Source organism: Mytilus trossulus, chromosome 12 (assembly GCF_036588685.1).
Source record: "Mytilus trossulus isolate FHL-02 chromosome 12, PNRI_Mtr1.1.1.hap1, whole genome shotgun sequence".
Classification (NCBI taxonomy): domain Eukaryota; kingdom Metazoa; phylum Mollusca; class Bivalvia; order Mytilida; family Mytilidae; genus Mytilus; species Mytilus trossulus.
The window spans coordinates 60,069,805-60,141,893 of record NC_086384.1 but is presented as its reverse complement, the minus strand read 5'-3'; positions in this window follow the sequence as shown (position 1 = coordinate 60,141,893).

The window sequence follows — 72,089 nt, the reverse complement described above, 5'->3', positions numbered from 1 at the left end:
ACCCTAACCCTAACCCTAACCCTAACCCTAACCCTAACCCTAACCCTAACCCTAACCCTAACCCTAACCCTAACCCTAACCCTAACCCTAACCCTAACCCTAACCCTAACCCTAACCCTAACCCTAACCCTAACCCTAACCCTAACCCTAACCCTAACCCTAACCCTAACCCTAACCCTAACCCTAACCCTAACCCTAACCCTAACCCTAACCCTAACCCTAACCCTAACCCTAACCCTAACCCTAACCCTAACCCTAACCCTAACCCTAACCCTAACCCTAACCCTAACCCTAACCCTAACCCTAACCCTAACCCTAACCCTAACCCTAACCCTAACCCTAACCCTAACCCTAACCCTAACCCTAACCCTAACCCTAACCCTAACCCTAACCCTAACCCTAACCCTAACCCTAACCCTAACCCTAACCCTAACCCTAACCCTAACCCTAACCCTAACCCTAACCCTAACCCTAACCCTAACCCTAACCCTAACCCTAACCCTAACCCTAACCCTAACCCTAACCCTAACCCTAACCCTAACCCTAACCCTAACCCTAACCCTAACCCTAACCCTAACCCTAACCCTAACCCTAACCCTAACCCTAACCCTAACCCTAACCCTAACCCTAACCCTAACCCTAACCCTAACCCTAACCCTAACCCTAACCCTAACCCTAACCCTAACCCTAACCCTAACCCTAACCCTAACCCTAACCCTAACCCTAACCCTAACCCTAACCCTAACCCTAACCCTAACCCTAACCCTAACCCTAACCCTAACCCTAACCCTAACCCTAACCCTAACCCTAACCCTAACCCTAACCCTAACCCTAACCCTAACCCTAACCCTAACCCTAACCCTAACCCTAACCCTAACCCTAACCCTAACCCTAACCCTAACCCTAACCCTAACCCTAACCCTAACCCTAACCCTAACCCTAACCCTAACCCTAACCCTAACCCTAACCCTAACCCTAACCCTAACCCTAACCCTAACCCTAACCCTAACCCTAACCCTAACCCTAACCCTAACCCTAACCCTAACCCTAACCCTAACCCTAACCCTAACCCTAACCCTAACCCTAACCCTAACCCTAACCCTAACCCTAACCCTAACCCTAACCCTAACCCTAACCCTAACCCTAACCCTAACCCTAACCCTAACCCTAACCCTAACCCTAACCCTAACCCTAACCCTAACCCTAACCCTAACCCTAACCCTAACCCTAACCCTAACCCTAACCCTAACCCTAACCCTAACCCTAACCCTAACCCTAACCCTAACCCTAACCCTAACCCTAACCCTAACCCTAACCCTAACCCTAACCCTAACCCTAACCCTAACCCTAACCCTAACCCTAACCCTAACCCTAACCCTAACCCTAACCCTAACCCTAACCCTAACCCTAACCCTAACCCTAACCCTAACCCTAACCCTAACCCTAACCCTAACCCTAACCCTAACCCTAACCCTAACCCTAACCCTAACCCTAACCCTAACCCTAACCCTAACCCTAACCCTAACCCTAACCCTAACCCTAACCCTAACCCTAACCCTAACCCTAACCCTAACCCTAACCCTAACCCTAACCCTAACCCTAACCCTAACCCTAACCCTAACCCTAACCCTAACCCTAACCCTAACCCTAACCCTAACCCTAACCCTAACCCTAACCCTAACCCTAACCCTAACCCTAACCCTAACCCTAACCCTAACCCTAACCCTAACCCTAACCCTAACCCTAACCCTAACCCTAACCCTAACCCTAACCCTAACCCTAACCCTAACCCTAACCCTAACCCTAACCCTAACCCTAACCCTAACCCTAACCCTAACCCTAACCCTAACCCTAACCCTAACCCTAACCCTAACCCTAACCCTAACCCTAACCCTAACCCTAACCCTAACCCTAACCCTAACCCTAACCCTAACCCTAACCCTAACCCTAACCCTAACCCTAACCCTAACCCTAACCCTAACCCTAACCCTAACCCTAACCCTAACCCTAACCCTAACCCTAACCCTAACCCTAACCCTAACCCTAACCCTAACCCTAACCCTAACCCTAACCCTAACCCTAACCCTAACCCTAACCCTAACCCTAACCCTAACCCTAACCCTAACCCTAACCCTAACCCTAACCCTAACCCTAACCCTAACCCTAACCCTAACCCTAACCCTAACCCTAACCCTAACCCTAACCCTAACCCTAACCCTAACCCTAACCCTAACCCTAACCCTAACCCTAACCCTAACCCTAACCCTAACCCTAACCCTAACCCTAACCCTAACCCTAACCCTAACCCTAACCCTAACCCTAACCCTAACCCTAACCCTAACCCTAACCCTAACCCTAACCCTAACCCTAACCCTAACCCTAACCCTAACCCTAACCCTAACCCTAACCCTAACCCTAACCCTAACCCTAACCCTAACCCTAACCCTAACCCTAACCCTAACCCTAACCCTAACCCTAACCCTAACCCTAACCCTAACCCTAACCCTAACCCTAACCCTAACCCTAACCCTAACCCTAACCCTAACCCTAACCCTAACCCTAACCCTAACCCTAACCCTAACCCTAACCCTAACCCTAACCCTAACCCTAACCCTAACCCTAACCCTAACCCTAACCCTAACCCTAACCCTAACCCTAACCCTAACCCTAACCCTAACCCTAACCCTAACCCTAACCCTAACCCTAACCCTAACCCTAACCCTAACCCTAACCCTAACCCTAACCCTAACCCTAACCCTAACCCTAACCCTAACCCTAACCCTAACCCTAACCCTAACCCTAACCCTAACCCTAACCCTAACCCTAACCCTAACCCTAACCCTAACCCTAACCCTAACCCTAACCCTAACCCTAACCCTAACCCTAACCCTAACCCTAACCCTAACCCTAACCCTAACCCTAACCCTAACCCTAACCCTAACCCTAACCCTAACCCTAACCCTAACCCTAACCCTAACCCTAACCCTAACCCTAACCCTAACCCTAACCCTAACCCTAACCCTAACCCTAACCCTAACCCTAACCCTAACCCTAACCCTAACCCTAACCCTAACCCTAACCCTAACCCTAACCCTAACCCTAACCCTAACCCTAACCCTAACCCTAACCCTAACCCTAACCCTAACCCTAACCCTAACCCTAACCCTAACCCTAACCCTAACCCTAACCCTAACCCTAACCCTAACCCTAACCCTAACCCTAACCCTAACCCTAACCCTAACCCTAACCCTAACCCTAACCCTAACCCTAACCCTAACCCTAACCCTAACCCTAACCCTAACCCTAACCCTAACCCTAACCCTAACCCTAACCCTAACCCTAACCCTAACCCTAACCCTAACCCTAACCCTAACCCTAACCCTAACCCTAACCCTAACCCTAACCCTAACCCTAACCCTAACCCTAACCCTAACCCTAACCCTAACCCTAACCCTAACCCTAACCCTAACCCTAACCCTAACCCTAACCCTAACCCTAACCCTAACCCTAACCCTAACCCTAACCCTAACCCTAACCCTAACCCTAACCCTAACCCTAACCCTAACCCTAACCCTAACCCTAACCCTAACCCTAACCCTAACCCTAACCCTAACCCTAACCCTAACCCTAACCCTAACCCTAACCCTAACCCTAACCCTAACCCTAACCCTAACCCTAACCCTAACCCTAACCCTAACCCTAACCCTAACCCTAACCCTAACCCTAACCCTAACCCTAACCCTAACCCTAACCCTAACCCTAACCCTAACCCTAACCCTAACCCTAACCCTAACCCTAACCCTAACCCTAACCCTAACCCTAACCCTAACCCTAACCCTAACCCTAACCCTAACCCTAACCCTAACCCTAACCCTAACCCTAACCCTAACCCTAACCCTAACCCTAACCCTAACCCTAACCCTAACCCTAACCCTAACCCTAACCCTAACCCTAACCCTAACCCTAACCCTAACCCTAACCCTAACCCTAACCCTAACCCTAACCCTAACCCTAACCCTAACCCTAACCCTAACCCTAACCCTAACCCTAACCCTAACCCTAACCCTAACCCTAACCCTAACCCTAACCCTAACCCTAACCCTAACCCTAACCCTAACCCTAACCCTAACCCTAACCCTAACCCTAACCCTAACCCTAACCCTAACCCTAACCCTAACCCTAACCCTAACCCTAACCCTAACCCTAACCCTAACCCTAACCCTAACCCTAACCCTAACCCTAACCCTAACCCTAACCCTAACCCTAACCCTAACCCTAACCCTAACCCTAACCCTAACCCTAACCCTAACCCTAACCCTAACCCTAACCCTAACCCTAACCCTAACCCTAACCCTAACCCTAACCCTAACCCTAACCCTAACCCTAACCCTAACCCTAACCCTAACCCTAACCCTAACCCTAACCCTAACCCTAACCCTAACCCTAACCCTAACCCTAACCCTAACCCTAACCCTAACCCTAACCCTAACCCTAACCCTAACCCTAACCCTAACCCTAACCCTAACCCTAACCCTAACCCTAACCCTAACCCTAACCCTAACCCTAACCCTAACCCTAACCCTAACCCTAACCCTAACCCTAACCCTAACCCTAACCCTAACCCTAACCCTAACCCTAACCCTAACCCTAACCCTAACCCTAACCCTAACCCTAACCCTAACCCTAACCCTAACCCTAACCCTAACCCTAACCCTAACCCTAACCCTAACCCTAACCCTAACCCTAACCCTAACCCTAACCCTAACCCTAACCCTAACCCTAACCCTAACCCTAACCCTAACCCTAACCCTAACCCTAACCCTAACCCTAACCCTAACCCTAACCCTAACCCTAACCCTAACCCTAACCCTAACCCTAACCCTAACCCTAACCCTAACCCTAACCCTAACCCTAACCCTAACCCTAACCCTAACCCTAACCCTAACCCTAACCCTAACCCTAACCCTAACCCTAACCCTAACCCTAACCCTAACCCTAACCCTAACCCTAACCCTAACCCTAACCCTAACCCTAACCCTAACCCTAACCCTAACCCTAACCCTAACCCTAACCCTAACCCTAACCCTAACCCTAACCCTAACCCTAACCCTAACCCTAACCCTAACCCTAACCCTAACCCTAACCCTAACCCTAACCCTAACCCTAACCCTAACCCTAACCCTAACCCTAACCCTAACCCTAACCCTAACCCTAACCCTAACCCTAACCCTAACCCTAACCCTAACCCTAACCCTAACCCTAACCCTAACCCTAACCCTAACCCTAACCCTAACCCTAACCCTAACCCTAACCCTAACCCTAACCCTAACCCTAACCCTAACCCTAACCCTAACCCTAACCCTAACCCTAACCCTAACCCTAACCCTAACCCTAACCCTAACCCTAACCCTAACCCTAACCCTAACCCTAACCCTAACCCTAACCCTAACCCTAACCCTAACCCTAACCCTAACCCTAACCCTAACCCTAACCCTAACCCTAACCCTAACCCTAACCCTAACCCTAACCCTAACCCTAACCCTAACCCTAACCCTAACCCTAACCCTAACCCTAACCCTAACCCTAACCCTAACCCTAACCCTAACCCTAACCCTAACCCTAACCCTAACCCTAACCCTAACCCTAACCCTAACCCTAACCCTAACCCTAACCCTAACCCTAACCCTAACCCTAACCCTAACCCTAACCCTAACCCTAACCCTAACCCTAACCCTAACCCTAACCCTAACCCTAACCCTAACCCTAACCCTAACCCTAACCCTAACCCTAACCCTAACCCTAACCCTAACCCTAACCCTAACCCTAACCCTAACCCTAACCCTAACCCTAACCCTAACCCTAACCCTAACCCTAACCCTAACCCTAACCCTAACCCTAACCCTAACCCTAACCCTAACCCTAACCCTAACCCTAACCCTAACCCTAACCCTAACCCTAACCCTAACCCTAACCCTAACCCTAACCCTAACCCTAACCCTAACCCTAACCCTAACCCTAACCCTAACCCTAACCCTAACCCTAACCCTAACCCTAACCCTAACCCTAACCCTAACCCTAACCCTAACCCTAACCCTAACCCTAACCCTAACCCTAACCCTAACCCTAACCCTAACCCTAACCCTAACCCTAACCCTAACCCTAACCCTAACCCTAACCCTAACCCTAACCCTAACCCTAACCCTAACCCTAACCCTAACCCTAACCCTAACCCTAACCCTAACCCTAACCCTAACCCTAACCCTAACCCTAACCCTAACCCTAACCCTAACCCTAACCCTAACCCTAACCCTAACCCTAACCCTAACCCTAACCCTAACCCTAACCCTAACCCTAACCCTAACCCTAACCCTAACCCTAACCCTAACCCTAACCCTAACCCTAACCCTAACCCTAACCCTAACCCTAACCCTAACCCTAACCCTAACCCTAACCCTAACCCTAACCCTAACCCTAACCCTAACCCTAACCCTAACCCTAACCCTAACCCTAACCCTAACCCTAACCCTAACCCTAACCCTAACCCTAACCCTAACCCTAACCCTAACCCTAACCCTAACCCTAACCCTAACCCTAACCCTAACCCTAACCCTAACCCTAACCCTAACCCTAACCCTAACCCTAACCCTAACCCTAACCCTAACCCTAACCCTAACCCTAACCCTAACCCTAACCCTAACCCTAACCCTAACCCTAACCCTAACCCTAACCCTAACCCTAACCCTAACCCTAACCCTAACCCTAACCTAACCCTAACCCTAACCCTAACCCTGGCACTTTTTATATCTGCCGACAAAGTTTTTAGACTCCGTAGACTCAAAACTATGTACAAAAAAGAATAAAATATGATGCCGGTATGGAATCAGCAAGAAAAAGGTCATTGTTGGCACCTTATACTGATAATAACAATTTGAAATATACAATTCTTCACTTAAATGTCTAACATTCAATCTTGAGGTACAAAAAGTACTCAATTACCAAGCCGGTACAAAAAAATTAATCAAAAGAAAGAAAATCTGTCGCCTTTTTTTGTTATCGACACAAATAAAAGTAACCGTAGTCTTAAACCGGTCTCATTTTGTGTCAACTTATTCATCATAAGAAGAAAATGTTCATGCCAGCACAGTAGTTTCACTAAAAATGATACATATTGGCACCATTTGTAGATACAGCCAACAAAAACAGCCACCTGAAACCTTCATGTCTTCACTTTTGTGTCTGAGAATCCATTTAAACTCATAAATATTGCTTTATTGTCAGAATATGATAAAACACATGAAATAGTGTCGCTTATATTGTTTCGCGACATAAATATAAGTAACCGTAGACTTATAAACCTCAAATCATGCATTTTTATAGTTGCCGACAAAAGTTTTAGTAACCGTACACCTCTCTCACCTGTCTAAAACTGACAATTCTGAGGAACCAACACAATAAAATGTAAATGCCAGTCAGTAATAACCAAGACAATTGCAAATATTGGCACCCATTAGTGCTGAATGCAATTAAAATGGTATCAAATGTCCACTATGATCAGGCCAGAAAAAGAATTTTATCAAAAAAGTAAAATTTTGTCGCTTTAAATGGTTTCGCGACATAAATATCAGTAACCCTAACCCTAACCCTAACCCTAACACTAACCCTAACCCTAACCCTAACCCTAACCCTAACACTAACCCTAACCCTAACCCTAACCCTAACCCTAACCCTAACCCTTCTCACGCATGCGCAGTCACAGAAAAGGGCAGACATGCGCAGAAGTGAAAAAGGGCATCTCACAAACCCTCGCCAAAGTCCACTACCATGTACCAAACCCTGACTTTAACCTTAACTCTAACTCTAACCCTAACCCCAACCCTAACCTTAACCCTAACCCTAACCCTAACCCTAACCCTAACCTTAACCCTAACCCTAACCCTAACCCTTTCCACGCATGCGCAGTCACATAAAAGGGCAGACATGCGCAGAAGAGAGAAAGGGCACCTCACTAACCCTCGTCAAAGTACACTACCCTAACCCTAACCCTAACCCTAACCCTAACCCTAACCCTAACCCTAACCCTAACCCTAACCCTAACCCTAACCCTAACCCTAACCCTAACCCTAACCCTAACCCTAACCCTAACCCTAACCCTAACCCTAACCCTAACCCTAACCCTAACCCTAACCCTAACCCTAACCCTAACCCTAACCCTAACCCTAACCCTAACCCTAACCCTAACCCTAACCCTAACCCTAACCCTAACCCTAACCCTAACCCTAACCCTAACCCTAACCCTAACCCTAACCCTAACCCTAACCCTAACCCTAACCCTAACCCTAACCCTAACCCTAACCCTAACCCTAACCCTAACCCTAACCCTAACCCTAACCCTAACCCTAACCCTAACCCTAACCCTAACCCTAACCCTAACCCTAACCCTAACCCTAACCCTAACCCTAACCCTAACCCTAACCCTAACCCTAACCCTAACCCTAACCCTAACCCTAACCCTAACCCTAACCCTAACCCTAACCCTAACCCTAACCCTAACCCTAACCCTAACCCTAACCCTAACCCTAACCCTAACCCTAACCCTAACCCTAACCCTAACCCTAACCCTAACCCTAACCCTAACCCTAACCCTAACCCTAACCCTAACCCTAACCCTAACCCTAACCCTAACCCTAACCCTAACCCTAACCCTAACCCTAACCCTAACCCTAACCCTAACCCTAACCCTAACCCTAACCCTAACCCTAACCCTAACCCTAACCCTAACCCTAACCCTAACCCTAACCCTAACCCTAACCCTAACCCTAACCCTAACCTAACCCTAACCCTAACCCTAACCCTAACCCTAACCCTAACCCTAACCCTAACCCTAACCCTAACCCTAACCTAACCCTAACCCTAACCCTAACCCTAACCCTAACCCTAACCCTAACCCTAACCCTTCTCACGCATGCGCAGTCACAGAAAAGGGCAGACATGCGCAGAAGTGAAAAAGGGCATCTCACAAACCCTCGCCAAAGTCCACTACCATGTACCAAACCCTGACTTTAACCTTAACTCTAACTCTAACCCTAACCCCAACCCTAACCTTAACCCTAACCCTAACCCTAACCCTAACCCTAACCTTAACCCTAACCCTAACCCTAACCCTTTCCACGCATGCGCAGTCACATAAAAGGGCAGACATGCGCAGAAGAGAGAAAGGGCACCTCACTAACCCTCGTCAAAGTACACTACCATGTCCCAAACCCTGACCCCAACCCTTACCCTGACCCTAACCCTAACCCCAACCCTAACCCTAACCCAAACCCTAACCCTAACCCTAACCCAAACCCTAACCCCTTACCCTAACCATGACCCTAACCCTAACCCTAACCCTAACCCAAACCCTAACCCTAACCCTAACCCTAACCCTAACCCTAACCCTAACCCTAACTCTAACCCTAATCTTAACCCTAACCCTAACCCTAACCCTAACCCTAACCCTAACCCTAACCCTAACCCTAACCTTAACACTAACCCTAACACTGACCCTAACCTTAACACTAACCCTAACCCAAACCCCAAATGTGTTAAAATTGTTGTTTTTGAGGCCTTACTCCATCTCGGAAAGGGTTAGTCTAGGAGGGTAACCGATTGGATTTTCGTATTAAGTTTTTTCACGAACTTCTCAAAAATCACAGTTTTGGAGGGGTGGGGGGTCGGGTTATGGTTTTTGGTACTTTTCATAGTCAATCTTTTCAACATTTCAACATGATCCTTTGCTTCGATCGGCTTGCCATTAAAAATTCGGCCCCGTTAGGGGTAGTACTTTTTGACAATTAGGCCAGTAGTGAAAACCGCATGTCTTTATCTGTTGTAGTTTGGGAGTTGGGGTTAACTTCGGGGTTAGGCTTCATTCTCGCACAAACGTTTCTTCAGTGAGGTCGTAAAGTGCGGCCGTACACTTCAGTTATACCAATAAGTGTTCATCCTCTAGATTGCCTTTCCATCTTTTAGAAACAGTTAACTTTATGAAAATATCTCTATTCAAATCCATTCTACATCTATTTAAAGATTGAACTCGGTTAGTGTTAGGGTTAAAACTATATACCCTCTCGTCGAACATTGCATACAACTTTGAACGATGATAACTCTGACATTACTTATCCGATTTGAAAGATCTTTAGCGTTTTGGAAAGCCCCAACAAACTTCTACTCGATGAATATATTGTTTGGTCGTTCATATTAAACACATTATTTTCCTGTCCATCTGTAACATTGCAATTTGGCCGTGTTTGCCGACTCGTATCTTTGTCGTCTCTCAAGCAATCGGAAAAACATCTTAGTAAATTAGACTCGTTTTTTCTAGTACTTTCTTCATAAACTCAGGTCGGAGACTCCATTCCTGTAACAAAAAAGTTGGGTTGAAAAATCTGCAAAATTATTTGTAAGTTTTGCATATTTCCCACAAGAATAACGAAACCTCAGTCATTTCACTATTCCAAGGCTGACACTTTTTTGTATACTCAAGGTGACAAAAAGTGGCAGTAATTGGTGTATATAAGACGTGTATATCTAGCGGGTTTATTGAGTAGCAACATGAAACGTGTTTGAACAAAATCAAAGAAAGACGAAATACGCCGGCTATTTCACACGGTCCATAAGAGTTTTTCATGGTTTCTCACTCTCTGAATTAGGTGTGTGAAATTTAAAGTATGTGACTCACTTGCAAAGATGAAATCAATATAGTTAAAAAAAAAAAAAAAAAAAAAAAAAAAAATATATATACATATATATAATATATGTTTAAGTAAAACACTCCAGCATGTGACATTTAGCAGACCAGTACTTAAATATCATATAAAAGAAGAAATGTTGGCACTTTTTATATCTGCCGACAAAGTTTTTAGACTCCGTAGACTCAAAACTATGTACAAAAAAGAATAAAATATGATGCCGGTATGGAATCAGCAAGAAAAAGGTCATTGTTGGCACCTTATACTGATAATAACAATTTGAAATATACAATTCTTCACTTAAATGTCTAACATTCAATCTTGAGGTACAAAAAGTACTCAATTACCAAGCCGGTACAAAAAAATTAATCAAAAGAAAGAAAATCTGTCGCCTTTTTTTGTTATCGACACAAATAAAAGTAACCGTAGTCTTAAACCGGTCTCATTTTGTGTCAACTTATTCATCATAAGAAGAAAATGTTCATGCCAGCACAGTAGTTTCACTAAAAATGATACATATTGGCACCATTTGTAGATACAGCCAACAAAAACAGCCACCTGAAACCTTCATGTCTTCACTTTTGTGTCTGAGAATCCATTTAAACTCATAAATATTGCTTTATTGTCAGAATATGATAAAACACATGAAATAGTGTCGCTTATATTGTTTCGCGACATAAATATAAGTAACCGTAGACTTATAAACCTCAAATCATGCATTTTTATAGTTGCCGACAAAAGTTTTAGTAACCGTACACCTCTCTCACCTGTCTAAAACTGACAATTCTGAGGAACCAACACAATAAAATGTAAATGCCAGTCAGTAATAACCAAGACAATTGCAAATATTGGCACCCATTAGTGCTGAATGCAATTAAAATGGTATCAAATGTCCACTATGATCAGGCCAGAAAAAGAATTTTATCAAAAAAGTAAAATTTTGTCGCTTTAAATGGTTTCGCGACATAAATATCAGTAACCCTAACCCTAACCCTAACCCTAACACTAACCCTAACCCTAACCCTAACCCTAACCCTAACACTAACCCTAACCCTAACCCTAACCCTAACCCTAACCCTAACCCTTCTCACGCATGCGCAGTCACAGAAAAGGGCAGACATGCGCAGAAGTGAAAAAGGGCATCTCACAAACCCTCGCCAAAGTCCACTACCATGTACCAAACCCTGACTTTAACCTTAACTCTAACTCTAACCCTAACCCCAACCCTAACCTTAACCCTAACCCTAACCCTAACCCTAACCCTAACCTTAACCCTAACCCTAACCCTAACCCTTTCCACGCATGCGCAGTCACATAAAAGGGCAGACATGCGCAGAAGAGAGAAAGGGCACCTCACTAACCCTCGTCAAAGTACACTACCATGTCCCAAACCCTGACCCCAACCCTTACCCTGACCCTAACCCTAACCCCAACCCTAACCCTAACCCAAACCCTAACCCTAACCCTAACCCAAACCCTAACCCCTTACCCTAACCATGACCCTAACCCTAACCCTAACCCTAACCCAAACCCTAACCCTAACCCTAACCCTAACCCTAACCCTAACCCTAACCCTAACTCTAACCCTAATCTTAACCCTAACCCTAACCCTAACCCTAACCCTAACCCTAACCCTAACCCTAACCCTAACCTTAACACTAACCCTAACACTGACCCTAACCTTAACACTAACCCTAACCCAAACCCCAAATGTGTTAAAATTGTTGTTTTTGAGGCCTTACTCCATCTCGGAAAGGGTTAGTCTAGGAGGGTAACCGATTGGATTTTCGTATTAAGTTTTTTCACGAACTTCTCAAAAATCACAGTTTTGGAGGGGTGGGGGGTCGGGTTATGGTTTTTGGTACTTTTCATAGTCAATCTTTTCAACATTTCAACATGATCCTTTGCTTCGATCGGCTTGCCATTAAAAATTCGGCCCCGTTAGGGGTAGTACTTTTTGACAATTAGGCCAGTAGTGAAAACCGCATGTCTTTATCTGTTGTAGTTTGGGAGTTGGGGTTAACTTCGGGGTTAGGCTTCATTCTCGCACAAACGTTTCTTCAGTGAGGTCGTAAAGTGCGGCCGTACACTTCAGTTATACCAATAAGTGTTCATCCTCTAGATTGCCTTTCCATCTTTTAGAAACAGTTAACTTTATGAAAATATCTCTATTCAAATCCATTCTACATCTATTTAAAGATTGAACTCGGTTAGTGTTAGGGTTAAAACTATATACCCTCTCGTCGAACATTGCATACAACTTTGAACGATGATAACTCTGACATTACTTATCCGATTTGAAAGATCTTTAGCGTTTTGGAAAGCCCCAACAAACTTCTACTCGATGAATATATTGTTTGGTCGTTCATATTAAACACATTATTTTCCTGTCCATCTGTAACATTGCAATTTGGCCGTGTTTGCCGACTCGTATCTTTGTCGTCTCTCAAGCAATCGGAAAAACATCTTAGTAAATTAGACTCGTTTTTTCTAGTACTTTCTTCATAAACTCAGGTCGGAGACTCCATTCCTGTAACAAAAAAGTTGGGTTGAAAAATCTGCAAAATTATTTGTAAGTTTTGCATATTTCCCACAAGAATAACGAAACCTCAGTCATTTCACTATTCCAAGGCTGACACTTTTTTGTATACTCAAGGTGACAAAAAGTGGCAGTAATTGGTGTATATAAGACGTGTATATCTAGCGGGTTTATTGAGTAGCAACATGAAACGTGTTTGAACAAAATCAAAGAAAGACGAAATACGCCGGCTATTTCACACGGTCCATAAGAGTTTTTCATGGTTTCTCACTCTCTGAATTAGGTGTGTGAAATTTAAAGTATGTGACTCACTTGCAAAGATGAAATCAATATAGTTAAAAAAAAAAAAAAAAAAAAAAAAAAAAATATATATACATATATATAATATATGTTTAAGTAAAACACTCCAGCATGTGACATTTAGCAGACCAGTACTTAAATATCATATAAAAGAAGAAATGTTGGCACTTTTTATATCTGCCGACAAAGTTTTTAGACTCCGTAGACTCAAAACTATGTACAAAAAAGAATAAAATATGATGCCGGTATGGAATCAGCAAGAAAAAGGTCATTGTTGGCACCTTATACTGATAATAACAATTTGAAATATACAATTCTTCACTTAAATGTCTAACATTCAATCTTGAGGTACAAAAAGTACTCAATTACCAAGCCGGTACAAAAAAATTAATCAAAAGAAAGAAAATCTGTCGCCTTTTTTTGTTATCGACACAAATAAAAGTAACCGTAGTCTTAAACCGGTCTCATTTTGTGTCAACTTATTCATCATAAGAAGAAAATGTTCATGCCAGCACAGTAGTTTCACTAAAAATGATACATATTGGCACCATTTGTAGATACAGCCAACAAAAACAGCCACCTGAAACCTTCATGTCTTCACTTTTGTGTCTGAGAATCCATTTAAACTCATAAATATTGCTTTATTGTCAGAATATGATAAAACACATGAAATAGTGTCGCTTATATTGTTTCGCGACATAAATATAAGTAACCGTAGACTTATAAACCTCAAATCATGCATTTTTATAGTTGCCGACAAAAGTTTTAGTAACCGTACACCTCTCTCACCTGTCTAAAACTGACAATTCTGAGGAACCAACACAATAAAATGTAAATGCCAGTCAGTAATAACCAAGACAATTGCAAATATTGGCACCCATTAGTGCTGAATGCAATTAAAATGGTATCAAATGTCCACTATGATCAGGCCAGAAAAAGAATTTTATCAAAAAAGTAAAATTTTGTCGCTTTAAATGGTTTCGCGACATAAATATCAGTAACCCTAACCCTAACCCTAACCCTAACACTAACCCTAACCCTAACCCTAACCCTAACCCTAACACTAACCCTAACCCTAACCCTAACCCTAACCCTAACCCTAACCCTTCTCACGCATGCGCAGTCACAGAAAAGGGCAGACATGCGCAGAAGTGAAAAAGGGCATCTCACAAACCCTCGCCAAAGTCCACTACCATGTACCAAACCCTGACTTTAACCTTAACTCTAACTCTAACCCTAACCCCAACCCTAACCTTAACCCTAACCCTAACCCTAACCCTAACCCTAACCTTAACCCTAACCCTAACCCTAACCCTTTCCACGCATGCGCAGTCACATAAAAGGGCAGACATGCGCAGAAGAGAGAAAGGGCACCTCACTAACCCTCGTCAAAGTACACTACCCTAACCCTAACCCTAACCCTAACCCTAACCCTAACCCTAACCCTAACCCTAACCCTAACCCTAACCCTAACCCTAACCCTAACCCTAACCCTAACCCTAACCCTAACCCTAACCCTAACCCTAACCCTAACCCTAACCCTAACCCTAACCCTAACCCTAACCCTAACCCTAACCCTAACCCTAACCCTAACCCTAACCCTAACCCTAACCCTAACCCTAACCCTAACCCTAACCCTAACCCTAACCCTAACCCTAACCCTAACCCTAACCCTAACCCTAACCCTAACCCTAACCCTAACCCTAACCCTAACCCTAACCCTAACCCTAACCCTAACCCTAACCCTAACCCTAACCCTAACCCTAACCCTAACCCTAACCCTAACCCTAACCCTAACCCTAACCCTAACCCTAACCCTAACCCTAACCCTAACCCTAACCCTAACCCTAACCCTAACCCTAACCCTAACCCTAACCCTAACCCTAACCCTAACCCTAACCCTAACCCTAACCCTAACCCTAACCCTAACCCTAACCCTAACCCTAACCCTAACCCTAACCCTAACCCTAACCCTAACCCTAACCCTAACCCTAACCTAACCCTAACCCTAACCCTAACCCTAACCCTAACCCTAACCCTAACCCTAACCCTAACCCTAACCCTAACCTAACCCTAACCCTAACCCTAACCCTAACCCTAACCCTAACCCTAACCCTAACCCTTCTCACGCATGCGCAGTCACAGAAAAGGGCAGACATGCGCAGAAGTGAAAAAGGGCATCTCACAAACCCTCGCCAAAGTCCACTACCATGTACCAAACCCTGACTTTAACCTTAACTCTAACTCTAACCCTAACCCCAACCCTAACCTTAACCCTAACCCTAACCCTAACCCTAACCCTAACCTTAACCCTAACCCTAACCCTAACCCTTTCCACGCATGCGCAGTCACATAAAAGGGCAGACATGCGCAGAAGAGAGAAAGGGCACCTCACTAACCCTCGTCAAAGTACACTACCATGTCCCAAACCCTGACCCCAACCCTTACCCTGACCCTAACCCTAACCCCAACCCTAACCCTAACCCAAACCCTAACCCTAACCCTAACCCAAACCCTAACCCCTTACCCTAACCATGACCCTAACCCTAACCCTAACCCTAACCCAAACCCTAACCCTAACCCTAACCCTAACCCTAACCCTAACCCTAACCCTAACTCTAACCCTAATCTTAACCCTAACCCTAACCCTAACCCTAACCCTAACCCTAACCCTAACCCTAACCCTAACCTTAACACTAACCCTAACACTGACCCTAACCTTAACACTAACCCTAACCCAAACCCCAAATGTGTTAAAATTGTTGTTTTTGAGGCCTTACTCCATCTCGGAAAGGGTTAGTCTAGGAGGGTAACCGATTGGATTTTCGTATTAAGTTTTTTCACGAACTTCTCAAAAATCACAGTTTTGGAGGGGTGGGGGGTCGGGTTATGGTTTTTGGTACTTTTCATAGTCAATCTTTTCAACATTTCAACATGATCCTTTGCTTCGATCGGCTTGCCATTAAAAATTCGGCCCCGTTAGGGGTAGTACTTTTTGACAATTAGGCCAGTAGTGAAAACCGCATGTCTTTATCTGTTGTAGTTTGGGAGTTGGGGTTAACTTCGGGGTTAGGCTTCATTCTCGCACAAACGTTTCTTCAGTGAGGTCGTAAAGTGCGGCCGTACACTTCAGTTATACCAATAAGTGTTCATCCTCTAGATTGCCTTTCCATCTTTTAGAAACAGTTAACTTTATGAAAATATCTCTATTCAAATCCATTCTACATCTATTTAAAGATTGAACTCGGTTAGTGTTAGGGTTAAAACTATATACCCTCTCGTCGAACATTGCATACAACTTTGAACGATGATAACTCTGACATTACTTATCCGATTTGAAAGATCTTTAGCGTTTTGGAAAGCCCCAACAAACTTCTACTCGATGAATATATTGTTTGGTCGTTCATATTAAACACATTATTTTCCTGTCCATCTGTAACATTGCAATTTGGCCGTGTTTGCCGACTCGTATCTTTGTCGTCTCTCAAGCAATCGGAAAAACATCTTAGTAAATTAGACTCGTTTTTTTCTAGTACTTTCTTCATAAACTCAGGTCGGAGACTCCATTCCTGTAACAAAAAAGTTGGGTTGAAAAATCTGCAAAATTATTTGTAAGTTTTGCATATTTCCCACAAGAATAACGAAACCTCAGTCATTTCACTATTCCAAGGCTGACACTTTTTTGTATACTCAAGGTGACAAAAAGTGGCAGTAATTGGTGTATATAAGACGTGTATATCTAGCGGGTTTATTGAGTAGCAACATGAAACGTGTTTGAACAAAATCAAAGAAAGACGAAATACGCCGGCTATTTCACACGGTCCATAAGAGTTTTTCATGGTTTCTCACTCTCTGAATTAGGTGTGTGAAATTTAAAGTATGTGACTCACTTGCAAAGATGAAATCAATATAGTTAAAAAAAAAAAAAAAAAAAAAAAAAAAATATATATACATATATATAATATATGTTTAAGTAAAACACTCCAGCATGTGACATTTAGCAGACCAGTACTTAAATATCATATAAAAGAAGAAATGTTGGCACTTTTTATATCTGCCGACAAAGTTTTTAGACTCCGTAGACTCAAAACTATGTACAAAAAAGAATAAAATATGATGCCGGTATGGAATCAGCAAGAAAAAGGTCATTGTTGGCACCTTATACTGATAATAACAATTTGAAATATACAATTCTTCACTTAAATGTCTAACATTCAATCTTGAGGTACAAAAAGTACTCAATTACCAAGCCGGTACAAAAAAATTAATCAAAAGAAAGAAAATCTGTCGCCTTTTTTTGTTATCGACACAAATAAAAGTAACCGTAGTCTTAAACCGGTCTCATTTTGTGTCAACTTATTCATCATAAGAAGAAAATGTTCATGCCAGCACAGTAGTTTCACTAAAAATGATACATATTGGCACCATTTGTAGATACAGCCAACAAAAACAGCCACCTGAAACCTTCATGTCTTCACTTTTGTGTCTGAGAATCCATTTAAACTCATAAATATTGCTTTATTGTCAGAATATGATAAAACACATGAAATAGTGTCGCTTATATTGTTTCGCGACATAAATATAAGTAACCGTAGACTTATAAACCTCAAATCATGCATTTTTATAGTTGCCGACAAAAGTTTTAGTAACCGTACACCTCTCTCACCTGTCTAAAACTGACAATTCTGAGGAACCAACACAATAAAATGTAAATGCCAGTCAGTAATAACCAAGACAATTGCAAATATTGGCACCCATTAGTGCTGAATGCAATTAAAATGGTATCAAATGTCCACTATGATCAGGCCAGAAAAAGAATTTTATCAAAAAAGTAAAATTTTGTCGCTTTAAATGGTTTCGCGACATAAATATCAGTAACCCTAACCCTAACCCTAACCCTAACACTAACCCTAACCCTAACCCTAACCCTAACCCTAACACTAACCCTAACCCTAACCCTAACCCTAACCCTAACCCTAACCCTTCTCACGCATGCGCAGTCACAGAAAAGGGCAGACATGCGCAGAAGTGAAAAAGGGCATCTCACAAACCCTCGCCAAAGTCCACTACCATGTACCAAACCCTGACTTTAACCTTAACTCTAACTCTAACCCTAACCCCAACCCTAACCTTAACCCTAACCCTAACCCTAACCCTAACCCTAACCTTAACCCTAACCCTAACCCTAACCCTTTCCACGCATGCGCAGTCACATAAAAGGGCAGACATGCGCAGAAGAGAGAAAGGGCACCTCACTAACCCTCGTCAAAGTACACTACCATGTCCCAAACCCTGACCCCAACCCTTACCCTGACCCTAACCCTAACCCCAACCCTAACCCTAACCCAAACCCTAACCCTAACCCTAACCCAAACCCTAACCCCTTACCCTAACCATGACCCTAACCCTAACCCTAACCCTAACCCAAACCCTAACCCTAACCCTAACCCTAACCCTAACCCTAACCCTAACCCTAACTCTAACCCTAATCTTAACCCTAACCCTAACCCTAACCCTAACCCTAACCCTAACCCTAACCCTAACCCTAACCTTAACACTAACCCTAACACTGACCCTAACCTTAACACTAACCCTAACCCAAACCCCAAATGTGTTAAAATTGTTGTTTTTGAGGCCTTACTCCATCTCGGAAAGGGTTAGTCTAGGAGGGTAACCGATTGGATTTTCGTATTAAGTTTTTTCACGAACTTCTCAAAAATCACAGTTTTGGAGGGGTGGGGGGTCGGGTTATGGTTTTTGGTACTTTTCATAGTCAATCTTTTCAACATTTCAACATGATCCTTTGCTTCGATCGGCTTGCCATTAAAAATTCGGCCCCGTTAGGGGTAGTACTTTTTGACAATTAGGCCAGTAGTGAAAACCGCATGTCTTTATCTGTTGTAGTTTGGGAGTTGGGGTTAACTTCGGGGTTAGGCTTCATTCTCGCACAAACGTTTCTTCAGTGAGGTCGTAAAGTGCGGCCGTACACTTCAATTATACCAATAAGTGTTCATCCTCTAGATTGCCTTTCCATCTTTTAGAAACAGTTAACTTTATGAAAATATCTCTATTCAAATCCATTCTACATCTATTTAAAGATTGAACTCGGTTAGTGTTAGGGTTAAAACTATATACCCTCTCGTCGAACATTGCATACAACTTTGAACGATGATAACTCTGACATTACTTATCCGATTTGAAAGATCTTTAGCGTTTTGGAAAGCCCCAACAAACTTCTACTCGATGAATATATTGTTTGGTCGTTCATATTAAACACATTATTTTCCTGTCCATCTGTAACATTGCAATTTGGCCGTGTTTGCCGACTCGTATCTTTGTCGTCTCTCAAGCAATCGGAAAAACATCTTAGTAAATTAGACTCGTTTTTTCTAGTACTTTCTTCATAAACTCAGGTCGGAGACTCCATTCCTGTAACAAAAAAGTTGGGTTGAAAAATCTGCAAAATTATTTGTAAGTTTTGCATATTTCCCACAAGAATAACGAAACCTCAGTCATTTCACTATTCCAAGGCTGACACTTTTTTGTATACTCAAGGTGACAAAAAGTGGCAGTAATTGGTGTATATAAGACGTGTATATCTAGCGGGTTTATTGAGTAGCAACATGAAACGTGTTTGAACAAAATCAAAGAAAGACGAAATACGCCGGCTATTTCACACGGTCCATAAGAGTTTTTCATGGTTTCTCACTCTCTGAATTAGGTGTGTGAAATTTAAAGTATGTGACTCACTTGCAAAGATGAAATCAATATAGTTAAAAAAAAAAAAAAAAAAAAAAAAAAAATATATATACATATATATAATATATGTTTAAGTAAAACACTCCAGCATGTGACATTTAGCAGACCAGTACTTAAATATCATATAAAAGAAGAAATGTTGGCACTTTTTATATCTGCCGACAAAGTTTTTAGACTCCGTAGACTCAAAACTATGTACAAAAAAGAATAAAATATGATGCCGGTATGGAATCAGCAAGAAAAAGGTCATTGTTGGCACCTTATACTGATAATAACAATTTGAAATATACAATTCTTCACTTAAATGTCTAACATTCAATCTTGAGGTACAAAAAGTACTCAATTACCAAGCCGGTACAAAAAAATTAATCAAAAGAAAGAAAATCTGTCGCCTTTTTTTGTTATCGACACAAATAAAAGTAACCGTAGTCTTAAACCGGTCTCATTTTGTGTCAACTTATTCATCATAAGAAGAAAATGTTCATGCCAGCACAGTAGTTTCACTAAAAATGATACATATTGGCACCATTTGTAGATACAGCCAACAAAAACAGCCACCTGAAACCTTCATGTCTTCACTTTTGTGTCTGAGAATCCATTTAAACTCATAAATATTGCTTTATTGTCAGAATATGATAAAACACATGAAATAGTGTCGCTTATATTGTTTCGCGACATAAATATAAGTAACCGTAGACTTATAAACCTCAAATCATGCATTTTTATAGTTGCCGACAAAAGTTTTAGTAACCGTACACCTCTCTCACCTGTCTAAAACTGACAATTCTGAGGAACCAACACAATAAAATGTAAATGCCAGTCAGTAATAACCAAGACAATTGCAAATATTGGCACCCATTAGTGCTGAATGCAATTAAAATGGTATCAAATGTCCACTATGATCAGGCCAGAAAAAGAATTTTATCAAAAAAGTAAAATTTTGTCGCTTTAAATGGTTTCGCGACATAAATATCAGTAACCCTAACCCTAACCCTAACCCTAACACTAACCCTAACCCTAACCCTAACCCTAACCCTAACACTAACCCTAACCCTAACCCTAACCCTAACCCTAACCCTAACCCTTCTCACGCATGCGCAGTCACAGAAAAGGGCAGACATGCGCAGAAGTGAAAAAGGGCATCTCACAAACCCTCGCCAAAGTCCACTACCATGTACCAAACCCTGACTTTAACCTTAACTCTAACTCTAACCCTAACCCCAACCCTAACCTTAACCCTAACCCTAACCCTAACCCTAACCCTAACCTTAACCCTAACCCTAACCCTAACCCTTTCCACGCATGCGCAGTCACATAAAAGGGCAGACATGCGCAGAAGAGAGAAAGGGCACCTCACTAACCCTCGTCAAAGTACACTACCATGTCCCAAACCCTGACCCCAACCCTTACCCTGACCCTAACCCTAACCCCAACCCTAACCCTAACCCAAACCCTAACCCTAACCCTAACCCAAACCCTAACCCCTTACCCTAACCATGACCCTAACCCTAACCCTAACCCTAACCCAAACCCTAACCCTAACCCTAACCCTAACCCTAACCCTAACCCTAACCCTAACTCTAACCCTAATCTTAACCCTAACCCTAACCCTAACCCTAACCCTAACCCTAACCCTAACCCTAACCCTAACCTTAACACTAACCCTAACACTGACCCTAACCTTAACACTAACCCTAACCCAAACCCCAAATGTGTTAAAATTGTTGTTTTTGAGGCCTTACTCCATCTCGGAAAGGGTTAGTCTAGGAGGGTAACCGATTGGATTTTCGTATTAAGTTTTTTCACGAACTTCTCAAAAATCACAGTTTTGGAGGGGTGGGGGGTCGGGTTATGGTTTTTGGTACTTTTCATAGTCAATCTTTTCAACATTTCAACATGATCCTTTGCTTCGATCGGCTTGCCATTAAAAATTCGGCCCCGTTAGGGGTAGTACTTTTTGACAATTAGGCCAGTAGTGAAAACCGCATGTCTTTATCTGTTGTAGTTTGGGAGTTGGGGTTAACTTCGGGGTTAGGCTTCATTCTCGCACAAACGTTTCTTCAGTGAGGTCGTAAAGTGCGGCCGTACACTTCAGTTATACCAATAAGTGTTCATCCTCTAGATTGCCTTTCCATCTTTTAGAAACAGTTAACTTTATGAAAATATCTCTATTCAAATCCATTCTACATCTATTTAAAGATTGAACTCGGTTAGTGTTAGGGTTAAAACTATATACCCTCTCGTCGAACATTGCATACAACTTTGAACGATGATAACTCTGACATTACTTATCCGATTTGAAAGATCTTTAGCGTTTTGGAAAGCCCCAACAAACTTCTACTCGATGAATATATTGTTTGGTCGTTCATATTAAACACATTATTTTCCTGTCCATCTGTAACATTGCAATTTGGCCGTGTTTGCCGACTCGTATCTTTGTCGTCTCTCAAGCAATCGGAAAAACATCTTAGTAAATTAGACTCGTTTTTTTCTAGTACTTTCTTCATAAACTCAGGTCGGAGACTCCATTCCTGTAACAAAAAAGTTGGGTTGAAAAATCTGCAAAATTATTTGTAAGTTTTGCATATTTCCCACAAGAATAACGAAACCTCAGTCATTTCACTATTCCAAGGCTGACACTTTTTTGTATACTCAAGGTGACAAAAAGTGGCAGTAATTGGTGTATATAAGACGTGTATATCTAGCGGGTTTATTGAGTAGCAACATGAAACGTGTTTGAACAAAATCAAAGAAAGACGAAATACGCCGGCTATTTCACACGGTCCATAAGAGTTTTTCATGGTTTCTCACTCTCTGAATTAGGTGTGTGAAATTTAAAGTATGTGACTCACTTGCAAAGATGAAATCAATATAGTTAAAAAAAAAAAAAAAAAAAAAAAAAAAATATATATACATATATATAATATATGTTTAAGTAAAACACTCCAGCATGTGACATTTAGCAGACCAGTACTTAAATATCATATAAAAGAAGAAATGTTGGCACTTTTTATATCTGCCGACAAAGTTTTTAGACTCCGTAGACTCAAAACTATGTACAAAAAAGAATAAAATATGATGCCGGTATGGAATCAGCAAGAAAAAGGTCATTGTTGGCACCTTATACTGATAATAACAATTTGAAATATACAATTCTTCACTTAAATGTCTAACATTCAATCTTGAGGTACAAAAAGTACTCAATTACCAAGCCGGTACAAAAAAATTAATCAAAAGAAAGAAAATCTGTCGCCTTTTTTTGTTATCGACACAAATAAAAGTAACCGTAGTCTTAAACCGGTCTCATTTTGTGTCAACTTATTCATCATAAGAAGAAAATGTTCATGCCAGCACAGTAGTTTCACTAAAAATGATACATATTGGCACCATTTGTAGATACAGCCAACAAAAACAGCCACCTGAAACCTTCATGTCTTCACTTTTGTGTCTGAGAATCCATTTAAACTCATAAATATTGCTTTATTGTCAGAATATGATAAAACACATGAAATAGTGTCGCTTATATTGTTTCGCGACATAAATATAAGTAACCGTAGACTTATAAACCTCAAATCATGCATTTTTATAGTTGCCGACAAAAGTTTTAGTAACCGTACACCTCTCTCACCTGTCTAAAACTGACAATTCTGAGGAACCAACACAATAAAATGTAAATGCCAGTCAGTAATAACCAAGACAATTGCAAATATTGGCACCCATTAGTGCTGAATGCAATTAAAATGGTATCAAATGTCCACTATGATCAGGCCAGAAAAAGAATTTTATCAAAAAAGTAAAATTTTGTCGCTTTAAATGGTTTCGCGACATAAATATCAGTAACCCTAACCCTAACCCTAACCCTAACACTAACCCTAACCCTAACCCTAACCCTAACCCTAACACTAACCCTAACCCTAACCCTAACCCTAACCCTAACCCTAACCCTTCTCACGCATGCGCAGTCACAGAAAAGGGCAGACATGCGCAGAAGTGAAAAAGGGCATCTCACAAACCCTCGCCAAAGTCCACTACCATGTACCAAACCCTGACTTTAACCTTAACTCTAACTCTAACCCTAACCCCAACCCTAACCTTAACCCTAACCCTAACCCTAACCCTAACCCTAACCTTAACCCTAACCCTAACCCTAACCCTTTCCACGCATGCGCAGTCACATAAAAGGGCAGACATGCGCAGAAGAGAGAAAGGGCACCTCACTAACCCTCGTCAAAGTACACTACCATGTCCCAAACCCTGACCCCAACCCTTACCCTGACCCTAACCCTAACCCCAACCCTAACCCTAACCCAAACCCTAACCCTAACCCTAACCCAAACCCTAACCCCTTACCCTAACCATGACCCTAACCCTAACCCTAACCCTAACCCAAACCCTAACCCTAACCCTAACCCTAACCCTAACCCTAACCCTAACCCTAACTCTAACCCTAATCTTAACCCTAACCCTAACCCTAACCCTAACCCTAACCCTAACCCTAACCCTAACCCTAACCTTAACACTAACCCTAACACTGACCCTAACCTTAACACTAACCCTAACCCAAACCCCAAATGTGTTAAAATTGTTGTTTTTGAGGCCTTACTCCATCTCGGAAAGGGTTAGTCTAGGAGGGTAACCGATTGGATTTTCGTATTAAGTTTTTTCACGAACTTCTCAAAAATCACAGTTTTGGAGGGGTGGGGGGTCGGGTTATGGTTTTTGGTACTTTTCATAGTCAATCTTTTCAACATTTCAACATGATCCTTTGCTTCGATCGGCTTGCCATTAAAAATTCGGCCCCGTTAGGGGTAGTACTTTTTGACAATTAGGCCAGTAGTGAAAACCGCATGTCTTTATCTGTTGTAGTTTGGGAGTTGGGGTTAACTTCGGGGTTAGGCTTCATTCTCGCACAAACGTTTCTTCAGTGAGGTCGTAAAGTGCGGCCGTACACTTCAATTATACCAATAAGTGTTCATCCTCTAGATTGCCTTTCCATCTTTTAGAAACAGTTAACTTTATGAAAATATCTCTATTCAAATCCATTCTACATCTATTTAAAGATTGAACTCGGTTAGTGTTAGGGTTAAAACTATATACCCTCTCGTCGAACATTGCATACAACTTTGAACGATGATAACTCTGACATTACTTATCCGATTTGAAAGATCTTTAGCGTTTTGGAAAGCCCCAACAAACTTCTACTCGATGAATATATTGTTTGGTCGTTCATATTAAACACATTATTTTCCTGTCCATCTGTAACATTGCAATTTGGCCGTGTTTGCCGACTCGTATCTTTGTCGTCTCTCAAGCAATCGGAAAAACATCTTAGTAAATTAGACTCGTTTTTTCTAGTACTTTCTTCATAAACTCAGGTCGGAGACTCCATTCCTGTAACAAAAAAGTTGGGTTGAAAAATCTGCAAAATTATTTGTAAGTTTTGCATATTTCCCACAAGAATAACGAAACCTCAGTCATTTCACTATTCCAAGGCTGACACTTTTTTGTATACTCAAGGTGACAAAAAGTGGCAGTAATTGGTGTATATAAGACGTGTATATCTAGCGGGTTTATTGAGTAGCAACATGAAACGTGTTTGAACAAAATCAAAGAAAGACGAAATACGCCGGCTATTTCACACGGTCCATAAGAGTTTTTCATGGTTTCTCACTCTCTGAATTAGGTGTGTGAAATTTAAAGTATGTGACTCACTTGCAAAGATGAAATCAATATAGTTAAAAAAAAAAAAAAAAAAAAAAAAAAATATATATACATATATATAATATATGTTTAAGTAAAACACTCCAGCATGTGACATTTAGCAGACCAGTACTTAAATATCATATAAAAGAAGAAATGTTGGCACTTTTTATATCTGCCGACAAAGTTTTTAGACTCCGTAGACTCAAAACTATGTACAAAAAAGAATAAAATATGATGCCGGTATGGAATCAGCAAGAAAAAGGTCATTGTTGGCACCTTATACTGATAATAACAATTTGAAATATACAATTCTTCACTTAAATGTCTAACATTCAATCTTGAGGTACAAAAAGTACTCAATTACCAAGCCGGTACAAAAAAATTAATCAAAAGAAAGAAAATCTGTCGCCTTTTTTTGTTATCGACACAAATAAAAGTAACCGTAGTCTTAAACCGGTCTCATTTTGTGTCAACTTATTCATCATAAGAAGAAAATGTTCATGCCAGCACAGTAGTTTCACTAAAAATGATACATATTGGCACCATTTGTAGATACAGCCAACAAAAACAGCCACCTGAAACCTTCATGTCTTCACTTTTGTGTCTGAGAATCCATTTAAACTCATAAATATTGCTTTATTGTCAGAATATGATAAAACACATGAAATAGTGTCGCTTATATTGTTTCGCGACATAAATATAAGTAACCGTAGACTTATAAACCTCAAATCATGCATTTTTATAGTTGCCGACAAAAGTTTTAGTAACCGTACACCTCTCTCACCTGTCTAAAACTGACAATTCTGAGGAACCAACACAATAAAATGTAAATGCCAGTCAGTAATAACCAAGACAATTGCAAATATTGGCACCCATTAGTGCTGAATGCAATTAAAATGGTATCAAATGTCCACTATGATCAGGCCAGAAAAAGAATTTTATCAAAAAAGTAAAATTTTGTCGCTTTAAATGGTTTCGCGACATAAATATCAGTAACCCTAACCCTAACCCTAACCCTAACACTAACCCTAACCCTAACCCTAACCCTAACCCTAACACTAACCCTAACCCTAACCCTAACCCTAACCCTAACCCTAACCCTTCTCACGCATGCGCAGTCACAGAAAAGGGCAGACATGCGCAGAAGTGAAAAAGGGCATCTCACAAACCCTCGCCAAAGTCCACTACCATGTACCAAACCCTGACTTTAACCTTAACTCTAACTCTAACCCTAACCCCAACCCTAACCTTAACCCTAACCCTAACCCTAACCCTAACCCTAACCTTAACCCTAACCCTAACCCTAACCCTTTCCACGCATGCGCAGTCACATAAAAGGGCAGACATGCGCAGAAGAGAGAAAGGGCACCTCACTAACCCTCGTCAAAGTACACTACCATGTCCCAAACCCTGACCCCAACCCTTACCCTGACCCTAACCCTAACCCCAACCCTAACCCTAACCCAAACCCTAACCCTAACCCTAACCCAAACCCTAACCCCTTACCCTAACCATGACCCTAACCCTAACCCTAACCCTAACCCAAACCCTAACCCTAACCCTAACCCTAACCCTAACCCTAACCCTAACCCTAACTCTAACCCTAATCTTAACCCTAACCCTAACCCTAACCCTAACCCTAACCCTAACCCTAACCCTAACCCTAACCTTAACACTAACCCTAACACTGACCCTAACCTTAACACTAACCCTAACCCAAACCCCAAATGTGTTAAAATTGTTGTTTTTGAGGCCTTACTCCATCTCGGAAAGGGTTAGTCTAGGAGGGTAACCGATTGGATTTTCGTATTAAGTTTTTTCACGAACTTCTCAAAAATCACAGTTTTGGAGGGGTGGGGGGTCGGGTTATGGTTTTTGGTACTTTTCATAGTCAATCTTTTCAACATTTCAACATGATCCTTTGCTTCGATCGGCTTGCCATTAAAAATTCGGCCCCGTTAGGGGTAGTACTTTTTGACAATTAGGCCAGTAGTGAAAACCGCATGTCTTTATCTGTTGTAGTTTGGGAGTTGGGGTTAACTTCGGGGTTAGGCTTCATTCTCGCACAAACGTTTCTTCAGTGAGGTCGTAAAGTGCGGCCGTACACTTCAGTTATACCAATAAGTGTTCATCCTCTAGATTGCCTTTCCATCTTTTAGAAACAGTTAACTTTATGAAAATATCTCTATTCAAATCCATTCTACATCTATTTAAAGATTGAACTCGGTTAGTGTTAGGGTTAAAACTATATACCCTCTCGTCGAACATTGCATACAACTTTGAACGATGATAACTCTGACATTACTTTTCCGATTTGAAAGATCTTTAGCGTTTTGGAAAGCCCCAACAAACTTCTACTCGATGAATATATTGTTTGGTCGTTCATATTAAACACATTATTTTCCTGTCCATCTGTAACATTGCAATTTGGCCGTGTTTGCCGACTCGTATCTTTGTCGTCTCTCAAGCAATCGGAAAAACATCTTAGTAAATTAGACTCGTTTTTTCTAGTACTTTCTTCATAAACTCAGGTCGGAGACTCCATTCCTGTAACAAAAAAGTTGGGTTGAAAAATCTGCAAAATTATTTGTAAGTTTTGCATATTTCCCACAAGAATAACGAAACCTCAGTCATTTCACTATTCCAAGGCTGACACTTTTTTGTATACTCAAGGTGACAAAAAGTGGCAGTAATTGGTGTATATAAGACGTGTATATCTAGCGGGTTTATTGAGTAGCAACATGAAACGTGTTTGAACAAAATCAAAGAAAGACGAAATACGCCGGCTATTTCACACGGTCCATAAGAGTTTTTCATGGTTTCTCACTCTCTGAATTAGGTGTGTGAAATTTAAAGTATGTGACTCACTTGCAAAGATGAAATCAATATAGTTAAAAAAAAAAAAAAAAAAAAAAAAAAAATATATATACATATATATAATATATGTTTAAGTAAAACACTCCAGCATGTGACATTTAGCAGACCAGTACTTAAATATCATATAAAAGAAGAAATGTTGGCACTTTTTATATCTGCCGACAAAGTTTTTAGACTCCGTAGACTCAAAACTATGTACAAAAAAGAATAAAATATGATGCCGGTATGGAATCAGCAAGAAAAAGGTCATTGTTGGCACCTTATACTGATAATAACAATTTGAAATATACAATTCTTCACTTAAATGTCTAACATTCAATCTTGAGGTACAAAAAGTACTCAATTACCAAGCCGGTACAAAAAAATTAATCAAAAGAAAGAAAATCTGTCGCCTTTTTTTGTTATCGACACAAATAAAAGTAACCGTAGTCTTAAACCGGTCTCATTTTGTGTCAACTTATTCATCATAAGAAGAAAATGTTCATGCCAGCACAGTAGTTTCACTAAAAATGATACATATTGGCACCATTTGTAGATACAGCCAACAAAAACAGCCACCTGAAACCTTCATGTCTTCACTTTTGTGTCTGAGAATCCATTTAAACTCATAAATATTGCTTTATTGTCAGAATATGATAAAACACATGAAATAGTGTCGCTTATATTGTTTCGCGACATAAATATAAGTAACCGTAGACTTATAAACCTCAAATCATGCATTTTTATAGTTGCCGACAAAAGTTTTAGTAACCGTACACCTCTCTCACCTGTCTAAAACTGACAATTCTGAGGAACCAACACAATAAAATGTAAATGCCAGTCAGTAATAACCAAGACAATTGCAAATATTGGCACCCATTAGTGCTGAATGCAATTAAAATGGTATCAAATGTCCACTATGATCAGGCCAGAAAAAGAATTTTATCAAAAAAGTAAAATTTTGTCGCTTTAAATGGTTTCGCGACATAAATATCAGTAACCCTAACCCTAACCCTAACCCTAACACTAACCCTAACCCTAACCCTAACCCTAACCCTAACACTAACCCTAACCCTAACCCTAACCCTAACCCTAACCCTAACCCTTCTCACGCATGCGCAGTCACAGAAAAGGGCAGACATGCGCAGAAGTGAAAAAGGGCATCTCACAAACCCTCGCCAAAGTCCACTACCATGTACCAAACCCTGACTTTAACCTTAACTCTAACTCTAACCCTAACCCCAACCCTAACCTTAACCCTAACCCTAACCCTAACCCTAACCCTAACCTTAACCCTAACCCTAACCCTAACCCTTTCCACGCATGCGCAGTCACATAAAAGGGCAGACATGCGCAGAAGAGAGAAAGGGCACCTCACTAACCCTCGTCAAAGTACACTACCATGTCCCAAACCCTGACCCCAACCCTTACCCTGACCCTAACCCTAACCCCAACCCTAACCCTAACCCAAACCCTAACCCTAACCCTAACCCAAACCCTAACCCCTTACCCTAACCATGACCCTAACCCTAACCCTAACCCTAACCCAAACCCTAACCCTAACCCTAACCCTAACCCTAACCCTAACCCTAACCCTAACTCTAACCCTAATCTTAACCCTAACCCTAACCCTAACCCTAACCCTAACCCTAACCCTAACCCTAACCCTAACCTTAACACTAACCCTAACACTGACCCTAACCTTAACACTAACCCTAACCCAAACCCCAAATGTGTTAAAATTGTTGTTTTTGAGGCCTTACTCCATCTCGGAAAGGGTTAGTCTAGGAGGGTAACCGATTGGATTTTCGTATTAAGTTTTTTCACGAACTTCTCAAAAATCACAGTTTTGGAGGGGTGGGGGGTCGGGTTATGGTTTTTGGTACTTTTCATAGTCAATCTTTTCAACATTTCAACATGATCCTTTGCTTCGATCGGCTTGCCATTAAAAATTCGGCCCCGTTAGGGGTAGTACTTTTTGACAATTAGGCCAGTAGTGAAAACCGCATGTCTTTATCTGTTGTAGTTTGGGAGTTGGGGTTAACTTCGGGGTTAGGCTTCATTCTCGCACAAACGTTTCTTCAGTGAGGTCGTAAAGTGCGGCCGTACACTTCAGTTATACCAATAAGTGTTCATCCTCTAGATTGCCTTTCCATCTTTTAGAAACAGTTAACTTTATGAAAATATCTCTATTCAAATCCATTCTACATCTATTTAAAGATTGAACTCGGTTAGTGTTAGGGTTAAAACTATATACCCTCTCGTCGAACATTGCATACAACTTTGAACGATGATAACTCTGACATTACTTTTCCGATTTGAAAGATCTTTAGCGTTTTGGAAAGCCCCAACAAACTTCTACTCGATGAATATATTGTTTGGTCGTTCATATTAAACACATTATTTTCCTGTCCATCTGTAACATTGCAATTTGGCCGTGTTTGCCGACTCGTATCTTTGTCGTCTCTCAAGCAATCGGAAAAACATCTTAGTAAATTAGACTCGTTTTTTCTAGTACTTTCTTCATAAACTCAGGTCGGAGACTCCATTCCTGTAACAAAAAAGTTGGGTTGAAAAATCTGCAAAATTATTTGTAAGTTTTGCATATTTCCCACAAGAATAACGAAACCTCAGTCATTTCACTATTCCAAGGCTGACACTTTTTTGTATACTCAAGGTGACAAAAAGTGGCAGTAATTGGTGTATATAAGACGTGTATATCTAGCGGGTTTATTGAGTAGCAACATGAAACGTGTTTGAACAAAATCAAAGAAAGACGAAATACGCCGGCTATTTCACACGGTCCATAAGAGTTTTTCATGGTTTCTCACTCTCTGAATTAGGTGTGTGAAATTTAAAGTATGTGACTCACTTGCAAAGATGAAATCAATATAGTTAAAAAAAAAAAAAAAAAAAAAAAAAAAATATATATACATATATATAATATATGTTTAAGTAAAACACTCCAGCATGTGACATTTAGCAGACCAGTACTTAAATATCATATAAAAGAAGAAATGTTGGCACTTTTTATATCTGCCGACAAAGTTTTTAGACTCCGTAGACTCAAAACTATGTACAAAAAAGAATAAAATATGATGCCGGTATGGAATCAGCAAGAAAAAGGTCATTGTTGGCACCTTATACTGATAATAACAATTTGAAATATACAATTCTTCACTTAAATGTCTAACATTCAATCTTGAGGTACAAAAAGTACTCAATTACCAAGCCGGTACAAAAAAATTAATCAAAAGAAAGAAAATCTGTCGCCTTTTTTTGTTATCGACACAAATAAAAGTAACCGTAGTCTTAAACCGGTCTCATTTTGTGTCAACTTATTCATCATAAGAAGAAAATGTTCATGCCAGCACAGTAGTTTCACTAAAAATGATACATATTGGCACCATTTGTAGATACAGCCAACAAAAACAGCCACCTGAAACCTTCATGTCTTCACTTTTGTGTCTGAGAATCCATTTAAACTCATAAATATTGCTTTATTGTCAGAATATGATAAAACACATGAAATAGTGTCGCTTATATTGTTTCGCGACATAAATATAAGTAACCGTAGACTTATAAACCTCAAATCATGCATTTTTATAGTTGCCGACAAAAGTTTTAGTAACCGTACACCTCTCTCACCTGTCTAAAACTGACAATTCTGAGGAACCAACACAATAAAATGTAAATGCCAGTCAGTAATAACCAAGACAATTGCAAATATTGGCACCCATTAGTGCTGAATGCAATTAAAATGGTATCAAATGTCCACTATGATCAGGCCAGAAAAAGAATTTTATCAAAAAAGTAAAATTTTGTCGCTTTAAATGGTTTCGCGACATAAATATCAGTAACCCTAACCCTAACCCTAACCCTAACACTAACCCTAACCCTAACCCTAACCCTAACCCTAACACTAACCCTAACCCTAACCCTAACCCTAACCCTAACCCTAACCCTTCTCACGCATGCGCAGTCACAGAAAAGGGCAGACATGCGCAGAAGTGAAAAAGGGCATCTCACAAACCCTCGCCAAAGTCCACTACCATGTACCAAACCCTGACTTTAACCTTAACTCTAACTCTAACCCTAACCCCAACCCTAACCTTAACCCTAACCCTAACCCTAACCCTAACCCTAACCTTAACCCTAACCCTAACCCTAACCCTTTCCACGCATGCGCAGTCACATAAAAGGGCAGACATGCGCAGAAGAGAGAAAGGGCACCTCACTAACCCTCGTCAAAGTACACTACCATGTCCCAAACCCTGACCCCAACCCTTACCCTGACCCTAACCCTAACCCCAACCCTAACCCTAACCCAAACCCTAACCCTAACCCTAACCCAAACCCTAACCCCTTACCCTAACCATGACCCTAACCCTAACCCTAACCCTAACCCAAACCCTAACCCTAACCCTAACCCTAACCCTAACCCTAACCCTAACCCTAACTCTAACCCTAATCTTAACCCTAACCCTAACCCTAACCCTAACCCTAACCCTAACCCTAACCCTAACCCTAACCTTAACACTAACCCTAACACTGACCCTAACCTTAACACTAACCCTAACCCAAACCCCAAATGTGTTAAAATTGTTGTTTTTGAGGCCTTACTCCATCTCGGAAAGGGTTAGTCTAGGAGGGTAACCGATTGGATTTTCGTATTAAGTTTTTTCACGAACTTCTCAAAAATCACAGTTTTGGAGGGGTGGGGGGTCGGGTTATGGTTTTTGGTACTTTTCATAGTCAATCTTTTCAACATTTCAACATGATCCTTTGCTTCGATCGGCTTGCCATTAAAAATTCGGCCCCGTTAGGTTGAAAAATCTGCAAAATTATTTGTAAGTTTTGCATATTTCCCACAAGAATAACGAAACCTCAGTCATTTCACTATTCCAAGGCTGACACTTTTTTGTATACTCAAGGTGACAAAAAGTGGCAGTAATTGGTGTATATAAGACGTGTATATCTAGCGGGTTTATTGAGTAGCAACATGAAACGTGTTTGAACAAAATCAAAGAAAGACGAAATACGCCGGCTATTTCACACGGTCCATAAGAGTTTTTCATGGTTTCTCACTCTCTGAATTAGGTGTGTGAAATTTAAAGTATGTGACTCACTTGCAAAGATGAAATCAATATAGTTAAAAAAAAAAAAAAAAAAAAAAAAAAATATATATACATATATATAATATATGTTTAAGTAAAACACTCCAGCATGTGACATTTAGCAGACCAGTACTTAAATATCATATAAAAGAAGAAATGTTGGCACTTTTTATATCTGCCGACAAAGTTTTTAGACTCCGTAGACTCAAAACTATGTACAAAAAAGAATAAAATATGATGCCGGTATGGAATCAGCAAGAAAAAGGTCATTGTTGGCACCTTATACTGATAATAACAATTTGAAATATACAATTCTTCACTTAAATGTCTAACATTCAATCTTGAGGTACAAAAAGTACTCAATTACCAAGCCGGTACAAAAAAATTAATCAAAAGAAAGAAAATCTGTCGCCTTTTTTTGTTATCGACACAAATAAAAGTAACCGTAGTCTTAAACCGGTCTCATTTTGTGTCAACTTATTCATCATAAGAAGAAAATGTTCATGCCAGCACAGTAGTTTCACTAAAAATGATACATATTGGCACCATTTGTAGATACAGCCAACAAAAACAGCCACCTGAAACCTTCATGTCTTCACTTTTGTGTCTGAGAATCCATTTAAACTCATAAATATTGCTTTATTGTCAGAATATGATAAAACACATGAAATAGTGTCGCTTATATTGTTTCGCGACATAAATATAAGTAACCGTAGACTTATAAACCTCAAATCATGCATTTTTATAGTTGCCGACAAAAGTTTTAGTAACCGTACACCTCTCTCACCTGTCTAAAACTGACAATTCTGAGGAACCAACACAATAAAATGTAAATGCCAGTCAGTAATAACCAAGACAATTGCAAATATTGGCACCCATTAGTGCTGAATGCAATTAAAATGGTATCAAATGTCCACTATGATCAGGCCAGAAAAAGAATTTTATCAAAAAAGTAAAATTTTGTCGCTTTAAATGGTTTCGCGACATAAATATCAGTAACCCTAACCCTAACCCTAACCCTAACACTAACCCTAACCCTAACCCTAACCCTAACCCTAACACTAACCCTAACCCTAACCCTAACCCTAACCCTAACCCTAACCCTTCTCACGCATGCGCAGTCACAGAAAAGGGCAGACATGCGCAGAAGTGAAAAAGGGCATCTCACAAACCCTCGCCAAAGTCCACTACCATGTACCAAACCCTGACTTTAACCTTAACTCTAACTCTAACCCTAACCCCAACCCTAACCTTAACCCTAACCCTAACCCTAACCCTAACCCTAACCTTAACCCTAACCCTAACCCTAACCCTTTCCACGCATGCGCAGTCACATAAAAGGGCAGACATGCGCAGAAGAGAGAAAGGGCACCTCACTAACCCTCGTCAAAGTACACTACCATGTCCCAAACCCTGACCCCAACCCTTACCCTGACCCTAACCCTAACCCCAACCCTAACCCTAACCCAAACCCTAACCCTAACCCTAACCCAAACCCTAACCCCTTACCCTAACCATGACCCTAACCCTAACCCTAACCCTAACCCAAACCCTAACCCTAACCCTAACCCTAACCCTAACCCTAACCCTAACCCTAACTCTAACCCTAATCTTAACCCTAACCCTAACCCTAACCCTAACCCTAACCCTAACCCTAACCCTAACCCTAACCTTAACACTAACCCTAACACTGACCCTAACCTTAACACTAACCCTAACCCAAACCCCAAATGTGTTAAAATTGTTGTTTTTGAGGCCTTACTCCATCTCGGAAAGGGTTAGTCTAGGAGGGTAACCGATTGGATTTTCGTATTAAGTTTTTTCACGAACTTCTCAAAAATCACAGTTTTGGAGGGGTGGGGGGTCGGGTTATGGTTTTTGGTACTTTTCATAGTCAATCTTTTCAACATTTCAACATGATCCTTTGCTTCGATCGGCTTGCCATTAAAAATTCGGCCCCGTTAGGTTGAAAAATCTGCAAAATTATTTGTAAGTTTTGCATATTTCCCACAAGAATAACGAAACCTCAGTCATTTCACTATTCCAAGGCTGACACTTTTTTGTATACTCAAGGTGACAAAAAGTGGCAGTAATTGGTGTATATAAGACGTGTATATCTAGCGGGTTTATTGAGTAGCAACATGAAACGTGTTTGAACAAAATCAAAGAAAGACGAAATACGCCGGCTATTTCACACGGTCCATAAGAGTTTTTCATGGTTTCTCACTCTCTGAATTAGGTGTGTGAAATTTAAAGTATGTGACTCACTTGCAAAGATGAAATCAATATAGTTAAAAAAAAAAAAAAAAAAAAAAAAAAAATATATATACATATATATAATATATGTTTAAGTAAAACACTCCAGCATGTGACATTTAGCAGACCAGTACTTAAATATCATATAAAAGAAGAAATGTTGGCACTTTTTATATCTGCCGACAAAGTTTTTAGACTCCGTAGACTCAAAACTATGTACAAAAAAGAATAAAATATGATGCCGGTATGGAATCAGCAAGAAAAAGGTCATTGTTGGCACCTTATACTGATAATAACAATTTGAAATATACAATTCTTCACTTAAATGTCTAACATTCAATCTTGAGGTACAAAAAGTACTCAATTACCAAGCCGGTACAAAAAAATTAATCAAAAGAAAGAAAATCTGTCGCCTTTTTTTGTTATCGACACAAATAAAAGTAACCGTAGTCTTAAACCGGTCTCATTTTGTGTCAACTTATTCATCATAAGAAGAAAATGTTCATGCCAGCACAGTAGTTTCACTAAAAATGATACATATTGGCACCATTTGTAGATACAGCCAACAAAAACAGCCACCTGAAACCTTCATGTCTTCACTTTTGTGTCTGAGAATCCATTTAAACTCATAAATATTGCTTTATTGTCAGAATATGATAAAACACATGAAATAGTGTCGCTTATATTGTTTCGCGACATAAATATAAGTAACCGTAGACTTATAAACCTCAAATCATGCATTTTTATAGTTGCCGACAAAAGTTTTAGTAACCGTACACCTCTCTCACCTGTCTAAAACTGACAATTCTGAGGAACCAACACAATAAAATGTAAATGCCAGTCAGTAATAACCAAGACAATTGCAAATATTGGCACCCATTAGTGCTGAATGCAATTAAAATGGTATCAAATGTCCACTATGATCAGGCCAGAAAAAGAATTTTATCAAAAAAGTAAAATTTTGTCGCTTTAAATGGTTTCGCGACATAAATATCAGTAACCCTAACCCTAACCCTAACCCTAACACTAACCCTAACCCTAACCCTAACCCTAACCCTAACACTAACCCTAACCCTAACCCTAACCCTAACCCTAACCCTAACCCTTCTCACGCATGCGCAGTCACAGAAAAGGGCAGACATGCGCAGAAGTGAAAAAGGGCATCTCACAAACCCTCGCCAAAGTCCACTACCATGTACCAAACCCTGACTTTAACCTTAACTCTAACTCTAACCCTAACCCCAACCCTAACCTTAACCCTAACCCTAACCCTAACCCTAACCCTAACCTTAACCCTAACCCTAACCCTAACCCTTTCCACGCATGCGCAGTCACATAAAAGGGCAGACATGCGCAGAAGAGAGAAAGGGCACCTCACTAACCCTCGTCAAAGTACACTACCATGTCCCAAACCCTGACCCCAACCCTTACCCTGACCCTAACCCTAACCCCAACCCTAACCCTAACCCAAACCCTAACCCTAACCCTAACCCAAACCCTAACCCCTTACCCTAACCATGACCCTAACCCTAACCCTAACCCTAACCCAAACCCTAACCCTAACCCTAACCCTAACCCTAACCCTAACCCTAACCCTAACTCTAACCCTAATCTTAACCCTAACCCTAACCCTAACCCTAACCCTAACCCTAACCCTAACCCTAACCCTAACCTTAACACTAACCCTAACACTGACCCTAACCTTAACACTAACCCTAACCCAAACCCCAAATGTGTTAAAATTGTTGTTTTTGAGGCCTTACTCCATCTCGGAAAGGGTTAGTCTAGGAGGGTAACCGATTGGATTTTCGTATTAAGTTTTTTCACGAACTTCTCAAAAATCACAGTTTTGGAGGGGTGGGGGGTCGGGTTATGGTTTTTGGTACTTTTCATAGTCAATCTTTTCAACATTTCAACATGATCCTTTGCTTCGATCGGCTTGCCATTAAAAATTCGGCCCCGTTAGGGGTAGTACTTTTTGACAATTAGGCCAGTAGTGAAAACCGCATGTCTTTATCTGTTGTAGTTTGGGAGTTGGGGTTAACTTCGGGGTTAGGCTTCATTCTCGCACAAACGTTTCTTCAGTGAGGTCGTAAAGTGCGGCCGTACACTTCAGTTATACCAATAAGTGTTCATCCTCTAGATTGCCTTTCCATCTTTTAGAAACAGTTAACTTTATGAAAATATCTCTATTCAAATCCATTCTACATCTATTTAAAGATTGAACTCGGTTAGTGTTAGGGTTAAAACTATATACCCTCTCGTCGAACATTGCATACAACTTTGAACGATGATAACTCTGACATTACTTTTCCGATTTGAAAGATCTTTAGCGTTTTGGAAAGCCCCAACAAACTTCTACTCGATGAATATATTGTTTGGTCGTTCATATTAAACACATTATTTTCCTGTCCATCTGTAACATTGCAATTTGGCCGTGTTTGCCGACTCGTATCTTTGTCGTCTCTCAAGCAATCGGAAAAACATCTTAGTAAATTAGACTCGTTTTTTCTAGTACTTTCTTCATAAACTCAGGTCGGAGACTCCATTCCTGTAACAAAAAAGTTGGGTTGAAAAATCTGCAAAATTATTTGTAAGTTTTGCATATTTCCCACAAGAATAACGAAACCTCAGTCATTTCACTATTCCAAGGCTGACACTTTTTTGTATACTCAAGGTGACAAAAAGTGGCAGTAATTGGTGTATATAAGACGTGTATATCTAGCGGGTTTATTGAGTAGCAACATGAAACGTGTTTGAACAAAATCAAAGAAAGACGAAATACGCCGGCTATTTCACACGGTCCATAAGAGTTTTTCATGGTTTCTCACTCTCTGAATTAGGTGTGTGAAATTTAAAGTATGTGACTCACTTGCAAAGATGAAATCAATATAGTTAAAAAAAAAAAAAAAAAAAAAAAAAAAATATATATACATATATATAATATATGTTTAAGTAAAACACTCCAGCATGTGACATTTAGCAGACCAGTACTTAAATATCATATAAAAGAAGAAATGTTGGCACTTTTTATATCTGCCGACAAAGTTTTTAGACTCCGTAGACTCAAAACTATGTACAAAAAAGAATAAAATATGATGCCGGTATGGAATCAGCAAGAAAAAGGTCATTGTTGGCACCTTATACTGATAATAACAATTTGAAATATACAATTCTTCACTTAAATGTCTAACATTCAATCTTGAGGTACAAAAAGTACTCAATTACCAAGCCGGTACAAAAAAATTAATCAAAAGAAAGAAAATCTGTCGCCTTTTTTTGTTATCGACACAAATAAAAGTAACCGTAGTCTTAAACCGGTCTCATTTTGTGTCAACTTATTCATCATAAGAAGAAAATGTTCATGCCAGCACAGTAGTTTCACTAAAAATGATACATATTGGCACCATTTGTAGATACAGCCAACAAAAACAGCCACCTGAAACCTTCATGTCTTCACTTTTGTGTCTGAGAATCCATTTAAACTCATAAATATTGCTTTATTGTCAGAATATGATAAAACACATGAAATAGTGTCGCTTATATTGTTTCGCGACATAAATATAAGTAACCGTAGACTTATAAACCTCAAATCATGCATTTTTATAGTTGCCGACAAAAGTTTTAGTAACCGTACACCTCTCTCACCTGTCTAAAACTGACAATTCTGAGGAACCAACACAATAAAATGTAAATGCCAGTCAGTAATAACCAAGACAATTGCAAATATTGGCACCCATTAGTGCTGAATGCAATTAAAATGGTATCAAATGTCCACTATGATCAGGCCAGAAAAAGAATTTTATCAAAAAAGTAAAATTTTGTCGCTTTAAATGGTTTCGCGACATAAATATCAGTAACCCTAACCCTAACCCTAACCCTAACACTAACCCTAACCCTAACCCTAACCCTAACCCTAACACTAACCCTAACCCTAACCCTAACCCTAACCCTAACCCTAACCCTTCTCACGCATGCGCAGTCACAGAAAAGGGCAGACATGCGCAGAAGTGAAAAAGGGCATCTCACAAACCCTCGCCAAAGTCCACTACCATGTACCAAACCCTGACTTTAACCTTAACTCTAACTCTAACCCTAACCCCAACCCTAACCTTAACCCTAACCCTAACCCTAACCCTAACCCTAACCTTAACCCTAACCCTAACCCTAACCCTTTCCACGCATGCGCAGTCACATAAAAGGGCAGACATGCGCAGAAGAGAGAAAGGGCACCTCACTAACCCTCGTCAAAGTACACTACCATGTCCCAAACCCTGACCCCAACCCTTACCCTGACCCTAACCCTAACCCCAACCCTAACCCTAACCCAAACCCTAACCCTAACCCTAACCCAAACCCTAACCCCTTACCCTAACCATGACCCTAACCCTAACCCTAACCCTAACCCAAACCCTAACCCTAACCCTAACCCTAACCCTAACCCTAACCCTAACCCTAACTCTAACCCTAATCTTAACCCTAACCCTAACCCTAACCCTAACCCTAACCCTAACCCTAACCCTAACCCTAACCTTAACACTAACCCTAACACTGACCCTAACCTTAACACTAACCCTAACCCAAACCCCAAATGTGTTAAAATTGTTGTTTTTGAGGCCTTACTCCATCTCGGAAAGGGTTAGTCTAGGAGGGTAACCGATTGGATTTTCGTATTAAGTTTTTTCACGAACTTCTCAAAAATCACAGTTTTGGAGGGGTGGGGGGTCGGGTTATGGTTTTTGGTACTTTTCATAGTCAATCTTTTCAACATTTCAACATGATCCTTTGCTTCGATCGGCTTGCCATTAAAAATTCGGCCCCGTTAGGTTGAAAAATCTGCAAAATTATTTGTAAGTTTTGCATATTTCCCACAAGAATAACGAAACCTCAGTCATTTCACTATTCCAAGGCTGACACTTTTTTGTATACTCAAGGTGACAAAAAGTGGCAGTAATTGGTGTATATAAGACGTGTATATCTAGCGGGTTTATTGAGTAGCAACATGAAACGTGTTTGAACAAAATCAAAGAAAGACGAAATACGCCGGCTATTTCACACGGTCCATAAGAGTTTTTCATGGTTTCTCACTCTCTGAATTAGGTGTGTGAAATTTAAAGTATGTGACTCACTTGCAAAGATGAAATCAATATAGTTAAAAAAAAAAAAAAAAAAAAAAAAAAAATATATATACATATATATAATATATGTTTAAGTAAAACACTCCAGCATGTGACATTTAGCAGACCAGTACTTAAATATCATATAAAAGAAGAAATGTTGGCACTTTTTATATCTGCCGACAAAGTTTTTAGACTCCGTAGACTCAAAACTATGTACAAAAAAGAATAAAATATGATGCCGGTATGGAATCAGCAAGAAAAAGGTCATTGTTGGCACCTTATACTGATAATAACAATTTGAAATATACAATTCTTCACTTAAATGTCTAACATTCAATCTTGAGGTACAAAAAGTACTCAATTACCAAGCCGGTACAAAAAAATTAATCAAAAGAAAGAAAATCTGTCGCCTTTTTTTGTTATCGACACAAATAAAAGTAACCGTAGTCTTAAACCGGTCTCATTTTGTGTCAACTTATTCATCATAAGAAGAAAATGTTCATGCCAGCACAGTAGTTTCACTAAAAATGATACATATTGGCACCATTTGTAGATACAGCCAACAAAAACAGCCACCTGAAACCTTCATGTCTTCACTTTTGTGTCTGAGAATCCATTTAAACTCATAAATATTGCTTTATTGTCAGAATATGATAAAACACATGAAATAGTGTCGCTTATATTGTTTCGCGACATAAATATAAGTAACCGTAGACTTATAAACCTCAAATCATGCATTTTTATAGTTGCCGACAAAAGTTTTAGTAACCGTACACCTCTCTCACCTGTCTAAAACTGACAATTCTGAGGAACCAACACAATAAAATGTAAATGCCAGTCAGTAATAACCAAGACAATTGCAAATATTGGCACCCATTAGTGCTGAATGCAATTAAAATGGTATCAAATGTCCACTATGATCAGGCCAGAAAAAGAATTTTATCAAAAAAGTAAAATTTTGTCGCTTTAAATGGTTTCGCGACATAAATATCAGTAACCCTAACCCTAACCCTAACCCTAACACTAACCCTAACCCTAACCCTAACCCTAACCCTAACACTAACCCTAACCCTAACCCTAACCCTAACCCTAACCCTAACCCTTCTCACGCATGCGCAGTCACAGAAAAGGGCAGACATGCGCAGAAGTGAAAAAGGGCATCTCACAAACCCTCGCCAAAGTCCACTACCATGTACCAAACCCTGACTTTAACCTTAACTCTAACTCTAACCCTAACCCCAACCCTAACCTTAACCCTAACCCTAACCCTAACCCTAACCCTAACCTTAACCCTAACCCTAACCCTAACCCTTTCCACGCATGCGCAGTCACATAAAAGGGCAGACATGCGCAGAAGAGAGAAAGGGCACCTCACTAACCCTCGTCAAAGTACACTACCATGTCCCAAACCCTGACCCCAACCCTTACCCTGACCCTAACCCTAACCCCAACCCTAACCCTAACCCAAACCCTAACCCTAACCCTAACCCAAACCCTAACCCCTTACCCTAACCATGACCCTAACCCTAACCCTAACCCTAACCCAAACCCTAACCCTAACCCTAACCCTAACCCTAACCCTAACCCTAACCCTAACTCTAACCCTAATCTTAACCCTAACCCTAACCCTAACCCTAACCCTAACCCTAACCCTAACCCTAACCCTAACCTTAACACTAACCCTAACACTGACCCTAACCTTAACACTAACCCTAACCCAAACCCCAAATGTGTTAAAATTGTTGTTTTTGAGGCCTTACTCCATCTCGGAAAGGGTTAGTCTAGGAGGGTAACCGATTGGATTTTCGTATTAAGTTTTTTCACGAACTTCTCAAAAATCACAGTTTTGGAGGGGTGGGGGGTCGGGTTATGGTTTTTGGTACTTTTCATAGTCAATCTTTTCAACATTTCAACATGATCCTTTGCTTCGATCGGCTTGCCATTAAAAATTCGGCCCCGTTAGGTTGAAAAATCTGCAAAATTATTTGTAAGTTTTGCATATTTCCCACAAGAATAACGAAACCTCAGTCATTTCACTATTCCAAGGCTGACACTTTTTTGTATACTCAAGGTGACAAAAAGTGGCAGTAATTGGTGTATATAAGACGTGTATATCTAGCGGGTTTATTGAGTAGCAACATGAAACGTGTTTGAACAAAATCAAAGAAAGACGAAATACGCCGGCTATTTCACACGGTCCATAAGAGTTTTTCATGGTTTCTCACTCTCTGAATTAGGTGTGTGAAATTTAAAGTATGTGACTCACTTGCAAAGATGAAATCAATATAGTTAAAAAAAAAAAAAAAAAAAAAAAAAAAATATATATACATATATATAATATATGTTTAAGTAAAACACTCCAGCATGTGACATTTAGCAGACCAGTACTTAAATATCATATAAAAGAAGAAATGTTGGCACTTTTTATATCTGCCGACAAAGTTTTTAGACTCCGTAGACTCAAAACTATGTACAAAAAAGAATAAAATATGATGCCGGTATGGAATCAGCAAGAAAAAGGTCATTGTTGGCACCTTATACTGATAATAACAATTTGAAATATACAATTCTTCACTTAAATGTCTAACATTCAATCTTGAGGTACAAAAAGTACTCAATTACCAAGCCGGTACAAAAAAATTAATCAAAAGAAAGAAAATCTGTCGCCTTTTTTTGTTATCGACACAAATAAAAGTAACCGTAGTCTTAAACCGGTCTCATTTTGTGTCAACTTATTCATCATAAGAAGAAAATGTTCATGCCAGCACAGTAGTTTCACTAAAAATGATACATATTGGCACCATTTGTAGATACAGCCAACAAAAACAGCCACCTGAAACCTTCATGTCTTCACTTTTGTGTCTGAGAATCCATTTAAACTCATAAATATTGCTTTATTGTCAGAATATGATAAAACACATGAAATAGTGTCGCTTATATTGTTTCGCGACATAAATATAAGTAACCGTAGACTTATAAACCTCAAATCATGCATTTTTATAGTTGCCGACAAAAGTTTTAGTAACCGTACACCTCTCTCACCTGTCTAAAACTGACAATTCTGAGGAACCAACACAATAAAATGTAAATGCCAGTCAGTAATAACCAAGACAATTGCAAATATTGGCACCCATTAGTGCTGAATGCAATTAAAATGGTATCAAATGTCCACTATGATCAGGCCAGAAAAAGAATTTTATCAAAAAAGTAAAATTTTGTCGCTTTAAATGGTTTCGCGACATAAATATCAGTAACCCTAACCCTAACCCTAACCCTAACACTAACCCTAACCCTAACCCTAACCCTAACCCTAACACTAACCCTAACCCTAACCCTAACCCTAACCCTAACCCTAACCCTTCTCACGCATGCGCAGTCACAGAAAAGGGCAGACATGCGCAGAAGTGAAAAAGGGCATCTCACAAACCCTCGCCAAAGTCCACTACCATGTACCAAACCCTGACTTTAACCTTAACTCTAACTCTAACCCTAACCCCAACCCTAACCTTAACCCTAACCCTAACCCTAACCCTAACCCTAACCTTAACCCTAACCCTAACCCTAACCCTTTCCACGCATGCGCAGTCACATAAAAGGGCAGACATGCGCAGAAGAGAGAAAGGGCACCTCACTAACCCTCGTCAAAGTACACTACCATGTCCCAAACCCTGACCCCAACCCTTACCCTGACCCTAACCCTAACCCCAACCCTAACCCTAACCCAAACCCTAACCCTAACCCTAACCCAAACCCTAACCCCTTACCCTAACCATGACCCTAACCCTAACCCTAACCCTAACCCAAACCCTAACCCTAACCCTAACCCTAACCCTAACCCTAACCCTAACCCTAACTCTAACCCTAATCTTAACCCTAACCCTAACCCTAACCCTAACCCTAACCCTAACCCTAACCCTAACCCTAACCTTAACACTAACCCTAACACTGACCCTAACCTTAACACTAACCCTAACCCAAACCCCAAATGTGTTAAAATTGTTGTTTTTGAGGCCTTACTCCATCTCGGAAAGGGTTAGTCTAGGAGGGTAACCGATTGGATTTTCGTATTAAGTTTTTTCACGAACTTCTCAAAAATCACAGTTTTGGAGGGGTGGGGGGTCGGGTTATGGTTTTTGGTACTTTTCATAGTCAATCTTTTCAACATTTCAACATGATCCTTTGCTTCGATCGGCTTGCCATTAAAAATTCGGCCCCGTTAGGTTGAAAAATCTGCAAAATTATTTGTAAGTTTTGCATATTTCCCACAAGAATAACGAAACCTCAGTCATTTCACTATTCCAAGGCTGACACTTTTTTGTATACTCAAGGTGACAAAAAGTGGCAGTAATTGGTGTATATAAGACGTGTATATCTAGCGGGTTTATTGAGTAGCAACATGAAACGTGTTTGAACAAAATCAAAGAAAGACGAAATACGCCGGCTATTTCACACGGTCCATAAGAGTTTTTCATGGTTTCTCACTCTCTGAATTAGGTGTGTGAAATTTAAAGTATGTGACTCACTTGCAAAGATGAAATCAATATAGTTAAAAAAAAAAAAAAAAAAAAAAAAAAAATATATATACATATATATAATATATGTTTAAGTAAAACACTCCAGCATGTGACATTTAGCAGACCAGTACTTAAATATCATATAAAAGAAGAAATGTTGGCACTTTTTATATCTGCCGACAAAGTTTTTAGACTCCGTAGACTCAAAACTATGTACAAAAAAGAATAAAATATGATGCCGGTATGGAATCAGCAAGAAAAAGGTCATTGTTGGCACCTTATACTGATAATAACAATTTGAAATATACAATTCTTCACTTAAATGTCTAACATTCAATCTTGAGGTACAAAAAGTACTCAATTACCAAGCCGGTACAAAAAAATTAATCAAAAGAAAGAAAATCTGTCGCCTTTTTTTGTTATCGACACAAATAAAAGTAACCGTAGTCTTAAACCGGTCTCATTTTGTGTCAACTTATTCATCATAAGAAGAAAATGTTCATGCCAGCACAGTAGTTTCACTAAAAATGATACATATTGGCACCATTTGTAGATACAGCCAACAAAAACAGCCACCTGAAACCTTCATGTCTTCACTTTTGTGTCTGAGAATCCATTTAAACTCATAAATATTGCTTTATTGTCAGAATATGATAAAACACATGAAATAGTGTCGCTTATATTGTTTCGCGACATAAATATAAGTAACCGTAGACTTATAAACCTCAAATCATGCATTTTTATAGTTGCCGACAAAAGTTTTAGTAACCGTACACCTCTCTCACCTGTCTAAAACTGACAATTCTGAGGAACCAACACAATAAAATGTAAATGCCAGTCAGTAATAACCAAGACAATTGCAAATATTGGCACCCATTAGTGCTGAATGCAATTAAAATGGTATCAAATGTCCACTATGATCAGGCCAGAAAAAGAATTTTATCAAAAAAGTAAAATTTTGTCGCTTTAAATGGTTTCGCGACATAAATATCAGTAACCCTAACCCTAACCCTAACCCTAACACTAACCCTAACCCTAACCCTAACCCTAACCCTAACACTAACCCTAACCCTAACCCTAACCCTAACCCTAACCCTAACCCTTCTCACGCATGCGCAGTCACAGAAAAGGGCAGACATGCGCAGAAGTGAAAAAGGGCATCTCACAAACCCTCGCCAAAGTCCACTACCATGTACCAAACCCTGACTTTAACCTTAACTCTAACTCTAACCCTAACCCCAACCCTAACCTTAACCCTAACCCTAACCCTAACCCTAACCCTAACCTTAACCCTAACCCTAACCCTAACCCTTTCCACGCATGCGCAGTCACATAAAAGGGCAGACATGCGCAGAAGAGAGAAAGGGCACCTCACTAACCCTCGTCAAAGTACACTACCATGTCCCAAACCCTGACCCCAACCCTTACCCTGACCCTAACCCTAACCCCAACCCTAACCCTAACCCAAACCCTAACCCTAACCCTAACCCAAACCCTAACCCCTTACCCTAACCATGACCCTAACCCTAACCCTAACCCTAACCCAAACCCTAACCCTAACCCTAACCCTAACCCTAACCCTAACCCTAACCCTAACTCTAACCCTAATCTTAACCCTAACCCTAACCCTAACCCTAACCCTAACCCTAACCCTAACCCTAACCCTAACCTTAACACTAACCCTAACACTGACCCTAACCTTAACACTAACCCTAACCCAAACCCCAAATGTGTTAAAATTGTTGTTTTTGAGGCCTTACTCCATCTCGGAAAGGGTTAGTCTAGGAGGGTAACCGATTGGATTTTCGTATTAAGTTTTTTCACGAACTTCTCAAAAATCACAGTTTTGGAGGGGTGGGGGGTCGGGTTATGGTTTTTGGTACTTTTCATAGTCAATCTTTTCAACATTTCAACATGATCCTTTGCTTCGATCGGCTTGCCATTAAAAATTCGGCCCCGTTAGGTTGAAAAATCTGCAAAATTATTTGTAAGTTTTGCATATTTCCCACAAGAATAACGAAACCTCAGTCATTTCACTATTCCAAGGCTGACACTTTTTTGTATACTCAAGGTGACAAAAAGTGGCAGTAATTGGTGTATATAAGACGTGTATATCTAGCGGGTTTATTGAGTAGCAACATGAAACGTGTTTGAACAAAATCAAAGAAAGACGAAATACGCCGGCTATTTCACACGGTCCATAAGAGTTTTTCATGGTTTCTCACTCTCTGAATTAGGTGTGTGAAATTTAAAGTATGTGACTCACTTGCAAAGATGAAATCAATATAGTTAAAAAAAAAAAAAAAAAAAAAAAAAAAATATATATACATATATATAATATATGTTTAAGTAAAACACTCCAGCATGTGACATTTAGCAGACCAGTACTTAAATATCATATAAAAGAAGAAATGTTGGCACTTTTTATATCTGCCGACAAAGTTTTTAGACTCCGTAGACTCAAAACTATGTACAAAAAAGAATAAAATATGATGCCGGTATGGAATCAGCAAGAAAAAGGTCATTGTTGGCACCTTATACTGATAATAACAATTTGAAATATACAATTCTTCACTTAAATGTCTAACATTCAATCTTGAGGTACAAAAAGTACTCAATTACCAAGCCGGTACAAAAAAATTAATCAAAAGAAAGAAAATCTGTCGCCTTTTTTTGTTATCGACACAAATAAAAGTAACCGTAGTCTTAAACCGGTCTCATTTTGTGTCAACTTATTCATCATAAGAAGAAAATGTTCATGCCAGCACAGTAGTTTCACTAAAAATGATACATATTGGCACCATTTGTAGATACAGCCAACAAAAACAGCCACCTGAAACCTTCATGTCTTCACTTTTGTGTCTGAGAATCCATTTAAACTCATAAATATTGCTTTATTGTCAGAATATGATAAAACACATGAAATAGTGTCGCTTATATTGTTTCGCGACATAAATATAAGTAACCGTAGACTTATAAACCTCAAATCATGCATTTTTATAGTTGCCGACAAAAGTTTTAGTAACCGTACACCTCTCTCACCTGTCTAAAACTGACAATTCTGAGGAACCAACACAATAAAATGTAAATGCCAGTCAGTAATAACCAAGACAATTGCAAATATTGGCACCCATTAGTGCTGAATGCAATTAAAATGGTATCAAATGTCCACTATGATCAGGCCAGAAAAAGAATTTTATCAAAAAAGTAAAATTTTGTCGCTTTAAATGGTTTCGCGACATAAATATCAGTAACCCTAACCCTAACCCTAACCCTAACACTAACCCTAACCCTAACCCTAACCCTAACCCTAACACTAACCCTAACCCTAACCCTAACCCTAACCCTAACCCTAACCCTTCTCACGCATGCGCAGTCACAGAAAAGGGCAGACATGCGCAGAAGTGAAAAAGGGCATCTCACAAACCCTCGCCAAAGTCCACTACCATGTACCAAACCCTGACTTTAACCTTAACTCTAACTCTAACCCTAACCCCAACCCTAACCTTAACCCTAACCCTAACCCTAACCCTAACCCTAACCTTAACCCTAACCCTAACCCTAACCCTTTCCACGCATGCGCAGTCACATAAAAGGGCAGACATGCGCAGAAGAGAGAAAGGGCACCTCACTAACCCTCGTCAAAGTACACTACCATGTCCCAAACCCTGACCCCAACCCTTACCCTGACCCTAACCCTAACCCCAACCCTAACCCTAACCCAAACCCTAACCCTAACCCTAACCCAAACCCTAACCCCTTACCCTAACCATGACCCTAACCCTAACCCTAACCCTAACCCAAACCCTAACCCTAACCCTAACCCTAACCCTAACCCTAACCCTAACCCTAACTCTAACCCTAATCTTAACCCTAACCCTAACCCTAACCCTAACCCTAACCCTAACCCTAACCCTAACCCTAACCTTAACACTAACCCTAACACTGACCCTAACCTTAACACTAACCCTAACCCAAACCCCAAATGTGTTAAAATTGTTGTTTTTGAGGCCTTACTCCATCTCGGAAAGGGTTAGTCTAGGAGGGTAACCGATTGGATTTTCGTATTAAGTTTTTTCACGAACTTCTCAAAAATCACAGTTTTGGAGGGGTGGGGGGTCGGGTTATGGTTTTTGGTACTTTTCATAGTCAATCTTTTCAACATTTCAACATGATCCTTTGCTTCGATCGGCTTGCCATTAAAAATTCGGCCCCGTTAGGTTGAAAAATCTGCAAAATTATTTGTAAGTTTTGCATATTTCCCACAAGAATAACGAAACCTCAGTCATTTCACTATTCCAAGGCTGACACTTTTTTGTATACTCAAGGTGACAAAAAGTGGCAGTAATTGGTGTATATAAGACGTGTATATCTAGCGGGTTTATTGAGTAGCAACATGAAACGTGTTTGAACAAAATCAAAGAAAGACGAAATACGCCGGCTATTTCACACGGTCCATAAGAGTTTTTCATGGTTTCTCACTCTCTGAATTAGGTGTGTGAAATTTAAAGTATGTGACTCACTTGCAAAGATGAAATCAATATAGTTAAAAAAAAAAAAAAAAAAAAAAAAAAAAATATATATACATATATATAATATATGTTTAAGTAAAACACTCCAGCATGTGACATTTAGCAGACCAGTACTTAAATATCATATAAAAGAAGAAATGTTGGCACTTTTTATATCTGCCGACAAAGTTTTTAGACTCCGTAGACTCAAAACTATGTACAAAAAAGAATAAAATATGATGCCGGTATGGAATCAGCAAGAAAAAGGTCATTGTTGGCACCTTATACTGATAATAACAATTTGAAATATACAATTCTTCACTTAAATGTCTAACATTCAATCTTGAGGTACAAAAAGTACTCAATTACCAAGCCGGTACAAAAAAATTAATCAAAAGAAAGAAAATCTGTCGCCTTTTTTTGTTATCGACACAAATAAAAGTAACCGTAGTCTTAAACCGGTCTCATTTTGTGTCAACTTATTCATCATAAGAAGAAAATGTTCATGCCAGCACAGTAGTTTCACTAAAAATGATACATATTGGCACCATTTGTAGATACAGCCAACAAAAACAGCCACCTGAAACCTTCATGTCTTCACTTTTGTGTCTGAGAATCCATTTAAACTCATAAATATTGCTTTATTGTCAGAATATGATAAAACACATGAAATAGTGTCGCTTATATTGTTTCGCGACATAAATATAAGTAACCGTAGACTTATAAACCTCAAATCATGCATTTTTATAGTTGCCGACAAAAGTTTTAGTAACCGTACACCTCTCTCACCTGTCTAAAACTGACAATTCTGAGGAACCAACACAATAAAATGTAAATGCCAGTCAGTAATAACCAAGACAATTGCAAATATTGGCACCCATTAGTGCTGAATGCAATTAAAATGGTATCAAATGTCCACTATGATCAGGCCAGAAAAAGAATTTTATCAAAAAAGTAAAATTTTGTCGCTTTAAATGGTTTCGCGACATAAATATCAGTAACCCTAACCCTAACCCTAACCCTAACACTAACCCTAACCCTAACCCTAACCCTAACCCTAACACTAACCCTAACCCTAACCCTAACCCTAACCCTAACCCTAACCCTTCTCACGCATGCGCAGTCACAGAAAAGGGCAGACATGCGCAGAAGTGAAAAAGGGCATCTCACAAACCCTCGCCAAAGTCCACTACCATGTACCAAACCCTGACTTTAACCTTAACTCTAACTCTAACCCTAACCCCAACCCTAACCTTAACCCTAACCCTAACCCTAACCCTAACCCTAACCTTAACCCTAACCCTAACCCTAACCCTTTCCACGCATGCGCAGTCACATAAAAGGGCAGACATGCGCAGAAGAGAGAAAGGGCACCTCACTAACCCTCGTCAAAGTACACTACCATGTCCCAAACCCTGACCCCAACCCTTACCCTGACCCTAACCCTAACCCCAACCCTAACCCTAACCCAAACCCTAACCCTAACCCTAACCCAAACCCTAACCCCTTACCCTAACCATGACCCTAACCCTAACCCTAACCCTAACCCAAACCCTAACCCTAACCCTAACCCTAACCCTAACCCTAACCCTAACCCTAACTCTAACCCTAATCTTAACCCTAACCCTAACCCTAACCCTAACCCTAACCCTAACCCTAACCCTAACCCTAACCTTAACACTAACCCTAACACTGACCCTAACCTTAACACTAACCCTAACCCAAACCCCAAATGTGTTAAAATTGTTGTTTTTGAGGCCTTACTCCATCTCGGAAAGGGTTAGTCTAGGAGGGTAACCGATTGGATTTTCGTATTAAGTTTTTTCACGAACTTCTCAAAAATCACAGTTTTGGAGGGGTGGGGGGTCGGGTTATGGTTTTTGGTACTTTTCATAGTCAATCTTTTCAACATTTCAACATGATCCTTTGCTTCGATCGGCTTGCCATTAAAAATTCGGCCCCGTTAGGGGTAGTACTTTTTGACAATTAGGCCAGTAGTGAAAACCGCATGTCTTTATCTGTTGTAGTTTGGGAGTTGGGGTTAACTTCGGGGTTAGGCTTCATTCTCGCACAAACGTTTCTTCAGTGAGGTCGTAAAGTGCGGCCGTACACTTCAGTTATACCAATAAGTGTTCATCCTCTAGATTGCCTTTCCATCTTTTAGAAACAGTTAACTTTATGAAAATATCTCTATTCAAATCCATTCTACATCTATTTAAAGATTGAACTCGGTTAGTGTTAGGGTTAAAACTATATACCCTCTCGTCGAACATTGCATACAACTTTGAACGATGATAACTCTGACATTACTTATCCGATTTGAAAGATCTTTAGCGTTTTGGAAAGCCCCAACAAACTTCTACTCGATGAATATATTGTTTGGTCGTTCATATTAAACACATTATTTTCCTGTCCATCTGTAACATTGCAATTTGGCCGTGTTTGCCGACTCGTATCTTTGTCGTCTCTCAAGCAATCGGAAAAACATCTTAGTAAATTAGACTCGTTTTTTCTAGTACTTTCTTCATAAACTCAGGTCGGAGACTCCATTCCTGTAACAAAAAAGTTGGGTTGAAAAATCTGCAAAATTATTTGTAAGTTTTGCATATTTCCCACAAGAATAACGAAACCTCAGTCATTTCACTATTCCAAGGCTGACACTTTTTTGTATACTCAAGGTGACAAAAAGTGGCAGTAATTGGTGTATATAAGACGTGTATATCTAGCGGGTTTATTGAGTAGCAACATGAAACGTGTTTGAACAAAATCAAAGAAAGACGAAATACGCCGGCTATTTCACACGGTCCATAAGAGTTTTTCATGGTTTCTCACTCTCTGAATTAGGTGTGTGAAATTTAAAGTATGTGACTCACTTGCAAAGATGAAATCAATATAGTTAAAAAAAAAAAAAAAAAAAAAAAAAAATATATATACATATATATAATATATGTTTAAGTAAAACACTCCAGCATGTGACATTTAGCAGACCAGTACTTAAATATCATATAAAAGAAGAAATGTTGGCACTTTTTATATCTGCCGACAAAGTTTTTAGACTCCGTAGACTCAAAACTATGTACAAAAAAGAATAAAATATGATGCCGGTATGGAATCAGCAAGAAAAAGGTCATTGTTGGCACCTTATACTGATAATAACAATTTGAAATATACAATTCTTCACTTAAATGTCTAACATTCAATCTTGAGGTACAAAAAGTACTCAATTACCAAGCCGGTACAAAAAAATTAATCAAAAGAAAGAAAATCTGTCGCCTTTTTTTGTTATCGACACAAATAAAAGTAACCGTAGTCTTAAACCGGTCTCATTTTGTGTCAACTTATTCATCATAAGAAGAAAATGTTCATGCCAGCACAGTAGTTTCACTAAAAATGATACATATTGGCACCATTTGTAGATACAGCCAACAAAAACAGCCACCTGAAACCTTCATGTCTTCACTTTTGTGTCTGAGAATCCATTTAAACTCATAAATATTGCTTTATTGTCAGAATATGATAAAACACATGAAATAGTGTCGCTTATATTGTTTCGCGACATAAATATAAGTAACCGTAGACTTATAAACCTCAAATCATGCATTTTTATAGTTGCCGACAAAAGTTTTAGTAACCGTACACCTCTCTCACCTGTCTAAAACTGACAATTCTGAGGAACCAACACAATAAAATGTAAATGCCAGTCAGTAATAACCAAGACAATTGCAAATATTGGCACCCATTAGTGCTGAATGCAATTAAAATGGTATCAAATGTCCACTATGATCAGGCCAGAAAAAGAATTTTATCAAAAAAGTAAAATTTTGTCGCTTTAAATGGTTTCGCGACATAAATATCAGTAACCCTAACCCTAACCCTAACCCTAACACTAACCCTAACCCTAACCCTAACCCTAACCCTAACACTAACCCTAACCCTAACCCTAACCCTAACCCTAACCCTTCTCACGCATGCGCAGTCACAGAAAAGGGCAGACATGCGCAGAAGTGAAAAAGGGCATCTCACAAACCCTCGCCAAAGTCCACTACCATGTACCAAACCCTGACTTTAACCTTAACTCTAACTCTAACCCTAACCCCAACCCTAACCTTAACCCTAACCCTAACCCTAACCCTAACCCTAACCTTAACCCTAACCCTAACCCTAACCCTTTCCACGCATGCGCAGTCACATAAAAGGGCAGACATGCGCAGAAGAGAGAAAGGGCACCTCACTAACCCTCGTCAAAGTACACTACCATGTCCCAAACCCTGACCCCAACCCTTACCCTGACCCTAACCCTAACCCCAACCCTAACCCTAACCCAAACCCTAACCCTAACCCTAACCCAAACCCTAACCCCTTACCCTAACCATGACCCTAACCCTAACCCTAACCCTAACCCAAACCCTAACCCTAACCCTAACCCTAACCCTAACCCTAACCCTAACCCTAACTCTAACCCTAATCTTAACCCTAACCCTAACCCTAACCCTAACCCTAACCCTAACCCTAACCCTAACCCTAACCCTAACCTTAACACTAACCCTAACACTGACCCTAACCTTAACACTAACCCTAACCCAAACCCCAAATGTGTTAAAATTGTTGTTTTTGAGGCCTTACTCCATCTCGGAAAGGGTTAGTCTAGGAGGGTAACCGATTGGATTTTCGTATTAAGTTTTTTCACGAACTTCTCAAAAATCACAGTTTTGGAGGGGTGGGGGGTCGGGTTATGGTTTTTGGTACTTTTCATAGTCAATCTTTTCAACATTTCAACATGATCCTTTGCTTCGATCGGCTTGCCATTAAAAATTCGGCCCCGTTAGGGGTAGTACTTTTTGACAATTAGGCCAGTAGTGAAAACCGCATGTCTTTATCTGTTGTAGTTTGGGAGTTGGGGTTAACTTCGGGGTTAGGCTTCATTCTCGCACAAACGTTTCTTCAGTGAGGTCGTAAAGTGCGGCCGTACACTTCAGTTATACCAATAAGTGTTCATCCTCTAGATTGCCTTTCCATCTTTTAGAAACAGTTAACTTTATGAAAATATCTCTATTCAAATCCATTCTACATCTATTTAAAGATTGAACTCGGTTAGTGTTAGGGTTAAAACTATATACCCTCTCGTCGAACATTGCATACAACTTTGAACGATGATAACTCTGACATTACTTATCCGATTTGAAAGATCTTTAGCGTTTTGGAAAGCCCCAACAAACTTCTACTCGATGAATATATTGTTTGGTCGTTCATATTAAACACATTATTTTCCTGTCCATCTGTAACATTGCAATTTGGCCGTGTTTGCCGACTCGTATCTTTGTCGTCTCTCAAGCAATCGGAAAAACATCTTAGTAAATTAGACTCGTTTTTTCTAGTACTTTCTTCATAAACTCAGGTCGGAGACTCCATTCCTGTAACAAAAAAGTTGGGTTGAAAAATCTGCAAAATTATTTGTAAGTTTTGCATATTTCCCACAAGAATAACGAAACCTCAGTCATTTCACTATTCCAAGGCTGACACTTTTTTGTATACTCAAGGTGACAAAAAGTGGCAGTAATTGGTGTATATAAGACGTGTATATCTAGCGGGTTTATTGAGTAGCAACATGAAACGTGTTTGAACAAAATCAAAGAAAGACGAAATACGCCGGCTATTTCACACGGTCCATAAGAGTTTTTCATGGTTTCTCACTCTCTGAATTAGGTGTGTGAAATTTAAAGTATGTGACTCACTTGCAAAGATGAAATCAATATAGTTAAAAAAAAAAAAAAAAAAAAAAAAAAAATATATATACATATATATAATATATGTTTAAGTAAAACACTCCAGCATGTGACATTTAGCAGACCAGTACTTAAATATCATATAAAAGAAGAAATGTTGGCACTTTTTATATCTGCCGACAAAGTTTTTAGACTCCGTAGACTCAAAACTATGTACAAAAAAGAATAAAATATGATGCCGGTATGGAATCAGCAAGAAAAAGGTCATTGTTGGCACCTTATACTGATAATAACAATTTGAAATATACAATTCTTCACTTAAATGTCTAACATTCAATCTTGAGGTACAAAAAGTACTCAATTACCAAGCCGGTACAAAAAAATTAATCAAAAGAAAGAAAATCTGTCGCCTTTTTTTGTTATCGACACAAATAAAAGTAACCGTAGTCTTAAACCGGTCTCATTTTGTGTCAACTTATTCATCATAAGAAGAAAATGTTCATGCCAGCACAGTAGTTTCACTAAAAATGATACATATTGGCACCATTTGTAGATACAGCCAACAAAAACAGCCACCTGAAACCTTCATGTCTTCACTTTTGTGTCTGAGAATCCATTTAAACTCATAAATATTGCTTTATTGTCAGAATATGATAAAACACATGAAATAGTGTCGCTTATATTGTTTCGCGACATAAATATAAGTAACCGTAGACTTATAAACCTCAAATCATGCATTTTTATAGTTGCCGACAAAAGTTTTAGTAACCGTACACCTCTCTCACCTGTCTAAAACTGACAATTCTGAGGAACCAACACAATAAAATGTAAATGCCAGTCAGTAATAACCAAGACAATTGCAAATATTGGCACCCATTAGTGCTGAATGCAATTAAAATGGTATCAAATGTCCACTATGATCAGGCCAGAAAAAGAATTTTATCAAAAAAGTAAAATTTTGTCGCTTTAAATGGTTTCGCGACATAAATATCAGTAACCCTAACCCTAACCCTAACCCTAACACTAACCCTAACCCTAACCCTAACCCTAACCCTAACACTAACCCTAACCCTAACCCTAACCCTAACCCTAACCCTAACCCTTCTCACGCATGCGCAGTCACAGAAAAGGGCAGACATGCGCAGAAGTGAAAAAGGGCATCTCACAAACCCTCGCCAAAGTCCACTACCATGTACCAAACCCTGACTTTAACCTTAACTCTAACTCTAACCCTAACCCCAACCCTAACCTTAACCCTAACCCTAACCCTAACCCTAACCCTAACCTTAACCCTAACCCTAACCCTAACCCTTTCCACGCATGCGCAGTCACATAAAAGGGCAGACATGCGCAGAAGAGAGAAAGGGCACCTCACTAACCCTCGTCAAAGTACACTACCATGTCCCAAACCCTGACCCCAACCCTTACCCTGACCCTAACCCTAACCCCAACCCTAACCCTAACCCAAACCCTAACCCTAACCCTAACCCAAACCCTAACCCCTTACCCTAACCATGACCCTAACCCTAACCCTAACCCTAACCCAAACCCTAACCCTAACCCTAACCCTAACCCTAACCCTAACCCTAACCCTAACTCTAACCCTAATCTTAACCCTAACCCTAACCCTAACCCTAACCCTAACCCTAACCCTAACCCTAACCCTAACCCTAACCTTAACACTAACCCTAACACTGACCCTAACCTTAACACTAACCCTAACCCAAACCCCAAATGTGTTAAAATTGTTGTTTTTGAGGCCTTACTCCATCTCGGAAAGGGTTAGTCTAGGAGGGTAACCGATTGGATTTTCGTATTAAGTTTTTTCACGAACTTCTCAAAAATCACAGTTTTGGAGGGGTGGGGGGTCGGGTTATGGTTTTTGGTACTTTTCATAGTCAATCTTTTCAACATTTCAACATGATCCTTTGCTTCGATCGGCTTGCCATTAAAAATTCGGCCCCGTTAGGGGTAGTACTTTTTGACAATTAGGCCAGTAGTGAAAACCGCATGTCTTTATCTGTTGTAGTTTGGGAGTTGGGGTTAACTTCGGGGTTAGGCTTCATTCTCGCACAAACGTTTCTTCAGTGAGGTCGTAAAGTGCGGCCGTACACTTCAGTAATAAGTGTTCATCCTCTAGATTGCCTTTCCATCTTTTAGAAACAGTTAACTTTATGAAAATATCTCTATTCAAATCCATTCTACATCTATTTAAAGATTGAACTCGGTTAGTGTTAGGGTTAAAACTATATACCCTCTCGTCGAACATTGCATACAACTTTGAACGATGATAACTCTGACATTACTTATCCGATTTGAAAGATCTTTAGCGTTTTGGAAAGCCCCAACAAACTTCTACTCGATGAATATATTGTTTGGTCGTTCATATTAAACACATTATTTTCCTGTCCATCTGTAACATTGCAATTTGGCCGTGTTTGCCGACTCGTATCTTTGTCGTCTCTCAAGCAATCGGAAAAACATCTTAGTAAATTAGACTCGTTTTTTCTAGTACTTTCTTCATAAACTCAGGTCGGAGACTCCATTCCTGTAACAAAAAAGTTGGGTTGAAAAATCTGCAAAATTATTTGTAAGTTTTGCATATTTCCCACAAGAATAACGAAACCTCAGTCATTTCACTATTCCAAGGCTGACACTTTTTTGTATACTCAAGGTGACAAAAAGTGGCAGTAATTGGTGTATATAAGACGTGTATATCTAGCGGGTTTATTGAGTAGCAACATGAAACGTGTTTGAACAAAATCAAAGAAAGACGAAATACGCCGGCTATTTCACACGGTCCATAAGAGTTTTTCATGGTTTCTCACTCTCTGAATTAGGTGTGTGAAATTTAAAGTATGTGACTCACTTGCAAAGATGAAATCAATATAGTTAAAAAAAAAAAAAAAAAAAAAAAAAAAATATATATACATATATATAATATATGTTTAAGTAAAACACTCCAGCATGTGACATTTAGCAGACCAGTACTTAAATATCATATAAAAGAAGAAATGTTGGCACTTTTTATATCTGCCGACAAAGTTTTTAGACTCCGTAGACTCAAAACTATGTACAAAAAAGAATAAAATATGATGCCGGTATGGAATCAGCAAGAAAAAGGTCATTGTTGGCACCTTATACTGATAATAACAATTTGAAATATACAATTCTTCACTTAAATGTCTAACATTCAATCTTGAGGTACAAAAAGTACTCAATTACCAAGCCGGTACAAAAAAATTAATCAAAAGAAAGAAAATCTGTCGCCTTTTTTTGTTATCGACACAAATAAAAGTAACCGTAGTCTTAAACCGGTCTCATTTTGTGTCAACTTATTCATCATAAGAAGAAAATGTTCATGCCAGCACAGTAGTTTCACTAAAAATGATACATATTGGCACCATTTGTAGATACAGCCAACAAAAACAGCCACCTGAAACCTTCATGTCTTCACTTTTGTGTCTGAGAATCCATTTAAACTCATAAATATTGCTTTATTGTCAGAATATGATAAAACACATGAAATAGTGTCGCTTATATTGTTTCGCGACATAAATATAAGTAACCGTAGACTTATAAACCTCAAATCATGCATTTTTATAGTTGCCGACAAAAGTTTTAGTAACCGTACACCTCTCTCACCTGTCTAAAACTGACAATTCTGAGGAACCAACACAATAAAATGTAAATGCCAGTCAGTAATAACCAAGACAATTGCAAATATTGGCACCCATTAGTGCTGAATGCAATTAAAATGGTATCAAATGTCCACTATGATCAGGCCAGAAAAAGAATTTTATCAAAAAAGTAAAATTTTGTCGCTTTAAATGGTTTCGCGACATAAATATCAGTAACCCTAACCCTAACCCTAACCCTAACACTAACCCTAACCCTAACCCTAACCCTAACCCTAACACTAACCCTAACCCTAACCCTAACCCTAACCCTAACCCTAACCCTTCTCACGCATGCGCAGTCACAGAAAAGGGCAGACATGCGCAGAAGTGAAAAAGGGCATCTCACAAACCCTCGCCAAAGTCCACTACCATGTACCAAACCCTGACTTTAACCTTAACTCTAACTCTAACCCTAACCCCAACCCTAACCTTAACCCTAACCCTAACCCTAACCCTAACCCTAACCTTAACCCTAACCCTAACCCTAACCCTTTCCACGCATGCGCAGTCACATAAAAGGGCAGACATGCGCAGAAGAGAGAAAGGGCACCTCACTAACCCTCGTCAAAGTACACTACCATGTCCCAAACCCTGACCCCAACCCTTACCCTGACCCTAACCCTATAACCCCAACCCTAACCCTAACCCAAACCCTAACCCTAACCCTAACCCAAACCCTAACCCCTTACCCTAACCATGACCCTAACCCTAACCCTAACCCTAACCCAAACCCTAACCCTAACCCTAACCCTAACCCTAACCCTAACCCTAACCCTAACTCTAACCCTAATCTTAACCCTAACCCTAACCCTAACCCTAACCCTAACCCTAACCCTAACCCTAACCCTAACCTTAACACTAACCCTAACACTGACCCTAACCTTAACACTAACCCTAACCCAAACCCCAAATGTGTTAAAATTGTTGTTTTTGAGGCCTTACTCCATCTCGGAAAGGGTTAGTCTAGGAGGGTAACCGATTGGATTTTCGTATTAAGTTTTTTCACGAACTTCTCAAAAATCACAGTTTTGGAGGGGTGGGGGGTCGGGTTATGGTTTTTGGTACTTTTCATAGTCAATCTTTTCAACATTTCAACATGATCCTTTGCTTCGATCGGCTTGCCATTAAAAATTCGGCCCCGTTAGGGGTAGTACTTTTTGACAATTAGGCCAGTAGTGAAAACCGCATGTCTTTATCTGTTGTAGTTTGGGAGTTGGGGTTAACTTCGGGGTTAGGCTTCATTCTCGCACAAACGTTTCTTCAGTGAGGTCGTAAAGTGCGGCCGTACACTTCAGTTATACCAATAAGTGTTCATCCTCTAGATTGCCTTTCCATCTTTTAGAAACAGTTAACTTTATGAAAATATCTCTATTCAAATCCATTCTACATCTATTTAAAGATTGAACTCGGTTAGTGTTAGGGTTAAAACTATATACCCTCTCGTCGAACATTGCATACAACTTTGAACGATGATAACTCTGACATTACTTATCCGATTTGAAAGATCTTTAGCGTTTTGGAAAGCCCCAACAAACTTCTACTCGATGAATATATTGTTTGGTCGTTCATATTAAACACATTATTTTCCTGTCCATCTGTAACATTGCAATTTGGCCGTGTTTGCCGACTCGTATCTTTGTCGTCTCTCAAGCAATCGGAAAAACATCTTAGTAAATTAGACTCGTTTTTTCTAGTACTTTCTTCATAAACTCAGGTCGGAGACTCCATTCCTGTAACAAAAAAGTTGGGTTGAAAAATCTGCAAAATTATTTGTAAGTTTTGCATATTTCCCACAAGAATAACGAAACCTCAGTCATTTCACTATTCCAAGGCTGACACTTTTTTGTATACTCAAGGTGACAAAAAGTGGCAGTAATTGGTGTATATAAGACGTGTATATCTAGCGGGTTTATTGAGTAGCAACATGAAACGTGTTTGAACAAAATCAAAGAAAGACGAAATACGCCGGCTATTTCACACGGTCCATAAGAGTTTTTCATGGTTTCTCACTCTCTGAATTAGGTGTGTGAAATTTAAAGTATGTGACTCACTTGCAAAGATGAAATCAATATAGTTAAAAAAAAAAAAAAAAAAAAAAAAAAAATATATATACATATATATAATATATGTTTAAGTAAAACACTCCAGCATGTGACATTTAGCAGACCAGTACTTAAATATCATATAAAAGAAGAAATGTTGGCACTTTTTATATCTGCCGACAAAGTTTTTAGACTCCGTAGACTCAAAACTATGTACAAAAAAGAATAAAATATGATGCCGGTATGGAATCAGCAAGAAAAAGGTCATTGTTGGCACCTTATACTGATAATAACAATTTGAAATATACAATTCTTCACTTAAATGTCTAACATTCAATCTTGAGGTACAAAAAGTACTCAATTACCAAGCCGGTACAAAAAAATTAATCAAAAGAAAGAAAATCTGTCGCCTTTTTTTGTTATCGACACAAATAAAAGTAACCGTAGTCTTAAACCGGTCTCATTTTGTGTCAACTTATTCATCATAAGAAGAAAATGTTCATGCCAGCACAGTAGTTTCACTAAAAATGATACATATTGGCACCATTTGTAGATACAGCCAACAAAAACAGCCACCTGAAACCTTCATGTCTTCACTTTTGTGTCTGAGAATCCATTTAAACTCATAAATATTGCTTTATTGTCAGAATATGATAAAACACATGAAATAGTGTCGCTTATATTGTTTCGCGACATAAATATAAGTAACCGTAGACTTATAAACCTCAAATCATGCATTTTTATAGTTGCCGACAAAAGTTTTAGTAACCGTACACCTCTCTCACCTGTCTAAAACTGACAATTCTGAGGAACCAACACAATAAAATGTAAATGCCAGTCAGTAATAACCAAGACAATTGCAAATATTGGCACCCATTAGTGCTGAATGCAATTAAAATGGTATCAAATGTCCACTATGATCAGGCCAGAAAAAGAATTTTATCAAAAAAGTAAAATTTTGTCGCTTTAAATGGTTTCGCGACATAAATATCAGTAACCCTAACCCTAACCCTAACCCTAACACTAACCCTAACCCTAACCCTAACCCTAACCCTAACACTAACCCTAACCCTAACCCTAACCCTAACCCTAACCCTAACCCTTCTCACGCATGCGCAGTCACAGAAAAGGGCAGACATGCGCAGAAGTGAAAAAGGGCATCTCACAAACCCTCGCCAAAGTCCACTACCATGTACCAAACCCTGACTTTAACCTTAACTCTAACTCTAACCCTAACCCCAACCCTAACCTTAACCCTAACCCTAACCCTAACCCTAACCCTAACCTTAACCCTAACCCTAACCCTAACCCTTTCCACGCATGCGCAGTCACATAAAAGGGCAGACATGCGCAGAAGAGAGAAAGGGCACCTCACTAACCCTCGTCAAAGTACACTACCATGTCCCAAACCCTGACCCCAACCCTTACCCTGACCCTAACCCTAACCCCAACCCTAACCCTAACCCAAACCCTAACCCTAACCCTAACCCAAACCCTAACCCCTTACCCTAACCATGACCCTAACCCTAACCCTAACCCTAACCCAAACCCTAACCCTAACCCTAACCCTAACCCTAACCCTAACCCTAACCCTAACTCTAACCCTAATCTTAACCCTAACCCTAACCCTAACCCTAACCCTAACCCTAACCCTAACCCTAACCCTAACCTTAACACTAACCCTAACACTGACCCTAACCTTAACACTAACCCTAACCCAAACCCCAAATGTGTTAAAATTGTTGTTTTTGAGGCCTTACTCCATCTCGGAAAGGGTTAGTCTAGGAGGGTAACCGATTGGATTTTCGTATTAAGTTTTTTCACGAACTTCTCAAAAATCACAGTTTTGGAGGGGTGGGGGGTCGGGTTATGGTTTTTGGTACTTTTCATAGTCAATCTTTTCAACATTTCAACATGATCCTTTGCTTCGATCGGCTTGCCATTAAAAATTCGGCCCCGTTAGGGGTAGTACTTTTTGACAATTAGGCCAGTAGTGAAAACCGCATGTCTTTATCTGTTGTAGTTTGGGAGTTGGGGTTAACTTCGGGGTTAGGCTTCATTCTCGCACAAACGTTTCTTCAGTGAGGTCGTAAAGTGCGGCCGTACACTTCAGTTATACCAATAAGTGTTCATCCTCTAGATTGCCTTTCCATCTTTTAGAAACAGTTAACTTTATGAAAATATCTCTATTCAAATCCATTCTACATCTATTTAAAGATTGAACTCGGTTAGTGTTAGGGTTAAAACTATATACCCTCTCGTCGAACATTGCATACAACTTTGAACGATGATAACTCTGACATTACTTATCCGATTTGAAAGATCTTTAGCGTTTTGGAAAGCCCCAACAAACTTCTACTCGATGAATATATTGTTTGGTCGTTCATATTAAACACATTATTTTCCTGTCCATCTGTAACATTGCAATTTGGCCGTGTTTGCCGACTCGTATCTTTGTCGTCTCTCAAGCAATCGGAAAAACATCTTAGTAAATTAGACTCGTTTTTTCTAGTACTTTCTTCATAAACTCAGGTCGGAGACTCCATTCCTGTAACAAAAAAGTTGGGTTGAAAAATCTGCAAAATTATTTGTAAGTTTTGCATATTTCCCACAAGAATAACGAAACCTCAGTCATTTCACTATTCCAAGGCTGACACTTTTTTGTATACTCAAGGTGACAAAAAGTGGCAGTAATTGGTGTATATAAGACGTGTATATCTAGCGGGTTTATTGAGTAGCAACATGAAACGTGTTTGAACAAAATCAAAGAAAGACGAAATACGCCGGCTATTTCACACGGTCCATAAGAGTTTTTCATGGTTTCTCACTCTCTGAATTAGGTGTGTGAAATTTAAAGTATGTGACTCACTTGCAAAGATGAAATCAATATAGTTAAAAAAAAAAAAAAAAAAAAAAAAAAAATATATATACATATATATAATATATGTTTAAGTAAAACACTCCAGCATGTGACATTTAGCAGACCAGTACTTAAATATCATATAAAAGAAGAAATGTTGGCACTTTTTATATCTGCCGACAAAGTTTTTAGACTCCGTAGACTCAAAACTATGTACAAAAAAGAATAAAATATGATGCCGGTATGGAATCAGCAAGAAAAAGGTCATTGTTGGCACCTTATACTGATAATAACAATTTGAAATATACAATTCTTCACTTAAATGTCTAACATTCAATCTTGAGGTACAAAAAGTACTCAATTACCAAGCCGGTACAAAAAAATTAATCAAAAGAAAGAAAATCTGTCGCCTTTTTTTGTTATCGACACAAATAAAAGTAACCGTAGTCTTAAACCGGTCTCATTTTGTGTCAACTTATTCATCATAAGAAGAAAATGTTCATGCCAGCACAGTAGTTTCACTAAAAATGATACATATTGGCACCATTTGTAGATACAGCCAACAAAAACAGCCACCTGAAACCTTCATGTCTTCACTTTTGTGTCTGAGAATCCATTTAAACTCATAAATATTGCTTTATTGTCAGAATATGATAAAACACATGAAATAGTGTCGCTTATATTGTTTCGCGACATAAATATAAGTAACCGTAGACTTATAAACCTCAAATCATGCATTTTTATAGTTGCCGACAAAAGTTTTAGTAACCGTACACCTCTCTCACCTGTCTAAAACTGACAATTCTGAGGAACCAACACAATAAAATGTAAATGCCAGTCAGTAATAACCAAGACAATTGCAAATATTGGCACCCATTAGTGCTGAATGCAATTAAAATGGTATCAAATGTCCACTATGATCAGGCCAGAAAAAGAATTTTATCAAAAAAGTAAAATTTTGTCGCTTTAAATGGTTTCGCGACATAAATATCAGTAACCCTAACCCTAACCCTAACCCTAACACTAACCCTAACCCTAACCCTAACCCTAACCCTAACACTAACCCTAACCCTAACCCTAACCCTAACCCTAACCCTAACCCTTCTCACGCATGCGCAGTCACAGAAAAGGGCAGACATGCGCAGAAGTGAAAAAGGGCATCTCACAAACCCTCGCCAAAGTCCACTACCATGTACCAAACCCTGACTTTAACCTTAACTCTAACTCTAACCCTAACCCCAACCCTAACCTTAACCCTAACCCTAACCCTAACCCTAACCCTAACCTTAACCCTAACCCTAACCCTAACCCTTTCCACGCATGCGCAGTCACATAAAAGGGCAGACATGCGCAGAAGAGAGAAAGGGCACCTCACTAACCCTCGTCAAAGTACACTACCATGTCCCAAACCCTGACCCCAACCCTTACCCTGACCCTAACCCTAACCCCAACCCTAACCCTAACCCAAACCCTAACCCTAACCCTAACCCAAACCCTAACCCCTTACCCTAACCATGACCCTAACCCTAACCCTAACCCTAACCCAAACCCTAACCCTAACCCTAACCCTAACCCTAACCCTAACCCTAACCCTAACTCTAACCCTAATCTTAACCCTAACCCTAACCCTAACCCTAACCCTAACCCTAACCCTAACCCTAACCCTAACCTTAACACTAACCCTAACACTGACCCTAACCTTAACACTAACCCTAACCCAAACCCCAAATGTGTTAAAATTGTTGTTTTTGAGGCCTTACTCCATCTCGGAAAGGGTTAGTCTAGGAGGGTAACCGATTGGATTTTCGTATTAAGTTTTTTCACGAACTTCTCAAAAATCACAGTTTTGGAGGGGTGGGGGGTCGGGTTATGGTTTTTGGTACTTTTCATAGTCAATCTTTTCAACATTTCAACATGATCCTTTGCTTCGATCGGCTTGCCATTAAAAATTCGGCCCCGTTAGGGGTAGTACTTTTTGACAATTAGGCCAGTAGTGAAAACCGCATGTCTTTATCTGTTGTAGTTTGGGAGTTGGGGTTAACTTCGGGGTTAGGCTTCATTCTCGCACAAACGTTTCTTCAGTGAGGTCGTAAAGTGCGGCCGTACACTTCAGTTATACCAATAAGTGTTCATCCTCTAGATTGCCTTTCCATCTTTTAGAAACAGTTAACTTTATGAAAATATCTCTATTCAAATCCATTCTACATCTATTTAAAGATTGAACTCGGTTAGTGTTAGGGTTAAAACTATATACCCTCTCGTCGAACATTGCATACAACTTTGAACGATGATAACTCTGACATTACTTATCCGATTTGAAAGATCTTTAGCGTTTTGGAAAGCCCCAACAAACTTCTACTCGATGAATATATTGTTTGGTCGTTCATATTAAACACATTATTTTCCTGTCCATCTGTAACATTGCAATTTGGCCGTGTTTGCCGACTCGTATCTTTGTCGTCTCTCAAGCAATCGGAAAAACATCTTAGTAAATTAGACTCGTTTTTTCTAGTACTTTCTTCATAAACTCAGGTCGGAGACTCCATTCCTGTAACAAAAAAGTTGGGTTGAAAAATCTGCAAAATTATTTGTAAGTTTTGCATATTTCCCACAAGAATAACGAAACCTCAGTCATTTCACTATTCCAAGGCTGACACTTTTTTGTATACTCAAGGTGACAAAAAGTGGCAGTAATTGGTGTATATAAGACGTGTATATCTAGCGGGTTTATTGAGTAGCAACATGAAACGTGTTTGAACAAAATCAAAGAAAGACGAAATACGCCGGCTATTTCACACGGTCCATAAGAGTTTTTCATGGTTTCTCACTCTCTGAATTAGGTGTGTGAAATTTAAAGTATGTGACTCACTTGCAAAGATGAAATCAATATAGTTAAAAAAAAAAAAAAAAAAAAAAAAAAAATATATATACATATATATAATATATGTTTAAGTAAAACACTCCAGCATGTGACATTTAGCAGACCAGTACTTAAATATCATATAAAAGAAGAAATGTTGGCACTTTTTATATCTGCCGACAAAGTTTTTAGACTCCGTAGACTCAAAACTATGTACAAAAAAGAATAAAATATGATGCCGGTATGGAATCAGCAAGAAAAAGGTCATTGTTGGCACCTTATACTGATAATAACAATTTGAAATATACAATTCTTCACTTAAATGTCTAACATTCAATCTTGAGGTACAAAAAGTACTCAATTACCAAGCCGGTACAAAAAAATTAATCAAAAGAAAGAAAATCTGTCGCCTTTTTTTGTTATCGACACAAATAAAAGTAACCGTAGTCTTAAACCGGTCTCATTTTGTGTCAACTTATTCATCATAAGAAGAAAATGTTCATGCCAGCACAGTAGTTTCACTAAAAATGATACATATTGGCACCATTTGTAGATACAGCCAACAAAAACAGCCACCTGAAACCTTCATGTCTTCACTTTTGTGTCTGAGAATCCATTTAAACTCATAAATATTGCTTTATTGTCAGAATATGATAAAACACATGAAATAGTGTCGCTTATATTGTTTCGCGACATAAATATAAGTAACCGTAGACTTATAAACCTCAAATCATGCATTTTTATAGTTGCCGACAAAAGTTTTAGTAACCGTACACCTCTCTCACCTGTCTAAAACTGACAATTCTGAGGAACCAACACAATAAAATGTAAATGCCAGTCAGTAATAACCAAGACAATTGCAAATATTGGCACCCATTAGTGCTGAATGCAATTAAAATGGTATCAAATGTCCACTATGATCAGGCCAGAAAAAGAATTTTATCAAAAAAGTAAAATTTTGTCGCTTTAAATGGTTTCGCGACATAAATATCAGTAACCCTAACCCTAACCCTAACCCTAACACTAACCCTAACCCTAACCCTAACCCTAACCCTAACACTAACCCTAACCCTAACCCTAACCCTAACCCTAACCCTAACCCTTCTCACGCATGCGCAGTCACAGAAAAGGGCAGACATGCGCAGAAGTGAAAAAGGGCATCTCACAAACCCTCGCCAAAGTCCACTACCATGTACCAAACCCTGACTTTAACCTTAACTCTAACTCTAACCCTAACCCCAACCCTAACCTTAACCCTAACCCTAACCCTAACCCTAACCCTAACCTTAACCCTAACCCTAACCCTAACCCTTTCCACGCATGCGCAGTCACATAAAAGGGCAGACATGCGCAGAAGAGAGAAAGGGCACCTCACTAACCCTCGTCAAAGTACACTACCATGTCCCAAACCCTGACCCCAACCCTTACCCTGACCCTAACCCTAACCCCAACCCTAACCCTAACCCAAACCCTAACCCTAACCCTAACCCAAACCCTAACCCCTTACCCTAACCATGACCCTAACCCTAACCCTAACCCTAACCCAAACCCTAACCCTAACCCTAACCCTAACCCTAACCCTAACCCTAACCCTAACTCTAACCCTAATCTTAACCCTAACCCTAACCCTAACCCTAACCCTAACCCTAACCCTAACCCTAACCCTAACCTTAACACTAACCCTAACACTGACCCTAACCTTAACACTAACCCTAACCCAAACCCCAAATGTGTTAAAATTGTTGTTTTTGAGGCCTTACTCCATCTCGGAAAGGGTTAGTCTAGGAGGGTAACCGATTGGATTTTCGTATTAAGTTTTTTCACGAACTTCTCAAAAATCACAGTTTTGGAGGGGTGGGGGGTCGGGTTATGGTTTTTGGTACTTTTCATAGTCAATCTTTTCAACATTTCAACATGATCCTTTGCTTCGATCGGCTTGCCATTAAAAATTCGGCCCCGTTAGGGGTAGTACTTTTTGACAATTAGGCCAGTAGTGAAAACCGCATGTCTTTATCTGTTGTAGTTTGGGAGTTGGGGTTAACTTCGGGGTTAGGCTTCATTCTCGCACAAACGTTTCTTCAGTGAGGTCGTAAAGTGCGGCCGTACACTTCAGTTATACCAATAAGTGTTCATCCTCTAGATTGCCTTTCCATCTTTTAGAAACAGTTAACTTTATGAAAATATCTCTATTCAAATCCATTCTACATCTATTTAAAGATTGAACTCGGTTAGTGTTAGGGTTAAAACTATATACCCTCTCGTCGAACATTGCATACAACTTTGAACGATGATAACTCTGACATTACTTATCCGATTTGAAAGATCTTTAGCGTTTTGGAAAGCCCCAACAAACTTCTACTCGATGAATATATTGTTTGGTCGTTCATATTAAACACATTATTTTCCTGTCCATCTGTAACATTGCAATTTGGCCGTGTTTGCCGACTCGTATCTTTGTCGTCTCTCAAGCAATCGGAAAAACATCTTAGTAAATTAGACTCGTTTTTTCTAGTACTTTCTTCATAAACTCAGGTCGGAGACTCCATTCCTGTAACAAAAAAGTTGGGTTGAAAAATCTGCAAAATTATTTGTAAGTTTTGCATATTTCCCACAAGAATAACGAAACCTCAGTCATTTCACTATTCCAAGGCTGACACTTTTTTGTATACTCAAGGTGACAAAAAGTGGCAGTAATTGGTGTATATAAGACGTGTATATCTAGCGGGTTTATTGAGTAGCAACATGAAACGTGTTTGAACAAAATCAAAGAAAGACGAAATACGCCGGCTATTTCACACGGTCCATAAGAGTTTTTCATGGTTTCTCACTCTCTGAATTAGGTGTGTGAAATTTAAAGTATGTGACTCACTTGCAAAGATGAAATCAATATAGTTAAAAAAAAAAAAAAAAAAAAAAAAAAAATATATATACATATATATAATATATGTTTAAGTAAAACACTCCAGCATGTGACATTTAGCAGACCAGTACTTAAATATCATATAAAAGAAGAAATGTTGGCACTTTTTATATCTGCCGACAAAGTTTTTAGACTCCGTAGACTCAAAACTATGTACAAAAAAGAATAAAATATGATGCCGGTATGGAATCAGCAAGAAAAAGGTCATTGTTGGCACCTTATACTGATAATAACAATTTGAAATATACAATTCTTCACTTAAATGTCTAACATTCAATCTTGAGGTACAAAAAGTACTCAATTACCAAGCCGGTACAAAAAAATTAATCAAAAGAAAGAAAATCTGTCGCCTTTTTTTGTTATCGACACAAATAAAAGTAACCGTAGTCTTAAACCGGTCTCATTTTGTGTCAACTTATTCATCATAAGAAGAAAATGTTCATGCCAGCACAGTAGTTTCACTAAAAATGATACATATTGGCACCATTTGTAGATACAGCCAACAAAAACAGCCACCTGAAACCTTCATGTCTTCACTTTTGTGTCTGAGAATCCATTTAAACTCATAAATATTGCTTTATTGTCAGAATATGATAAAACACATGAAATAGTGTCGCTTATATTGTTTCGCGACATAAATATAAGTAACCGTAGACTTATAAACCTCAAATCATGCATTTTTATAGTTGCCGACAAAAGTTTTAGTAACCGTACACCTCTCTCACCTGTCTAAAACTGACAATTCTGAGGAACCAACACAATAAAATGTAAATGCCAGTCAGTAATAACCAAGACAATTGCAAATATTGGCACCCATTAGTGCTGAATGCAATTAAAATGGTATCAAATGTCCACTATGATCAGGCCAGAAAAAGAATTTTATCAAAAAAGTAAAATTTTGTCGCTTTAAATGGTTTCGCGACATAAATATCAGTAACCCTAACCCTAACCCTAACCCTAACACTAACCCTAACCCTAACCCTAACCCTAACCCTAACACTAACCCTAACCCTAACCCTAACCCTAACCCTAACCCTAACCCTTCTCACGCATGCGCAGTCACAGAAAAGGGCAGACATGCGCAGAAGTGAAAAAGGGCATCTCACAAACCCTCGCCAAAGTCCACTACCATGTACCAAACCCTGACTTTAACCTTAACTCTAACTCTAACCCTAACCCCAACCCTAACCTTAACCCTAACCCTAACCCTAACCCTAACCCTAACCTTAACCCTAACCCTAACCCTAACCCTTTCCACGCATGCGCAGTCACATAAAAGGGCAGACATGCGCAGAAGAGAGAAAGGGCACCTCACTAACCCTCGTCAAAGTACACTACCATGTCCCAAACCCTGACCCCAACCCTTACCCTGACCCTAACCCTAACCCAACCCTAACCCTAACCCAAACCCTAACCCTAACCCTAACCCAAACCCTAACCCCTTACCCTAACCATGACCCTAACCCTAACCCTAACCCTAACCCAAACCCTAACCCTAACCCTAACCCTAACCCTAACCCTAACCCTAACCCTAACTCTAACCCTAATCTTAACCCTAACCCTAACCCTAACCCTAACCCTAACCCTAACCCTAACCCT